Raw genomic sequence first — 69161 nt, 5'->3', positions numbered from 1 at the left:
TATATATATATATATACCACACTGTATGATAATGGGATTTCTAGTAAAAAAAAAGAAGAAAAAGAACATAAATCTGGTAATAAAACCCAAATATACATTATTTATAAACCATTCATTTGATGATTTTTCACTTTATATAGTAAAGGTTCGCTGCAATTTCTGTTTCTCGAAATTATAGCTCTTATTATATGGCATTCAGTAAAAAATACGAAGTTGAAAATTAAGTTTCACCCAATAAATAGTTTTTATGCCATGCCCAAAGGAATCGCGATAAAATTACCTAATTTTCCCGCTTTTTCCAAATTTTATCTCACTTTATAACACTATATATTATGGTTTATTTATTTAAAATCATTACCAAAGCGCTTTGCTTAAAATTGTGGAGCTTTTTTTCTGTTCCCATAGAGTCAGATGCACTGTAAATTTAACCATATTCTAGATTTTTTGTCCATATTTCTTTCTCAATGTAGTATTTCAAAATCAATAATTTTAGTTTTTATTATTCATTAAAATAATCATGCGGGGTCTGTTAAATTTAACAGGTAACCGTTCATACATTTACAGACCATGCGATTTTATTTGGTTGGTAAAAAAAATTGCAACACTCGCGAAAATTTCGACTTTTAAGAATTTTCCTTATGTCCTGTTGTGCTTTGGTGCTCGTAGTTTACACTTTCATCAATAAGCTCTAAATAACTTAGGATAAAACTGAACTTCGGGTTTATATTCGTTAATGCTGTAAACAAAATCTTTCATCCAGGGATGCTGCATTTTTGTCGCAGAACGTTTTTTAACAACCTTATACGTATTTATTCTAAATATATCATGATTCAATTATGGTTTGTAGATTAAAATCACGTAGAACAAGTAGTTAATAAAGCCGCAATAATTAACTTTAATAACTGTGCAACACATCGCACAACATAAAAAAAACACTCACTTTTTGAAAGTCTTCAAAAGTAAGATTGTTTTTAAAATGATTATTGCCACATAATAAATCATGACAGCAATATTAAAAAAAATATAGTACAATTATTTTGAGTAATTTTAAAAATCAGTATATTTGATAACAGATCTGACAGTTAAGGACCAGATATTTTTCTTGTAGGAGATAAATCAACATGTAAAAAGAATTTTGAAAAAAAAGCTCAAATAGATCTTCTATATTTATTGAAAATGAATTTTTTAAATACATAATTATTTTAATGTTATTCAACATATTGAAATTTGACTATATTGTTTTGGTTAGATCATTCTTTAAGATTGCTATTTGTTAATACTTTATATTTAGTAAAGCGTAGGACAAATTTGTGTAATATTATACTTGATAACTCGATATTCTTGTAAAACACAATTATTTAAGCTAACAGGCTATTAGATTTCTGAATTTTATTCAATTCAGCTCACAAATTCGGTGATTTAAGAATATAAAGTGCGATCCTATCAGATAGAAAATGTATTTAAAAACTTTTTTGCCCGATTATTTTTCATTCAAAATTTCACATGTATTCAGATGATAATACTATAAATAATTGATGAACTAAAATGTTTAATTTTATTCCTTTTAATGCAACTAAGTTGACAAAATTTTTTACCAAAAGCAAATTCGTTTATTTATATAAACGTTTAAGGTCTAAAATCTGTTGACCAATTGCCAAACTAATCTTTCAATAAGCATATTTGCTTTGAGACTATAATAATTATTGACTTGATAATAAATTATGTTTTCCTATTTGTGTGCTAAATTATGATAATTACTTTGTCTAATATTGAAACATAAACGAAATATTTGAGTATTGTTCGACATATTACAGATATAAGAATTTGAAACATCATTAATGCTGGGTTTAAAATGTATGTTTACATTCTATAAAATTTTATTTCCCCCCTTTACCCGTATTTTATTTTAAAATTAGAACCTCGAAAAATAAAACAAGTAAATGCTAAGCCTGAGTGTACAAATGCAAAAATAACAAAAACAAGGTTGCGAAAACCAAAAAATAAAATAAAATAAAATAAAAATATTTTTGACTATCATAAAGGGTGAATTTTAACCTCTGATGTATGAAGTCTTTTTCATCTATTTCATTGTTCCATCTAATTACGAGCTTAGCTTTCAATAAAGTTCCAGTTTTATAAATGTTAACAGTGTATATTGAATAAATAGAATTTTCCTCGTTATTCATGAGAAGAGTAGGCATTCAAAATGTTACTTTTGTTTAATTTTGGAGCTAAAAACATCATATTCAGTTTGTCAACCATGAACCAATGTTCTAAGTTTCAAAAGAAAAAAATTTTAAAAAATTTTAATTTCAAAATAAAGAGAATTTTTAATTAAATTTTTTTTGAGAAGTCACCCGTGCTTTAAATCTTCAAAAATTATTTATTTTTAAAGCATTGGTCATAAAAAAAATTTAGAACCAATTTTACTTGAAGTAGTTAGAAACATATATTTTTTACTTTTAAAATATTAATTCTTCACTTGCTTTACAGTTAAGAACAAAATAATTTTATTTTTAAGAAATGAGTTATGAATTTGAATGTTGAATTAGTTTCATGTTACTATATGTTTTTCTTTACCTTATTTGTGATTAAAAAATTTAAAGTTAGAATAATTTTAAAAAAATATTATGAAAGGATATGTAATTAGAAAATTGCATAGTTATCATCATAAAATTGTGACTTTTTTCCGAAACTTTGCATGAAAAGCTGCTTAATTATAAATAGCTCATCAGCAAATAGTTAGGTTTTTATTATTAATACTTATAACAAAATTTCAAAAATAAAAAAGTTGGCTTTCAAATTTTAAAGACCCACCATTCTCTGCAATGGGACATAATACGTAATTGGAAAAATATATTTTGCAAATTGTATCTACGAGCCTTAAAAAGTGACAAGAGATTTACATTACGTATTATAAAGACTAAACAACAAGTTAACTAATTGCTGAATAATTTGGTCACAAACATAAGTGAATAACATACATCCACTTCCTCGTAAAACTGGCATACGTTATTATTGTGCTATTTCATTGAATTTTTCCTTGTCTTTTGTTTCATGAACTTTCTTTCTACTCCAGCGTGTAGGAATTTGACCTTGAAGATTTCCTTCACCATTTTTAAACGATTTTTTTAATAATCATAATTTGTTTACATTTCATATGTGTGAAAAAGTAATTTTCTCTATCCAATTATTAATAAATCAATTATCTATCAATTAAATAGCTATGGAAACCTTTGTAGCAAAGTAGCAATTACAAGATCAAGGTATATTTTTTTTAAGGTTATTATTTATTTGTTTATAAAAATCTAAGATTTCAATTTTATCACATTCTATAAATATGTTTGCGATACACCGAGAGAAAAATTTTGGAAAAACTACCAGAACTTGGTAAAACCTACCGTGTTTGTGCCTATATGGGAAGACTAAAAGGATAAAAAGTTTTATGAAAGTGCTTCGGTAATGGTTTTAGTAATATCAACACTAAAATATGTTCTTATAATATGTGATAAAATTTGTTAAATGTGGTACAGTCTGGTAATTTATTATGATACCTTATGTGTGGTGGAAAAACCCTTTATCCGATTCAATTTACTTATAAGTCTTGTATTGTTTACTAAATGAGTGATAATAAGAACTGGAATTTTGAAAACCAGAATTTCCTTCAAAACGTTATCACACTGTAAAGATTTTCGGATTATAAGTTCCCCGGCACTCAGGGTGCCGAACTTTTTACTGAAAAAAAAATATTTACCATTTTATGAAATAAAATATCTGATGCACTTAACGTGTTATAATATTAATTATAGTAAAATCACGGAATAACTTTAATTAAAGAAATATTACTGTAAAAATCACGGTACAATATTTTACGGTAAAAATGAATTTTACTGTGAAATGGATTTTACAGATGATTCACCCACAGTTCCGATATATTAATCTCTAATTTTATCCGAACTTTTTAACAATGCATCTGAACAGAAAAATTACCTAATAAATGGTTTAAATATCGTATATTTTGTTTGTGGTACTCACAAATATGTTTATTTTATTTATATTTTTCACCAGTAATGTTATTAATATACAGTACGGTAATTTCACTAGAATAATTTTCTCCGTGTAAGATTCCCTTTTAAAATGAAGCGCATTTATTTACGATTTACTAGACATTATTTTTAAATACTCACGAAATTAGTTTTAAAGTTTTAACCATATTTATCATTAATACATTTATATATAGTTTTTTTTTCAATTCTTCTGAGTTATGTTGAAAGGGAATACATTTTTGCAGCTTTAAAGATGTTTAGATGAATAATTGATAACAAAGGCAAAAATATTGATGTATATTATTTTTAATTGTCAATCAGATGATCATAATTATCAACTGGAAAATAATTATCAACTACCAAATGTTTATTCACGGAAAGATTATAATAATTCGTTGTAGTATTTTATTCTACAGAAACGCCATGTTCAAAATAAAATTTTAAAAATCCCGATAATGCTTTGGTAAAAAATTATTAAATTCAAAACGTGTTGGTCAGATTAAGTAAAATGATAGAGTTAAAAGCAAGTAAAAAAATGAATTGTACATAAATGTGTATAGGCTAAAAGCAATATTTTGTTGTGAGACATTTTTTTAATCATTGTTTTCATTTGAAATGTCTTTAGGGAGCAATTTTGAGGAATGAAAGTTTAGTTAATAATAACAGTCTATTGATTTTCATGCTAAATTACAAGTTTAACAATAGAGAGTGTTGTACCATGAGCAATTTGAACGTTTTTACTTTTTCTGTAGAAAAAAGATAATTCAGGTAGCTGAGAAATTTTTTTGTACCAGATACATTTTATATGTCAATAAAATCATTTCTCCAAACGAATTTCAACGTGCACTTCAGAAAACAAAATAAATAAAAAAAGTGGTCGAAGGTGTAACATGGCAATGTACCTTCAACAATTGCATGTTAGATCTTACATAACGCTTAGATACACACCTTAGACCTTAGATACATACTTTAGATAACACTACACGGAGTTTATTTCTTTTAAGTTTTTAGTAGATTGAATTTGGATACTTTTTCAATTAAAGCTTATTTTTCATGTCACATATGTAAACTAAAATAAATTAAGATAATCATATGAACATAATATCGAATTATATATTATTAGAATATTTCAATAAAAGTTATAATTTTCTAAAGCAAATCAATTTTACTTATTGTGAGTGGCATAGTCTGCATTAAATATATATGTGCTAGATAGGAACATGTTGCGCGTCCATTGAACCATTCCAAGAAAGAACACAGACTGGTCCAAATTTTACAACGCAAAAGTTCTTTTGATGTTGATGAACCTAACAAAAGTAATATTTTTTAAAATTGTAATTATTCTTGATTGTTACATTTACCATATTTTACTATTGTTTTAAGGTAATTCATATTCAATGATTTGAACAAATGTAATACAGAAACGTTCATGGACAATTTATACAACGCCGCTTAAATTTTAAACCTAGAACCAATTTGTTTTAAAATTTGATGTGCAGGAAATAATAAATCAATAATTAATATCTTGCAAAATTCACCTCATAGCCACTGTAAAATTATTTTTATACTAACACATTAAAACCTTTCTTTTATTTAATGTAATTAATTTATTAAAAAGCTTATTTCAAAATTGTGAATCCAGAATTTTAAGAATTCTTAGTTTTTTTTAATTTTTTTTTTGGTAGTTGATTTGAAATTTTCTTTATCATATTTATGGCTAAGCAAAAGACAGTTTAGTTTTTAAATTGAGAATGTTTAGTTAAAAAATATAAAAAAATTGCTGAAATATTTCAATAAGAAACGAATCTCCTCGAAAATAGCTTCATATAAATAACTAATTATGGATCACTCCAACAATAGAATAAAACACTCAAGATAAGAATCAATTGTTAAGAGAGATCGCCAATTTTTTTTAACCCGGCGTTAGGTTAAAAGATTTGATTCCATTAATATCTTTAATGCTTTACGAAAGTTTAGTAACTGCAGACAATGTAGCACAAGTACTTGAAAGAGTGAAAGAACGAATAGCGGCTACTTGTAAAGGTGCTTAGCAATGTAATTATCTCGATAGTATCACTAACCATAATGAGCAGTTAATGGACTAAGAAGATTCTGAAAGGTTACTGTAAGTTTTGTCTCCTACTTTCTCTACTTCTGTCTTCTACTTCTTTATTCTTAGCGAGAAAATAGCTTGAAGGAGGAATACCACTTAGATAGTTCGGAATAAAGTACTGAATTTCGAAGTAAATTTTTGGATAGCAAAAAGCAAATGTGTTACTATGTAATAATTTTAACGAAATTTAAAATAGTAAATAAAACAACTAGTTTATCATAGGTCTAAGAGATTTGATTAAAGTGGTTTGAAATATAAACTTTTCTTAAACATCAATGTAAAGTTTAGAGATTTTGCAGCATGAGACTCTCTAATAGAATACATAAAAATTCCGGATCAAAATATGGTAAAAAAATACCATTACTCTGGGTACAAATGCCTTTTACTGCAAAATCCATTTTCACCGGGATATGTTACGGTGCAAAAAATCTGATAAGTCGTAATTTTTACAGTAATAATTACAGTGAAATCACTGAATGAATCTAATTAAATAAATAATACTGTAAACCTACGTTATAGTAATTCACGGTAAAAATTGATTTACGGATAACGTACCCAAAGTGATCGTCCTTTTCATCATAATTTAATCCGGAATTTTTTACAGTGTAGATTTACTGATTCTCAAAAGTAATCTACAATGGTGGTCACAAACTCATTTTATTTTACTTTATTTTATAATCGTCGTTGAGCAGCTGACTCAGTTTTGAGTTTACGACTACTAATATCAAACTCCGTAGTCTAGTAATTTTGTACACAATAAAGAAGACAAGGGAACTACTGGATCAAGTAGTGGAAGAAATTTGCCTTCATGGTAAACTTTTTGAGGGAACAAACCCGCATGAAGAGGAGAAAACCATGGAAACCTTAAATGGTTAGCCCGACTGTAAAGGGGTCTTACCCATGAGTCGTCCAAAACTGAGGATATTTCATGTCAGCACTGTGGTCAGTATTAGTCTGGTGGGGAATTTGTATCCGCTGGGATTCAAACCCGGTTCACATCATTGGAAGGCATACGCTCTATCCTCTAAGCCACCACGGTGCACAACGAACTCATTATAATTTCCACTCTAATTCTATTGTCATCACCAATCATTAAAAGAGCCGAAGAAACCGTGTACAAATTTGTAGAAATGCTGATCAATCCGTGTTGTTTTCAAAGCGAAAAGTGTAGCCTCTTTAATGCATACTTTAAAGATGTTCCCAATTATGCACGCTGTCAAACGATGTATAAATGTTCTTAATTTTCAAATAAAAAATATTTGAAATACTGAATTGCTTATGCAGTTGCAATTGAAAATTACCCCAATCCATTTTCTGTTTGTTTATTCTTAATATTTTAAGTTGTTTTGAGGTGAGCATAAAATATTTGTTACTTTATTTGAATCCAAAAACTAATAAAGAATAGTTTAGAACCATTAAGTTAGATTAAGTGACTTAAGTTGCAACATATTTTATATTATGGTTTGAATTCTTTGATTATACCTTAAATATTGTCTGGATTGAGAATCATTAATGAGGAAAATTATTATAAGTGACTTTCAAAGCATTCAAATTAGGAGATATCTTAAATAAGACATCTGAAAGGAAATAGAAGTTTATGAAAATTGAAGTTTGTGTTTATTACCATGCTGTTGAGCTCGAATCTATATTCGAATTCGAACAAAATAAGTCACATTTTTAATGGAGGATGAAAGCGGATAAATAAAGTACTCATTTTAGGGTACTGTTTAGAACAGAAAATGAATTTTACTTCCTCCATGTTAACCTATAAAAATTTACAAGATCGCAGATTTTTTTATTTATTAAAAAAATTATATATTATAAATAAAACAGAAAATAATTTTGATTTTTTTTTCTACGTCATTAATGGTAATCTGTAATTAGACCTTGTTAATAAAATTCAGGTTTTAGTGTTGTAAGCATGTTCGTAATTTTATTAAACCTGCTATAAATTATTTCACAATATTTTTTGAAAATAAAGTACTATCTAAAAAATCAATTAGACAGTGGGTGTCCAATCACTTTATTTTAGTTTCCAGTTATTTACTTTTTTTACTTAAGAGTCCTTCTTAGGTAACTTGAGTATTCATGGACTATACCTCAAAATTCAAAATGAAAATCCATGACTTGTTTATTTCTCAGTTAAATCACCTAGAATACTTGAGTAGAACTAAAACAAGATATCACAAATATTTAATATTAAAATAAAAATTGCTTTTGTATAAGAACATGTAAATATTTATAATTTTGCTTCTGATATAGTTTTAAACTCTAGACCCATAATTAGTAATGTGGGGTTTCTTAATTGAGGGGGAAACATACACTTGTAAAAATTCGTGATACCATCATCTTGAAGAACTGTTTCCTTTTCTCATGCAGAAAGTTCCATGTATAGTTAATAGCTATAAATGGTAAACAAATTACTTGATATGCTCTTTACAAACTGACAAAAAAAGCCCTAAATGAATAGAAAAGATTTATCTTTATAAATGAAGATTTATTTTTAAGCCGACCGGCCTGTGTAGGGGTTAGGGAACTGGGCTTGCACCGGAAAGATTCTGGGTTTGAATCCCGGGCAAGGCATGGATGTTCTTTCATTCTCTGTACTATCTGTCCTTACTGTGGGAGCAAGGTTGGATCACTTAATATTTTGGCCCTGTAAGAGTAGCCAACAAATCTGCCCTGTAAATGCCCTAATTGAAAAAATGTTAACACAGTTGGAATTAGAAGTAAAAAAAAAAGGATTTATCTTTATGTTATCATTTCATAAGTCTTTTATCCGAGTTTTGACATGAATCTTTGCTTCTAACGAAAAATAATGTTTGTATTAAATACATTGTAAACGCATAACTGTATTTTTAAATTTTAATAAGTGTGAAATAAAAGCAAAGAAACAAGTTATTTATTAATCTTCATACGCTTTTAAAATTTATATAAATGCTATGAGAGCCCTCTCAAATATTCATAATAGTACTTTTAATATGTAGTTTTATAGATGACATTTTTTTCTAGAAATTTTCGTTTACGAGGAATATGCTAAATTAACGTGAACTTGATTTCTATTGTCTCGATTTCTATGTAATGGTGATAATAATCTTTGTTTACTTGTCAGAATTGCTTGTCTAGCACCTTTCCATTTATGTGGTCCTTTCAATCTGTATTGATAAGCTAGAGCTGGACCCCAAACTAATCTCCAATACAATTTTATGTCCGTAAAAAACATTTTCCAAAAATTTGGTCTCGCACCTATCAAATATGCTATTTCATCCATGTATTGTACGTAATCAACTCTGATAGACATCTTGTCATTTGGAGCATATTTCTTTGAATTAGTTTTGTACCTACTTCTCACATCTTTTTCCATCACTTTTTGAGACGGGAGTGTCTTCTTGCCCATCAATACTTGGCTGACCCATCTAGCTTGCATTTCGGAAACCGGGAAACCGGGTCCAAACACTAGAATAAAACCCATAATTGCCAATGTGGGATGTCTTAGTTGAGGGGGAAAGATACACTTGTACAAATTTATGACACCATCTTCTTGTAGAACTATTCCCTCTTCTAAAAGTGGAAATTTCCACGTGTAGCCAGTAGCCATAATCACAGAATCTATTTTTGTAATATGATCATCACCTTTAAATAGTATTCCGTCTTCTGTAAAATGTGCAATATCAGTTTTCTGAATCACAGATCCAGATAAGAGTTTAGACCCAATGTGGTCATTAATAACTGGATCCTTGGAGAACATATGATAGCTAGGTTGTACACTGTACATTTTATGATCGAACTTCGGATTCAAGTATTTCATTTCAATGTATTTACTGCAAGCATCTCTTGGAAGGTAATCCAAAAAGAATGTCATATAACGACGCAGTAGTACATAGTCCATGGGATAGCCTTTCGGTCCCACTCTTGTCATTATGTATGCTCCAGTTTTTGTACTTAAATATACCTGAAAAAGACAGTTTAAACCTTAAAACTGACCAACATAATGCTTTTTAAAATATGTATTTGAATAATTTATTGAAGCAATTTGAATTAACAATTTGTTTCAACAATTTATTAGAATCTAAATAAATTTTCTTTTTTTGACTGATTCTCGAAACATTAAGACTGCGCACTTTGTAAAAAATTTAGTTTCAAATTACCGTAAAAAGTACCGCCACTCAGGATGTTGGTATATTTTAACGTAGAATCAATTTTCACCGGAACATGTTACGGAATAAAAAATTCTGATTCTCCGTAATGTTTAAAATAATAATTACAATAAAATAATTGAATCACTTAAAATAAATACGCAATACTGTAAAAAATAATGTATAATATCTTAAGGTAAAATGGATTTGATGGTGAAATTGGATTCTAAGGTAAAAATGGATTTTTAAGGTAAAAACAAATCCTAAGTTAAAAATTAATGTTACTTAAAAAATTGATTTCACGGTTAAATGTATTTTACGGGTGATGCAGCCAAAGTACCGGTACCGTAAATTTATTCGCAGTTTTAAGCAGAATACTTTGTTTCATTGTAAACTCTTTTCCTCCTGCGATATGATTTAAACTAACGTATTTAGTAGGCAAAATTATGGTGCAGAATTTTGTTTTTACGATGCAAAATTGCGAGTTTTAAAGGGGATACCAAGAGCATAATTTCAGGATACATCTTTCTTTTTTCATGGCTAATCATTAAATTTCTTCAGAATTAAAATCTGCCAAACTAAATTCATTATATTATTTAAATCATGAACCAAACTTCTGTACCCAAAATGTTTGGAAGAGGAATCAATTATCGAAAGAAATGAAATTTTTGTTTAATTTGGAAGGTCAAAGGGTAATTTTATTTATTAAGGTTCCAAACATAAATCTATATTTTTTTATCTTAAAGTTGGCTGTTGAATTATATCTTAAAGTTGCGTCTGGTACAAATAAATAAACTGTACAACAAAAACAATTTACTTTTTTATTTTAATTTCATTATTATACTCTAAGCTTTTTATAAATGGTTTAATAACTTTTCATTGATAAAAACCTCTAATTTACATGCTTTCTAAACAATAGAAGCCTTCAGCAATTTTTGACTGTTTTAAATTTAATGCTAATTTTTTACAATTAATGCTGAATGAGTACTATGTTAAAAATACATTTAAATTATGTAGTTATTATCAATTTAATACTAGTTTAAAAGTGCTCTTTAAACCTGGTTGACATATATTCTTTCTGTAACTGGTAATAAATCAACATAAAACTCAAATCCACTGAATAATGATATTTTCTATGTGCAAGTAAGGACTGCTTTCTCAACATTTTTTAATTAAAATTTGATATTACAGGTTGCGAGACTTTCAAACTACGATGACCTGCTTTCTTGAAAAGATGTTTATCAAAAATTATTAAATTAAAAATTTATAAAGAAGATAATCTGCATTATTTCGGAAAAACATTGCCGAAAAAAAAAAGATTTATAAGAAACTACGTAAAAGATAGCCTTCAAAATAAAATAATTGGATCTCAGACAACGAGGAAAAAAGGTTAACGGTTTTTATTGAAAAAGGAATTAGAGCCTTGAATATAAATTTAAGAATTAAAGAAATTTAAAAGCTAATTAATATGTTTTGCCTGTAATAAGTGATTGAAGTCATGCGAAGGACAGAATAGAGTTAAATACTGTCAGAATAGAGTTAAATATCCATGTATAGTTAAATGGATTTGATTAATTGCTTAGTAGGAACTTAAAGACAGTGTTTTTATGGTTACGCAAGTAATAAATTCGTACGTAATTCATAAAAAGTAAAATTTTAATTTGTTTTTCGATTGCTAAAATAAAATATCTTTATTTTTCCTCCTAATGAACATAAAAACATGTACATATTATAAAATTTATTATTCATTTTAAATTGCTTTTCTGTAATAATAATGTGGGTTAATTAGTGAAAAATTACTTATTAGAGAATTTATTTACTGATCCAGCTTATATATTTTAAAAATAATGTTTTTATATTTGTATGTCTGTATTTTTTAAAGTAGCTTATCTTTGAAAACCGAATCATATAATGTATTTCGAAAGAGTTTTATTGTCTTAAGAATGGGGAATAAGAAATGTTGTGACTGCATTCAGCTGTTTAAATATAACTGAACACTGATTTTAAATGTTTGAAGTTAAGTTTAGAATCATTTAAGTATTTGACAAGCATTAAATAGGTCTCAGTTTCTAAGCATCCAGTAATCTAAACATCGCATGAAATCATAAGTGATTTTATTATTAAAATAAAATTTAAACTTTATAAAGGTAACTTTTCTCTGTAGTTTAATTTGCCATTTTTTGATTCATGTATATTAGTAGATTTTAACATCTATATATATTCGGAATTTCTTTCGCGAATTTCGATATCTAAGTTCAATTTCCGGCCATACCTTTATAGTTGCTCTTCCAATATAGTTACTCTTCATGTTTAAATTAATTACTGAAATTCCGTTGTAAATAGTGAAGAGCTACTAGTGAGTTCACGTAGATGAAGAAGCTAACTAATAATATAAACTTACTTGTTTAGCAACATGGCTGATTTCAACTGCAGCATCTAAAGCGGAACATCCCATTCCAACAACAGCGACAACTTGTCCTTGGTACTCAGCTACACCTTTCAAACTGTGGCTGTGAATTATTTTACCTTTAAACCTTTCTTGTCCAGGGTAGGTGGGCATTTTAGGGCGGTTGATATGCCCAACGCATACCATAACACCATCAAATATATCACTTGTAATTTCACCAGTAAGAGTACTTCTCACTGTTACAACCCACTGCCCACTCATTTCGTAATCCTCAGCACGTACGACACTTATTGTCTCCATGTTTACCTTCACATGGCGCAGACAGTCTTTTGTATTCCAGTACTCCATAAAATACTGATACAGTTCAAAATGTCTCATGTAGTTATTATAGTGCTCTGAGGGGGGAAAATTACTAAACGCCCCCATTTCTTTACTGTGGTTGATGATTGTGGTGGGCATAATAGATGGAACGCCATCTTCTGTCTCTTCTCGGTAGTACCAGGTTCCTCCAGGTTTGCTCGTCTTCTCAAAACACACTGGTTCCAAACCTTCTTCCTTTAGCATGGCTATGGATACCATGCCCGTGTTGCCTGCTCCAATCACGGCTATCTTCTTTTTACTCATATCCCTGAAATTGAACGATGTTATGTAGGTTTCTGAAAGTAAACTCTAGATTAATAGTTTGGTGATAATGATAAGCCCTATAATGTTAATTTTACTTTTTATATATTTTTTCACACACTGTAAGAAAGGGTTTCTCAAAATTGAGAAAAAATGTGCCAATTTAGATCCCAAACAAATATAATCGAATTTGAATCCCCCATGTTCCCATTATGAAGTATAGTGATAAGTTCAAAATTGAAGCAACATATATGTGAAGTATGTTACATTGAAACAGCATATACATTGAAACATCATATTCTTTGAAACATAATATTAGAGACTGTCACTGTACTCAATAAAGTGCATGTGAATTTTTAAATTTGACAATATTTGTTTCGGAGTTATTTTGACATATTTTTTGAATAATCCTTTTTTTTTGTATCTTTGAAATTTTCATAAACTATAAAAAAACTCAGCATAAAATTTTAAAACAATTTAATCTGAAGAAAATCCCATAAAAAACGCCTTTTAACCATTGATTATTCTTCAAAATTGGAACATGTTGAGAATTTGGTGTTTCCTCGAGAGCTTCGCAACAGATCATAATAGCGGAAGTAGCCCTATCCACGTATGATGATATTTCCAGTTGTGAGTTCTAATTCATTGTAAACCCTGATGATGTGCCCAACTCTCCAAGAAGTTTGTTACAGACTTTTATGTTTTTCCTTCTGATATATAAGGGAAGCTTGTATATTTCGATAAGAATGGACTAAAATTGTTTTCTGAAATTTTTGTAGCATTTGGAGCAAAATTCGATAGCCCCACACCTGATTTAGGATAGATCAAGTATTTGCATCTATGTAACAAAAAATTAGTTCCCCAGTATAAGTCATAAAAGCGTGAGATAAAACTATTTTTTTCTAAGAGCAGCATGCTAGCAAATAACTCATATTATAAAATCTTTAATAAAATTTATGAAAAACTAATTTTTTTCAGATGTAGCACGCAAACCACTGGTTGGGAAAGTTTCAAAATAGACAGATTCCTCATGTCTTCGAGCGAATTTACAAGTTTGGTGCAGATAGGTTTAGAACTACGGATTTGTATAAGGTACATACATGCACACATACATGCAATCTTACATATATATAAATACTAGGAGGCTCCGCCCCTGCTCCCTAACGCTCGCCAACCCCCGAGAATTGCTACGCAATCCTATGTGGTTCACGCCGTGAACCATGGCTCGCTGCGCTCGCTCGCCAATGAACACAATGTTCTAGCACAAAGACATAATATATTATCATCAANATAAAAAAACTCAGCATAAAATTTTAAAACAATTTAATCTGAAGAAAATCCCATAAAAAACGCCTTTTAACCATTGATTATTCTTCAAAATTAGAACATGTTAAGAATTTGGTGTTTCCAGTTATGAGTTTCTTATTGAATATTAACCCTGATGATGTGCCCAACTCTCTAAGAAGTTTCTTACAACTTTTATGCTTTTCCATCTGATATATAAAGGTTTTTAAGCTTGTATATTTCGATAAAAATGGACTGAAATTGCTTTTTAAAATTTTTTTAGTTTTTGGAGCGAAATTAATTTCCGATTTGAAATCCCCTAACACCTGAATTAGGCAAGATCAAGTATTTGCATCAATGCAACAAAAATTGGTTCCCCAGTGTAAGTAAAAAAGTGTATAAAACTATTTTTTTATAAGAGCAGCATGCTAGCAAATAACTCATATTATAAAATCTTAAAAAAAAGGTAAAAAAAACTAATTTTTTTAGATCTAGCACGCAAACCGCTAGTTGGGAAAGTTTCAAAATAGACAGATTCCTCATGTCTTCGAACGAATTTACAAGTTTGGTGCAGATAGGTTTAGAACTACGGATTTGTATAAGGTACATACATGCACGCATACATGCATTCTTACATATATATAAATATTCTGCTTTAATTCTATATATTGGAATAATTTAGGTCTACTCTTGAACCATCAACATTACAGCTCAGCACTTGAAAATCCAATCAATGGATCAAAAAATATTCAAGTGTTCTGTTACGCTAACCAATATCATTAGAAATAATGTAACTGATTGTGATAGTAAAGCTTACAGTAATTAGATTAAATAAAGTAATTAAAATGTAATAGATGCAAATTTAATTGGCAAAATTTTGTTAAAAATTCTTTAACTTTCTATTGTATGAAGTACAATGCAAAGTTAAACGAAAAATTTTGGGGCAGGAAATTTTTTAATAATATGAAAATAAAAAATTTCGATTTAATTTATCATTCTTTAGTTTTTTACTTAGTGATTGTTGCTTGGGTGAGTGCATTCGCTACAAAAAACTGCGCTTTCGTCAAAATTCTTTCTTTGACTTTGTGTTATGTATGTAATTTTTGTAATTTAATAAGATAATTAATAAAAAAAACTACCTAATTTATTACTGCAAAATTTATTTTTTCAACATTTTGTCCCGTTAATTCCAACACAATAGTAATTTTGTCAATGTCTTCTGCGCTAAGTTAAATAATTTTGTTTACTGTATACAGGAAAAAATAGATTTTTTTAAAAAAATTTTAAAATATTGCATGACATTGGAAATCTCCAACAAATATAAAAGTCAATTAAAGCAGTTAGTAATTAGTTGTTTCGCACATCGATATTAATTTTTCATGTGTTTTTTTAATAAATCTATTTCATTTAAAATAATTCTAAATGTTTATATCTTTAAATTTTAAAGACTAAGTTTCATGGTGAACAGGTTTTGTACTTTTTATTTTCCTTAAATAATTTATATGAATTGTATAAATAATTTGATATATCTCATTTAAATAAAGACAATTGAAAATTCGTTGAAATAAAACTTAGTAAGTATCAAGATCTTTTTTTATGTTTAGTAACGCTTATTATCTAGGTCAGATAAGCAGAATATCTATCTGAAAATAAGTTTAAACAATTGATATTTAAAAATAAAATTTTTATTTTTTTCATACCTATGAGTTTCAATGGAACCAGCTTTAATATTTTTTAAAGCACAATTAACTTCATATTCATTGTGCCATTTTGACTTCATTTCTTCTGGAGGAATTCATAGATCTCTAAGGAAATAAAAGATGTATTATTTTGGTTTTATTTTAAATCTTTATTTATCTTTTTTATTTGTGGTAAAACAAAATAAGTGACAATTTTAAACAAAATAATTAATAAGATATGCTTCTTCATTGCTTGCAGTTTTATTTTTGCCATTTCTGCAATTTTTTATTCTGTTCTATTAAAAAAAGTAGGACATTAAATTCATATTTCAACACGTAAGTATTTGAGACTAAAAACAAGTGCTTGTGACATAATAAAATAACATTGTATACATGTATAAATTTTATATTTCTAAACCTTTTTTGATTTATACTTAATGCATAAAAGAAGTTTATACGAGGTTGATTACTTATTATTAATACCGAAACAATCAACATATAATTTTTAATTTCAGCTAAGTAATGCCTTATTGTGACGTGGTTCTCAATAAACAACAACCGATTTTCATAAAAATTGATAGTCATGATAAAAATAATTTAGGCTTAATGCACACAAAGTGACAGATTTAAACATTTTATACAATTAAACAAAAAGTTACTATTGCATAAGTAATAACCGAAATTTTTTATAGACAGGTAGCATTTTATCCGAAATTCTGGTTTTCGCAATTATGGTTATAATTACAAAACATTTGCTAAAATGTACGAAACTTAAAAGTAAATTTAACCGATTGAATGGTTTTAATGCCCTGCGTTAAGGTATCATAATAAAATTTCCAAATTTTACAACATTTACCAAATTTTATCACATATTGTAAAAAGGCTTATTTGATTTTAGCAAAATCCTTAACGAACTGCTGATGTAAAAATTACCGAGGTCCTTGTTTCCAATAGAGCTAAAAACACGGTAAGTTTTGCCATATTTTTGTAGTTTTGGCTATTATTTTTTTCTCAGCATAATGCGTTATAATTAATTAAACAAGTTACTAATTTTACAAAGAATGGAATTTCCAGATTTTTTTTCCTAGCTGTACTGACTCTTATCGAACCCTAGACGTCATCATAGAAAGATATAGGTAAACTCTAACTTGTGATAAAGGCCTTCTTGACAGCGGATATATTTTTTAATCTATCAATAATGCCATCATGATTAAATCATTAAAAGAAAATAAATAGTTTGTTTAAAATTTACGAGTTGTTTTACGGTTAAGTTCCTATAATAAAATTGTACAATTTTATTGCAAGTTATTTATTTCACATTCCGACTGCTAATTACTAAAATAAACTATTGAGAGCAATAATGCTTATTTTACACTCTCATAAGTATTATTAACCAAAGTTCATGAGACGAAAAAAAAATCTTTTTCTACTTAAAAAATAGGACTTTATTAAAGGAATTTGATATTTTTTTTATTGAAGAAATAGGAAAGTATGGATCAATATTAGCAAAAGTAACTGAATTTATTTTGCAAGTATATCAATAAAATCTCACTTACCCTTTATAATATCCAGGTATGTTCTGCAATAAAACTCTTTATTCTTCATAAAACAGCGGCTATAGTATTCTAAAAAAAAGAAAGTGTGAGGTTGATATTTTCAAATGGAACAATTGAATTAAGATCAAAATGAGGACAAAACTAATAAAACTATAAGCATTATCTCTTTCAATACATTTAATTTATTATTTAGACTACTTTCGCAAACTTAGATAGTTTTAATTTATGTTCCATTTTTCTTATTACCGTCTGTTACGGTAGAGCGACGGGGCACATTGCGTTCAAAAACCAACTAATTCACCTGTAAATCTTTTTTTTATTGCGTTGTGAAAACGTTTTAAAGCCCATTTAAATACATGCTAGACATTAAATATAATTAAGAAAATTAATTGAATATTATTGAGAAGTTATTTCATTCGTTGATTGCTCATGATCAGCTCAATATGTTTTTAGAGCCTTGATTAGAATTTAAAATGCAAAAAAGGAGAAGTTCATATTCCAAGATGTTTCCTTTTCTCAAATTAAGTAAATTTTTTTTACGTGCTCTTAATTTTAATAAAAATCAATGAAATGTGTGATGCTTTTTATTGTGTATTTCAATATTCCATATATGCGACGCAAAATGGAGTTAAAGCTCATAACGATTTGTAATTTTGTGATAGTTCGTAGAAATAAAATGAGTGTGAAATTTCATAGAAGTTATAAACATCATTAGTTTCAATTTATATTTGAAATCGCATTTTCTCACGTTTGATAAATTTTAAACAATTTTATGTGGGTTTAAAAGTGCTTTTTTGTATATTTCTTTGAACTTTGTGTTGTATTTTGTAATACACTAGATTTTAAGTTCCAGAATAATTTCTTCATTATTAAAAACAGAAAAGTTAAAATTGATTATTTAATTAAAGTAATATTTAGCAATATTTCCTTTAACATAGTACGCAACAGTTTAAGATGTTTTGATGAATTCACTTTTGTGTGTGGAAAAGTGGAATTTTGCAATCAAAATTATTATTTTTTTTTTATCAATTTGCAAAACCGCTTACAGTTTTACTGACGCATGTGAAAATATGTGCCTATATGAAAATATAATTTTCAATCACATTCAATTCGCTTCAAGTAGAATTCATCAAAATATTACTGTCGAGACGAATTTATCAGTAATTTTCGAAAATCTGTTCTTTATTGATATACTTGTTTCAATCCGGAATTGAATCAAGAAGCAAAATTTATAATGTCATTTTATCACCAAATCAAATTTACCGCCATTTGAAATTTTGACCTTTTACAGACATGATCAAAGTGACAAACTCAAAATATTTTTTTAAAAAAATAATAAAAGAGAAAGTTAAAAACCACGATAAAATCGACATTAGAGGAACAAATAATTTTATTTCATCTGATCTTGAAACCAGAAACGTTTCTTAATAAACTCCCCAATCTGTTGGGGGGGGGGAGTGCCAGCCCCACGTATTTTTAGGCTTGTCCAAATTAATATTTTTTTTGGTCTATTTTAAAATCATTATTGTAATTTAAATCTATTAAAATACGTTATTTTCCAGCAGATATCAATTTTCTCAAATTATTTGATTACTGATTTCGAATTTTTTTTATCGATTATTAAACCTTTCCGAACCCAGAATTTTGGATCTTCTACTATTTAAAACCATTTAAACTACGAAACATTTATTTATTATCATCATATTAATCATTTAATTAGACGCATTTTAAAGANGGCTTGTCCAAATTAATATTTTTTTTGGTCAGAATTTGAGAATTTTGAATTTTGAACCCAGAATTTTGGATCTTCTACTATTTAAAACCATTTAAACTACGAAACATTTATTTATTATCATCATATTAATCATTTAATTAGACGCATTTTAAAGAATAAAAAAATATTTCATCATATATAAATCATTCATTTATAAATTATTCATAGAACTATTCAGTGATCTATTTATATTTGATTTCTTTTAGAAAATTAGAAAATGAAATAGTTATGCTACATAAATAATAGTATAATTATTTCATAATTTACGAACAAGTTAATTATAAGTACATAAATACCAGTTTAATTACTAAATTTCTTTGTGTGGTACCTTTGGGAACTTATGTTCAAGGACATTGACTGAAGAATAAAAATATAGTGCTCTGAATTCACGCAAACGATATTATTACGTTATTAATACTTAAATTAAAAGAATAAAGGATGGTTGGTAAATTAAATATTTCTTATATTCTATATTGAAATCTAAACTATTCATAAAAGCAATTATATATTTATATTTAATTATTTTAAGAGACGAAACATATATGTTACATAAATAACAACATAATTATTTCATAAATTTTTGAACAAGTTACTTTTCAGTATAAAAATATAATCTCCATTATTAAATTTAATTTACGGTACCTTTGGGAACTTACCTTAAAGAACATTGACTGGAAAGTGAAACTATAAATCGTTCTGAATTCGAACAAAAATTGTAATGAAAGATTTAAATTAAACGAATAAGGGAATGATCGTCCGTAGCGCGTTAATAGGGCGGCATTAGTAAGGAGGATTTCCGATTTGTAATTCGACCGAAACTTTTGCCAGGAAATAATCAGAAATTAATGCATTTTGTCTCACCTGGATTGATCTTCTTAATTAGACCTCAGTTGCTGGTACTGACTGTAGTACCTTGTTAATGGGAGAAAAGTGTAACTTTATTCTGCGAGAATACTCACGTTCATTAGAACTTGATTTTTTCGACTATTTTTTCTCAAATACACTTCTTTACCATTCAGTATATTATATATTATGCGTATTTTATTCAGTATGTTCGAAAAAATTATATATAATTTTTCTTTTATCTGAATTTAAAAAGAAAGAAACCATTTAGGTTTCAGAGATATTTTATAGTGTCTTACAAACGTGAGGACATTTTGATAATAAATATTTCTTTACCTTTTCAGAAGTTATTAATGCAGATTTTTTACTTTAAAATATTTAATATAACTTCAATTTACTCAAATCAAATCTGATTTTGCATTCTGGTTTTCAAAGTCCGAATTGAATTTCTGTAATAATATTTTTCTGGCAAAAAATTCTTTCTGGCCATTTAAAATTATTTTGACTTTTAAAACTATTTAAATCATTTTGAAAAACCAAATATGAATTGAGTAAATTGAGCCTATATTGAATTTTTTTAAAGTCAAAAAACTGAATTACTAACTTTGGAATTTTTAAAAAAATATTTGTTAATAAAATGCCTTTATGTTTGAAAAAATCTATATTGTATCTCAAAAATCTAAATAGCTTATTTTTTTAAAATTCAGATTAAAGAAAAAAAAATGTATTTTACAGAACATTCTGTATATTATTGTAATACAATTTCTTTTCTTTCTAATTAATTAATCTTTAACACGATACAATAGAACTTGAAATAAAACTATTTAATCGGTGAAATTTACATTTAAGTTTTGCATTTTTTACTACATGCGTGATATTACGAACTATAATTTGGAAAACAAGAATTTCCGATAAATCGTTACGATATGAACATAAAAATTACTAAATGAATGGTTTAAATACCGTGCATTTTTGTTTCCTTAACCAGAATTTAATTTTTTTAACCAGAAATACCATTTCAATATAGTATGGTAATTTTGTCTGAGATTTTACAACATGTATAAATATTATATTTAGAGTACTAGGAAACTATTAGGAAATAATATTATATATTTATAATTAATGTTCACCATATAAGATCTTTAAACGCATATTTTAGTTTTTTAATACCATCAATAAAATTTTAATAGGTAATATGTTTATTAGATAAAAATGTGAATGTCTAATGTATCACATTTGCAAACCAAAAGTATTATTAAAAGTATCCTGTAAATCTTCACCTTTGCAGATTTACAGGAAGATTCCAGCTTAACTAAGTCATTTAATACTGTTTCATATCGTAAACTGATATGGCATAGTTAACATGTAAGAAACATGTAAGAACTTAACATGTAAGAAATAACCATTATGGTTCATTTAATTGATTTGTTTGCCACAGCCATGAGTTAGATAAAACTCAATTTTTTTTCGGATAAACCATATTTCAGAATATTTCATACTTTTTTCACTTAATTGTTATTTAGCCCTGTGTTGTTTATTAGATAGAAATATTTTAGGATTTTATTCCTTTATTTTTTTTTAAACTTGTGAATCATAAAATATTTAAATGTTTTCTACTTCATAGCTTAACTGTATAAGCTAAAGCATTGATTAAGTAACATATCAATTGAGGAAATGTTTCAAAATGACACGTGGATATTGGAAAATTTATTAAAAATAAGCAAAATTGTCGTATTCAGTATAAATCATTCTTGACGAAATTAAATTTATATCCAAGTAGGCAATAAAATGTCAGTAAAGTACCAATACTCATCAAAATTTTTATTTTCTCTTATAACGGTCATTTCGCTTCGGAATATTTATTCTGAGTTTTATTCTCAATTTATGTTGTTTTGATGGCATAAAAAATTCATTTAATGGTTCGTTTCACTTGAGAAAGCAAGATGAATGGAAATAATCATTTGTCGTTATAGACTTTATTAAATTATCATGAAATTAGTCCTGTTATTACAACAGATCAATCAGAGTTGTTGTCAACAGCAGGAAATCTTCTTTCTGGCCAGCAGTAATTAAACGTTTATATCATATATATAAACATATTAGAAAAAAATAACATTTATCAACGTTAGTATTTCACATATCTATAGTATTATATATTTTTATATATTTACAATACTGTATGGACGTTTTCAGTTGAATAATGAACTATAATGAGCAACTCTTTTGATAAATTATTTTAACTTTTATCAAATAATATAATGATTGAAGACCAAGGGGTAAAAGGGGTTAAGTCCATTTTTCATAAAAATGACGATTGTTGCACTTTAAAGATTTATAAGTTTCGACAATCAATAACGTGAAAAATCAAATCTCCGCAAGAATTATTTACAGTAAAAATGGGCTATACTGTAGAAAAATCCTTTCTGAGAACAAAATCGTTTTTTCACCTAATCACCTTTTACGGTCATAAACAGTTCTTCACCAAAGATCCTCAATATTAAATCATGTTTTAATTTTGATTCAGTAAAAATAACCAAATTCATGAATTTTAAAAGAAAGTTTGTGAAAATAAAAATAAAGGAAATTGTAAAGACTTTTCAGAAGCAGCCTGAAAAATTTTAAAAAATTTTCAATCGGAATCATGTATTTTAATTGAGAATAAATTAGAACAAGAAAAGACAATAAATGCCTTGTGCAATAAAAATATGAAGTGTCTTGGTAATATAGAGTTTACTTAAATGCTTTGATGAATGGTTATTATTATAATATAAAACTTTTATTGAATTTTGGTTTGGATTTTTTTTTATATTATAGAAGTTGTGTGGAAAAGAACAAAAATATATATGAAGCAAATGGAAAAAGTTCTCACTGAATTCGAGAAACTTTTACAGAATTCTTTTTCAGAAATTCAAGCTGTAGTAAAGAAGTTCTATTAAATACTGAATTAGCTGACAACAATATTTTAATTAAATTTCACTTATGCAAACACAGTATAAAGTCTCTTGGTATTATAGAGTTTATTAAAATTCTTCAATGAATGCTTATAATTGTGTTGTAAAACGTTTCCAATTTGAGTAATAATTTTTCCCCACAACTTCTTGAATATAAAAAATATCCAAACCAAAGTACAATAAAAGTTCTCCCTGAATTCGAGAGCTTTTTTCAGAATGCTTTCTCATAAATTCAAGCTGCAGAAAAGAAGTTCTATTAAGTACTTAATTAGCTGACAACAATTTAATATTTTAATTAAATTTCAGTTATGCAAACACAGTATAAAGTCTCTTGGTATTATAGAGTTTATTAAAATTCTTCAATGAATGCTTATAATTGTGTTCTAAAAATGTTTCAATTTGAGTAATATTTTTTTCCCCACAACTTCTTCAATATTAAAAATATCCAAACCAAATTACAATAGAAGTTCTTTCTGAATTCGAGAAACTTTTACAGAATGCTTTCGCATAAATTCAAGCTGTAGACAAGAAGTTCTATTAAGTACTTAATTAGCTGACAACAATTTAATATTTTAATTAACTTTCTGTTATGCAAATACAATATAAAGTCTCTTGGTATTAAACAGTTTATTTAAATTCTTCGATGATTGTTCATAATTGTGCTGTAAAATTTTTCCCATTGGATGAATATTTTTTCCCCACAACTTCTTCAATATAAAAAATATCCAAACCAAAGTACAATAAAAGTTCTCGCTGAATTCGAGAAACTTTTACAGAATGCTTTCTCATAAATTCAAGCTGTAGAAGCGGAGTTCCATCAAACAGTGAATGTGCTGACAGCAAACATCCGTATATAAAATATTTTTCAATCGGGCCTTTCTAGTGATGATAAAGGATTACCACTTTGTTATGCATGCAAGAAGGAAAGATAAGAAAATACTGCTTCAAACCTCTGGGTGCATTCTATACATTCTTCTGGCCTTTTCTTTGAAATACTAAGAATAAAACTCTGCATATTCTGCATATTAAATTAGCAAACTGAATAAAATTCCATTCCGCAGAGGTTTCTTGAGTTTTCAAAAACACCTCACCTGAATAAAGGTATCTTGATTATGCTTTGCAAACACAGTTATTTTATTCGATTTCTCTCTTCCATTTCTTCAATAAATCTATTGAAAAGCTTTAAATCTGTCAAAAAATTCCAAAATATTTTATCAATGAAATAAATGTACTGTTCTTATTTATATTATTTTAATCAATTAAGTTTTAAAATTAATGTGCTTGCGCAACTCGTCGATTTAAATATTTAAAAAACTAGTAAATCATTGCAACTATTACGGGAGAAGTGAATGCCCTTTTTTAACTGTTTAGCATGCCAATATTTCGAAAATGAAACATCAAATCTGAGTTCAAATTTATTGAGCAATTAGCTTGTGAATAATATTGTACTTGAGACATTTAAATTTTACAGTATGAAACAATTTTTTGCATTTCGCTTGGTTCCGTTTAAATCATAATTTAATTTTCTTATAAAGTTTAGAAATTTGATAGAATTGGCAAGTTTTCATCCGGTTTGTAAGATAATATATCAAATCTATTTTTATAATACGACTATAATGCTTATAAGCTTTTCAAGGCATATTTCAACCCCCTGATCGGCATCAAACTCAAAATTTAATTCAAAATGCGCAAAAGCAAAATATTAGCCTAAAACCAAGCGTTCCAAGTGATTTTATTCTTAGATTTTGATTTATTGAGTTATGTTGAGGGAATTTCACTCAATTGGTATTTTAACACTTACTCAAGTCAAATAATGATCTTTGAAAGGAAAAATTAGTATTAATTTCTTTGGTTTCAACTNATATTAAATGAATTATCGTGAAAGGTGATTGGATATATTTTTATATATTTTTATATATTTACAATACTGTATGGACGTTTTCAGTTAAATAGTGAACTATAATGAGTACCTCTTTTGATAAATGAATTTAACTTTTATCAAATAATATAACAATTGAAGACCAAGGGGGAAAATCGATTAAGTCCATTTTTCATGAAAATGACGTTTGTTGCACTTTAAAGATTTATAAGTTTCGACAATCAATAACGTGAAAAATCAAATCTTCCCAAGAATTATTAACAGTAAAAATGGACTATACTGTAGAAAAACCCTTTCCGAGAACAAAATCGTTTTTTCACCTAATCACCTTTTATGGTCATAAACCGTTCTTCACCGAAGATCCTCAATTTTAAAATTATGTTTTAACTTTGATTCTGTAAAAATAACCAATTCATGAATTTTAAAAAAAAGTTTGTGAAAATAAAAATAAAGGAAATCATAAAGACTTTTCAGAAGCAACCTGAAAAATTTTAAATAATTTTCAATCGGAATCGTGTATTTTAATTGAGGATAAATTAGAACAAAAAATGACAGTAAATGTTCTTGTTAAATCTGAAAAATTTTTCAAAATGCTTTCTCATAAATTCAGAAAGTAAAAGTGAAATTTTTCAAACACTGAATTCGCTGACAACAATTTGATATTTTAATTAAATTTTACTTGTGCAATTAATATATGGAGCATCTTGGTAATATAGAGTTTACTTAAATGCTTTGATGAATGGTCATCATTATAATATAAAATTTTTATTGAATTTTGGTTTGGATTTTTTTTATATTATAGAAGTTATGTGGAAAATAACAAAAATATATATGAAACAAATGGAAAAAGTTCTCACTGAATTCGAGAAACTTTTACAGAATTCTTTTTCAGAAATTCAAGCTGTAGTAAAGAAGTTATATTAAATACTGAATTAGCTGACAACAATTTAATATTTTAATTAAATTTCACTTATGCAAACACATTATAAAGTCTCTTGGTATTATAGAGTTTATTAAATTTCTTCAATGAATGCTTATAATTGTGTTGTAAAACGTTTCCAATTTGAGTAATAATTTTTACCCCACAACTTCTTCAATATAAAAAATATCCAAACCAAAGTACAATAAAAGTTCTCCCTGAATTCGAGAAACTTTTTTCAGAATGCTTTCTCATAAATTCAAGCTGCAGAAAAGAAGTTCTATTAAATGCTGAATGAGCTGACAACAATTTAATATTTTAATTAAATTTCAGTTATGCAAATACAATATAAAGTCTCTTGGTATTAAAGAGTTTATTTAAATTCTTCAATGAATGCTTATAATTGTGTTCTAAAAATGTTTCAATTTGAGTAATATTTTTTCCCCACAACTTCTTCAATATAAAAAATATCCAAACCAAATTACAATAGAAGTTCTCTCTGAATTCGAGAAACTTTTACAGAATGCTTTCGCATAAATTCAAGCTGTAGAAAAGAAGTTCTATTAAGTACTTAATTAGCTGACAACAATTTAATATTTTAATTAAATTTCTGTTATGCAAATACAATATAAAGTCTCTTGGTATTAAACAGTTTATTTAAATTCTAAATTCTTCATAATTGTGCTGTAAAATTTTTCCCATTGGGTGAATATTTTTTCTCCACAACTTCTTCAATATAAAAAATATCCAAACCAAAGTACAATAAAAGTTCTCGCTGAATTCGAGAAACTTTTACAGAATGCTTTCTCATAAATTCAAGCTGTAGAAGCGGAGTTCCATCAAACAGTGAATGTGCTGACAGCAAACATCCGTATATAAAATATTTTTCAATCGGGCCTTTCTAGTGATGATAAAGGATTACCACTTTGTTATGCATGCAAGAAGGAAAGATAAGAAAATACTGCTTCAAACCTCTGGGTGCAGTATACATTCTTCTGGCCTTTTCTTTGAAATACTAAGAATAAAATTCTGCATATTCCGCATATTAAATTAGCAAACTGAATAAAATTCCATTCCGCAGAGGTTTCTTGAGTTTTCAAAAACACCTCACCTGAATAAAGGTATCTTGATTATGCTTTGCAAACACAGTTATTTTATTCGATTTCTCTCTTCCATTTCTTCAATAAATCTATTGAAAAGCTTTAAATCTGTCAAAAAATTCCAAAATATTTTATCAATGAAATAAATGTACTGTTCTTATTTATATTATTTTAATCAATTAAGTTTTAAAATTAATGTGCTTGCGCAACTCGTCGATTTAAATATTTAAAAAACTAGTAAATCATTGCAACTATTACGGGAGAAGTGAATGCCCTTTTTTAACTGTTTAGCATGCCAATATTTCGAAAATGAAACATCAAATCTGAGTTCAAATTTATTGAGCAATTAGCTTGTGAATAATATTGTACTTGAGACATTTAAATTTTACAGTATGAAACAATTTTTTGCATTTCGCTTGGTTCCGTTTAAATCATAATTTAATTTTCTTATAAAGTTTAGAAATTTGATAGAATTGGCAAGTTTTCATCCGGTTTGTAAGATAATATATCAAATCTATTTTTATAATACGACTATAATGCTTATAAGCTTTTCAAGGCATATTTCAACCCCCTGATCGGCATCAAACTCAAAATTTAATTCAAAATGCGCAAAAGCAAAATATTAGCCTAAAACCAAGCGTTCCAAGTGATTTTATTCTTAGATTTTGATTTATTGAGTTATGTTGAGGGAATTTCACTCAATTGGTATTTTAACACTTACTCAAGTCAAATAATGATCTTTGAAAGGAAAAATTAGTATTAATTTCTTTGGTTTCAACTTTATTTGAAATGAATTTGCAGGTGGCAGATAGTTTATCTGTGGTGGGTGACTACCCTGTTATCAGAGTCCTAGTGACAGAATACATAGAAAAGAATTAAAAATATACACACTTTCATACTCAGATACTTTTTTTTCTTTTGTTGAAATTTTAATTATTGAAAAAAATTATGTCTGGTAAGGTGATGACTTTCAGAGAACTGTTATGCCTTTTCGCGTTATTTGACAATGATATGCTTAAAATTTAACATCAAGTAATGTTTTTTAATGAGTTCACAACCATGTTATTGAAAAGTTTATTGCAAATTACTGTTTTTCTTTTCTGATTCGTTTGATTAATTTTACTTCCAATGCAAAACTTAAAAAAAAGATATGTATAAAGTATGTTCAGTGCTTTTCTCTTTTGGTGAAACTCTAACTAATGATAAACAATTATGCCTGATAAGATTGTGGTTTTCAGGGGCTATTTAACTTTTTTGAGTTATTTGACACTGATATAATTGAAATTTACCACAAATAAGGTCTTTCAATACATTCACAACAGTGATATTGAAAAGATTCTTGTTGTTGATAGTTCGTCCTTTCTGATTCTTATGATTTATTTGATTTTTTAAAAGTATGTCTCTTTATCTTTTTGCCTCATATACAAGTTTTGCTTGCTCTTTACGCCATGTCTAAGCTGAATATAACGATATAACAAACAATGGCCGCGTTAAAAATATTTCTTGATTCGGATTTGAAAGATCTATACATTTGTCAGCTGCAGCCTCTGAACCCCGGCGTTTTAATTGATACAGAAAATATATGAATATAATTTAGAGCATGTTATTCCATTCCATGTGTGAATTTTTTTTAATGCAAAATTGGAAAAAAGGATGTAAAAAATCAAGTCTTGTGTCAAGTGCAAATAAAAGCGAAAAAAGGGGAAACCCCAATTATAAAATTGAATAAAAGAGTGAAATTTATTGAGTAAACTGAATTGAAATAGTCCGAAAAAATTTTGTAACAATGTCATAAGAGCAGGAATTGTGCTGCTGTTGGCCAATTTTAAAAACTAATCTTGGAAAATATTTAGAATATCTTGTCAATACATAATAATTTCATGTGTAAACTGTTAATATATTTCCCAAAATCATATTTAACATTAACACGTACTTCTTCTAAGTGGATACCATTTTTATCCTACCGAAGGTATGTACTGAAACGTAGCTAAAACACCATGACAACTATCAGTAAAAAATTATCCTGGTTTACACCAATGCTCCAAATTAGGAACATTGTTTAAAACGCATTTAATTTTTTTCCCACTCATTTTTTTCATTGTCTTTAGATGCTCTTTATTTGCAAATTTATCAATATTTACACTCCTTGGTTTGAACTTTCTTAATTCGGCATTTAAACGGTAAAGAACTAACAAAATTTAATTTTTAGGATATATTCGAATTTAATATGTAATATAAAAATTGGCAGTAAATTAATATTTTACCAAACACTTTTTACTAGCTAAGAATGAGTACGTTATTTCTTCATATTATTCACGTCAACGGTATATAAAAATATACGTAAGTTGTAACGTTGAATTATAGAAAAACGTGATTATCCAAAAAACTGAAAATTTGCTTAAATAAATTCGAACCGAAATTTACTGAAATTTAAATGATAAATTTGCTTTTTCAGTAATACATAAAATACATTTTTACGAAGTCAAAAGAGTAAATATTCTTTCGCTAATCTTTAGTAAAAATATACGAAAGCAATCAAACCGAAGGGTAGCTGGAAAATTCCATTTCGCTAATATTACGTGAAATATATCAAAGCTATTTTACCAAATATCTCAATGGTAACATCATTCCGCTAGTATTACATAAGATTTAAGTAAAAAGACTATTGGCTTTATTATTTTCCCAAAATTTGAGTTTAATTTACGTATCAAGTTACATGGGTATGAACTACGTCCACTACTGGTCTCAGAAGAGATTCTAAACATTTTACCATTCCGGTTTCAAGTAACCTATAGTATCTAAATAACCCTAATTTACGCTGATCAAGCTGGAGTTAAATACATTTCATTTACAAAATCTACCACTTAAAATAATAAGTAAAAATAAAGAAAGTAAAGTTTTCTTTACTCCCCTGCGATGTTATTTCTTAATTGCTAATTATTCTGCAGATTAAAGTTTTTTCGTCAACCATTAGCTTTATTTTTTTATTTTTTAAAAATTAAGTATAGCAATATTTTTGATTTATTTATTCTAAAATTTTATAAGAGCTTCCTACATGTAATTAGACTACATGTAATTAGACATGTTCTTGGTATAATTAGACACGTAATTTGTTTTGGAATTAATACCTATTTATCGTAAAATACTCTGTTCATTAACAGGATATTTAAATGAATTGAGAAATAAATGTTTTTTTACGTATGGAACTAAGATTTAAATTTTATATCTGAAGGTACCTAGAAAAATGGAAAGTAAGTTTTCAGAGAACCAATATTTGCAAAAAAGAAAGCATCCTGTATCGAAAAAACATCAGTTTAGAAAAAAAATCTTTTCTGGTGCGTTTGATGTGAAAGGATGCAATACCGTAACAGGAAGTGAAAAAGAAATCTTTTGAATGAAAATCTTACCTCAGAATTTCCATTTCTTAGATTCAACGATTTTAAAGTAGAAAAATCTTGTAGTTGACTTCGGTTACTTTAGCATGCGATACACTTTCCCCCCTCTATATGTGTTCTTCAATGCATTTCGAATATAGTGAACAAGGCATTCTTTTTCCTTTTTCGATATGAATCCTGAAATGGAAAAGTAGATAAGAAGATGGGAAAAGATATCTGTTGCTGAAATAATATACTAAATATCATAATACACTCGAATGCATGGTTCAGGTGAATTGGAAGCATAGTCACAGCTCAATGAATGTTATTTAAAAATATTTTTTTTTAAATGCATTATTAATAAAAGCAGTAAATTTTGATGATTTTGCTACAGTTATTATTTTTAAAATATATGTAACTAATGGACAGAAGATTGCTCCATCATGAGACTTAGTTGTTAGAAAGTCCGTTTCAGTCTGCTCCGTCTACTCAAATTTTTGCACTATATGTGAAAAATAAAGTTGTGTTTTTAAAAAAAAAGTCGTGTGTTTAAAATTCTTTCCAATTTCATATTTTGCAGTGTAAAATCACAATAATTAAAATTATGCAAAAAATGGTATCCCTAACATCTTAAAATTGTCCAACTGTTATTAAATAAAATAATAAATATTTGCTGAACGTTATTTTTTGAGGGAAATATCTTTGTACAAATGAATTTTTTTAACTGTGTGCACAAAATGTTTCAAATCGCTTAAAAAGTTCTAGAGATATGGTGAAATGTACGAAAATAAATTTATCATTAAGAAGTCCGAACTTTGTGGGTCGCTTTTTTGACCCAACAGTGGGGGCCATGTTTTGCAGATTGCGGCTACTCTATGTTTTAGGGGTAAGAAATTCGAATCCATCGAGAAAAAAAAGGCACACTTATTCAAAGAAAGGGCTAAACATTTTCTTTTCCATTTTCTTAATTTTTTTTTCTTCACATTTTAGAAAAATAAATGCTGGTATGTTTCCATTTCGAGAAGGTGTAAAAATCACCTAACTATCATTGATGCCAGTAATGCTCAATTACTTTTTGTATTAGTTAGGTGATAATGGTGTTGTAATAAGTACCCATTATAGTAATATCACGTGAGAAATCAAAGTGTGTTCGGATATTAAAAGAACTGAGGAAGCAGTTTTTGAGTTGACCAGCACAGCGACTATATTATATGAAAATGTTTAATTAAATTATTAAATTTTTTTCGTATCTTTGAGTTTCTTAAATGTTTCTAGCTAACAAATGTTCATAAGAGTTCTATCAAACAACCATTTTTTTTCGATTAAAAAGTATGACAAAAGTCAAAATTAATAAAGACAATTAATCCTATGGTGAATGCACAAAACTTAAAGGAAAATATTTTAGTTCAGATCACAACCACAAATATTTTAAATTTTTTTTCCTAAAATTCTTCCAATTTTCAAGAAAATTTTTAGTTAAACATTGCAACTAATTACATTTTCTATCTTAAGCCAAAACCATTTCTGACAATTTAATCTTCATTTGATTTCTGGCATACCTTAATACTTTTCAACGTTAATTAAAAAATCTTCCCGGAAAGCTAAGTTAATATTTCACTATGTCTTAGTTCTTTAACTTATTTTATTTTAATTCTACAGAGTTATATTTATCTGAATTATTGCTCTTAGATAGCTGCACTCGTAAGATCGAAATTCTCTTAAGGGGATAGATAAATATTCTGCTTTTGTGCTGTAAACATATAATTAAGTTAATATGCTTCGATAATTATAATTACTCAAGATCTCAAATGAATTCTGCTTTTGAAGAGAATAGAAAATTTCGTAAGATTATAACAAATGTTTGCAAATTTGATTAACTCGGACAAAAGAGTTAACACTTAACATTGTTCTTTGTAATGAAAAGTTCCTATTACTGTTTAGCAATTTATCCTTTATATTTCATTGACTAATACCAGAATGAATTTTTCTTCAGAATAGTTTGGTACATTATTTTATATTTACATCAACGATATATGCAATGAATTCATTGAGTCTATTTAATTTAACACAACAAAATACAGCATACTTATGGAATTAAAATTAAATAAACCCAAACAAATAGCTTCACGCTTAATGAGAAATTTCTTGACATATTTTATCGCAATTCCCGATTATCGAACGCAAAACTGATAATTGTGATTTATAAGCTGCACATGGTGTAAGCATGTATATTTCAGTTAAATTAATGCAGTGTATAGTGATGACACTTTTCGTAAAAAAAAACAGCATAATTTCGATTAACAAAAACAAAATATACGGTTTTTATATTACTCCTTGGTAATTTTTCTATTTATATGGTAGCTGTATATGTTTTGAATTCCAAAATTATAGTTCGGTTTACGACAAATTTTCATTAAAAAATATATACTTGAGAAGTAAATTTAGCTGATTTAATTTATCCATGCTTAATTATATTATAATTGCTCTACAATTCATGCCATGCTCTAAGGTATCATGAAAAAGTTAATAAATTATTTTCGAACATATAGCAAATTGCACATTTGCTGATGAATTCACCAAATTTTTTCGAAAGACCTTCGGTAAAATTTTCCGAGCTCTTTGATGTAGCCATAAAGCCAGAAACATGGTAAATTTTACCATATTCAAGTAGTTTTGACCACACTATTTTTCTCAGAGAGCGAATCGTTAAAAAGCATGCAAATTAAGAAGGGTCTTCTTCAAAACATAGAGCTTTAAAAATTTTAGAGATTGCTGAATCGCAATTTCTTAATACCATGCTAAAGCTTCAAAACGTTATTTTGCCATTTAAATATTCCTTAACTGGATTATTCGATACCATCATTGAGCTCAAAATAAAACATGGTTAAGATTAACAGCATTTTCGAGTATAATTCTCTGAACAAAGAAATATTCAAAGCCTATGGACTGTGATGTCATAAAAACACTTTTCGAAGAAGTTTCTTAGACCAACAGTTCGTAGTGCTTTCTATCAGTGCTAAAAGACGAAGGTTAATTGTTTAAATGTTACTGTAGATTTCAACAGGCAGCTGAGAAACTGCATTGAATTATTACAGTATATTGCTACGAAATAATAGTACATCTCTTGTTTAAGTTTACTTTTGTTTCATTTCAATAAACATTATTGAATCCAATATAGATTACGTGAATTTCCTTGAGTGTTTTTTTTAATAGTACACATTTCTACCGAAATATAAAATTCTAAACAATTCGAAATCCTAAATATATATTTCAGTTTCATTATCCGTATTATAGTTTTCGTATATAGTGTTCGTATGTAGGGTAATATTTTATAAATACAATAAAAGGGGGGAAATTATGACGTCAAAGAATTGTGCATCTAAAAGGTAATTTTAAATCATGTAGAAAAAAAAATAAAATAATCGAAATTATCTCATTTCTATTTTTTTTAAAAAATAAGGTTCTCTACTTACATGTTTATGTAAATTTTTTTAATGTGAAAAAAATATTTTCCTCATTTTTCCTTAAAAACTATTTATTTATACGGAATTTATATTAATATGCTAATTGAGAAAGCACATTTGAATATATTTTGTGAACTTAAGTGCATCAGCAATATTTTATCCTTTTAAAATGCAATATTTCCATAAAATTTTGACAAGCTACCATTTTTGCTTGAGGATAAACTAATCCGACAAATTTTAAGCTTTAATACAAGATTGAAAAACTTTTCTTCGCTTTCTAGAATTTTTCTTAGAATTTTTTTTCTCTTTTTTTTAAAATATATATATATATATATATATATATCGTACACTCATTTATAGGTTTAAAAAAACATTTACATTAAAANGAGATCATTATCTAGGATATATATTCTTATCTGAGGAAAATTTCCAAAACTAAATATGCTGTCAGGCGGAGAAGACATTTAAAAAACATTTTTGCTTCAATTCTGATTTTTCTCCAAATGATAAGGGATTACTACTTTATTATGCATACAAGAAGAAGAAATAAGAGAATATTTTAAGCTTTTGAAAGGAATTCATTTTTTTTTTATAAACTCTTCAAAAGAAATCCGAGATGCGACATGGCATACTTAGATTACCTGTTAAGAAGCACAATGCATATCACTCCGTATGCTTCATATATGAGTTTTAAGTTTTTCAAAATTATGTTTGTTAAATGAAAAAAATAAATTTATTCTATAAGCTGAGTTGGAATCTAAATTTCACGAAGTGATACTGTAGTTTTCATGTTTCACAGTAGTATTTTGAGACGAAATATAAATGCTAAAAAATATTATTAAAAAAATGTTCCACTGTAAAAAGTTTTTTGAGTACCTTAACACTAAAGATGATGGTAACTACATGACACGACAGCAGTCCTGCAAAACTAAGGAAAGTTCCTGGCGTAATAAAACACAAAGAATGTTTTTTTTTTGTTTTTTGGTGGTTACAACTTTTGGTGTAAAGTAGCTGCCACCATATTCTGGTTTCCAGTAACTCGAAAATTTATAATTACAGTAAGATAAGAGTCATAAGATGTAAGATAAGAGTCATAAGATGCAAGATAAGAGTCATAAGATGTAGGATAAGAGTCATTAAAGTTATTTTACGACGCAATTTAAAGTAATAAATATTAACTTAACAACTTATTCCAAAAAAAATTTTTTTTGTAAATAAAACATACCCGTAGGACAAAATATACATTACAAATGCATTACAAGTCGCACGAGAATTCCAAATATACATTAAGAAATTATTTACAACAGCTTTCAGTGGCTTAAAATTTCATTTTATGACCGTCGTTGAACAGCTGAATTTGAGTTAACAACTACCGTTCAACTTCGTTCTGATGTTTAAATCTTTGACCTCGCAATTTTGAACCGAATCCAGAAAACAGAGGAACTCCTGGATAAAATATTTGGAGTATTTTGACTCCGTGGAGGACTTTTTGATGGGCCTAGTTATATGGAGAGGAATATAACTAAGAGGAAGCCACGAAAACCTCTCACCTGACGGCAAGGGGACTTTAACCCATGATTCGTCCACCGCTCGGGATATTTTTCGTCAGCACTGTAGCCGGCGAGAACCGTTAGTGCGGAATTCGTATCAACCAGCCATCGTTGCGATTTGAACCCGGGTCTCCTCATTGGGAGGTGAGCGCTCTATCCCCCAAACCACCACGGCTTTACAACTTAAAATCAAAAATATAAATATCCTTATTAAACATCTACAAACATTTCATAAGGGTGAACTTTTGATTCATTTGGTGTATAGCCGAATGAAAAATATCACCAATTACAAGCCAACTCGTGATCGATTGTAAACTTTCTAGATACATAAAAAAAGTGCGCCATGTGTGGTGTTTTCCAAAGCGAAAATATTCAGCGTATGGTGTGATTGTGCGTGGTTTGATGTAAATCATTTCGATCATAAGTGTTTTAGATTCACCTACACTCTTTAAGTTGTATATGAAAGCTCGATTTTGTATTAACTTGAATAAAAGTGTTACTTTACACAATTTCTTTTGGGTTTTTCAATGTCAAATTGGGAGAAATAGTACACTACAGTTTTTAAAGTGTACTTATGTGACTAACAGTTATCTGATCAATGACAACTTCGCAATTAACATTAAATATCTAAGGAATGTAATTTTTTTCTGCAATTTCTTAATTTCGTACGATTCACACTATGCTTTCCTCTTCGTATACTTTATATATGAATTTTGTATTTATAAATAAAATTAATTAAATTTACTCCGTAAGCTAAATATGAACATAACATTTAAAATTAAAAGAACCGTTAAAAGAAAGAGTTTTTATCGTTAAATATTGATAAAAAATCTGATATATCGTAATTTTACCCGGAAATTATTACAGTATTTCTTGTATTATTTTACAGTATTACAGTATACATGCTAATCAACATTTTATAAGTCAACTCCGTATTTTCATAAACAATTAATTCCTGCATAGTACTTAGTTAATTTAAATTAATATTTCATCGAGAAAATTTTGACGTGATTTCTGACGCAGCATAGCAAGCTATGATAGCTTTCTTTTCAAGGACTATGATGTCATAACCTCCATGCTCGCGTGCTGCCGGCTCCTGTGTTTACTAGAATAATTCACTTTCAATATCTAAATTTAAGGCGTACGTTTTTTCTCCTTTGTATAGATAGATAGATAGAAAGATCCATGAAAATCTTCAGTTCTCCCCTATTAGGAGTAATTTTAGTTTAGTTTCTATAGCATCAGGAAACTTCAGACTTTAAGGTAGAAAGAGTACTCATGGAAGCTGGATTATACGTGTTCTATTTTACTCACTTCTCAAGCTAGTTTCTATAAGACTGAGTGTTCTCGTTCACTCATTGTTCCTTTATTTCATGTTATAACTACATCAAGTCTTGTACATTTGAAGATCGATGATTAACAACATTAAATCTAATACATTTGACGATCGATGGTTACATTACGACATTAAGTCTAATATATTTGATGATAGAGGATTAACTACATTAAGTCTTGTACATTTGAAGATCGATGATTAGCAACATTAAATCTAATACATTCACGATCGATGGTTACATTACGACATTAAGTCTAATATATTTGATGATCGAGGATTAACTACATTAAGTCTAATACATAATTTTATTATGTTAATTGCAGATTATTTACATTAAGTCTAATACATTTGAAAAATTTATGTATAAAAATGTAATGAATTCTTAAATTTGACGAAATATCTATTCAAAGCAATTCTAAATAAACGGTATTATTAACAACAACGAGGAAAATGCCTGTCAACAACGAGGAAATGTATTTATTATTGCACTGCAAGACTCAATTAAACCTTAATATAAATTTACTTTTATCAGTTTAAACATCAACAGGTAAATATATAAAATTTAATATTTATGTTTCACATGAGAGATCATTATCTAGGACTATTATCATTAAACTTTTCGCAGAGTGGAAGGGGGTTCTCAAGTTATGAATAGAACTATTTTATGCTCACTGACCTATTGCTGGGAGTATAAGGTGCACCACTTTAGAAATTCAATGAAGTCAACTGCCTGCAGTAATTGCCACCGTTGATGGAATGGTGACGCCGCAATCAATCTTTGATGAAATGAATTGCGACGCATAATGATTTCTACATCAATCCATCAACCTGAGCGATCTGCATTATTATATTCTCATCAGTCAGAAGCCCTGAAGTTTGGGATATTGCTTTTCTGAGGGCGGATATTAGTTTATCATGTTTATAATAGATTGCTTTTAATAACAACGCGTGAAGATATTGGATTTGTGATGCCCACACTTGGGCTAAATTGAGTTTTAATATATTTTATGCTTAAAACACTTTAAAGTTATAACTTTTCCCTTTTAATTGGTCAAGAAAAAATATATAATACTTTCAGCAAAACTTTTTATCTGATGTAACATAAAATACATATTTAATCAGCTGAAAAAAAATTTTGGATTTTAAATTCATTATTGTAAGTATTTTAATTCTTGATGGGTGTTTTTTTTTCGAAAACGTGCAAAAAACAAATAAAATATTTTCAAACGTAATATCGGGAAAATAACCTCTCATTTTTTTCTCTTTCCTTTTTTTTCTTTGTACTTAACTTTTTTCCCATTTTATTATATTTTCTTTTATTTTTAAAACAACAAAAAATTCTGGATAAGATTAGGGCAAAAGTATTTTACCTTAAAATCCATTTTTAATTTTTACCGGAACTTGTTACAGCACAAAAAATCTGATATACCGTAATTTTACAGTAATAATTGCCGTATAATTACTGAATCACTCAAATTAAATAAATTTTACTGTAAAATCTACGTTGTAATATTTTAAAGCTAAAATGGATTTTGCGGATGATGCAATCAAAAAATGCCTAAAATTTTTTTATTTGATCTGAAATATTTTACAGTGTAGATAAATTGATCAGTGAAACATAAGTACTTTATTAACATTCCATGTATTCTAAATTATACGTATTCATTAGTGATGGTTTAAAGTACATCAAATATTAAAATAACAAATAAAACGCTATTTGACTATTTCTTTAACAAATCATGAAACAAAAAAATAAACGTAAAAGATTTAACGTAGAATAAAAGAAGATATGTGCGTAGATATTATATTTATAATTTTTAATATTTATGACGCATATTTTAGATGTAAAACTATATTTATATTTGTTTGAAGAGATTTGTAAGTTAGGTAAATTAATGTGTAAACATTTATGATATACACCTATACTCAGCACTGCAAAAAATTCCGAATAAATTTGCAGTATAAATTACTGGCACTTTTGGCACATCATCCTTAAAATCCATTTTACCGTAAAACTCTTTTCATCGTATAATATTGTACCGTAATTTTTACAATGATATTTATTAAATTAGAGTGATTCAGTGATTTAATTGTTATTACTGTAAAAATTACGATACATCCGATTTTTTTGTTCCGTACCATGTGCCGAAAAAGTACAGGCATACTGAGCACGCTGGTACTTTTTAACATAATTTGATCCTGATTTTTTTACAGTGTAATACATGAACAGCCTCTACACTTCAGTAAATGGTACACTGATGAATATTCATATTTTCAAATCACTCCTAGCATATCCATATCCATACAAATCTTATGCACATAACTTTTATTTATTGACTCAAAAACACTACTTTTTTTATTTATATTGTGTGTATGAAATGAATATTACAATAAACACTACTTTTGTAGGTTTTTTTTCTGAATAAGCCTACACATTTAATGGAAAATATTTAATCCGATAAAATTCATGTTATTTAAAAACAAAACATGCATACATTTTTTGCACAATTTTTATAAATCAGAAGATTTCATGCAATTTCTGCAAATAGCATTTGTTTAAATTCATATTTAAACGTAGCAAAACTTTCATAAAAGTTACTCTCAACATGCGTGGAAATAGTATTCACGACTGATTAAAATTTTAAATCCATCGCAAAGTAAAATACATTTTACTTTAAAGCTTAACTCTCTATTTAATCTAAACTCTTTAGAACATTGAAGTGACACTGATCTGAATTCTTAAATACATTTTAAAAGCGACTTATTCTCCAGTGAGAATATTTAAATATCCCCTCTGCTTATGGGAGAAAGCTAATTAAGTTAATATGCTCCGGTAATTACCATTCCGCGGACTAAAATATGAATTCCAACTAACTAGGGAGTAAGATTGTATCTTTATTTACGATAAGCTTTTATCTAAAGCTGTGGAGGGGGCATAATTTAAGATGAAATGAGCATTCAAATGGAAAATCAAACACGCCCCTCTTATATCTCTGCCTTTAAAACTTTAAGCTCTTTAGTGATTAAATTAGGTAATAATTTTTCAAAGTTTTCAACTGTAAGAAATAGCAGTATATCTCTTAACTTATTACTTAGACAATGCACTTAAATATTAGAAAATTTACTTTAAATCCTTCTTAAATTATCATAGTATCTTTAAAAATTTATTAGTAATTAGATTACTGAATATATAATTTACAAATTTTACAATACAGATTAAATTATTAATATGGGTGTAAAATTCAAAACTAATAATCTAAGTTAATAATGAAATAATGTCCATTTCATAGTCTGTTATGATAATATGCCTTTTTTTAATCAGAAGAACATTAATGTCCATTTTTAATAAAATTAATATTACAGTTACATTTATGTGTCCAAATTTGAGACTCGGCGAAAAGAATTCTGGAAAATTTACAATACTGTATTGTAAAGACATTTCTGATTAAAAAATAAAATTCTGAGAATAAAAACCAAAATGTACGACATTTAAATAATCTATTTGGCAATTTTTCGTTCATATTGTAAAGGGTAATTGGAAATTCTTGTTACCGGTTTTTCTCATTATCACACAATTTATAAAAAATGCAAAGTTGAAAAGTAAATTTAACCAAATAAATAGTTTTTATATCATTCTCTAAGGTATCATGATAAAATTACCAAATTTTAACACACTTACCAAATTTTATCACACCTTATAAAACCATATTTTATTGTTAATTTTACCTAAATTATTACCAAAGTGCTTCGGTGAAAATTATCGTATTGTGAAAATTATAATTTTGTTGCTCGCGTAGAACCAGAAGCAGAGCAATTTTTATCAATTCTGGTAGTTCTTGTCATATTTCTGACCTCAGTAGAGAATGATTGATAATATTGATAGTTTAGTTTTTTTTGATAGTTTAGTTTTTGAATTTTGTACTAAATTTCATCAATTTGGTTCACATTTTAACATTTTTAGTTATAAGAGCTAGAAGAGAAGAGTTCTTAATGTATCACTAAAACAATAAATTGTGCTATGAGTATTATAAGACTCATTTCATAAGTAAAAATATTTAATAAATATTGTAAGATTGTTCCGATTTTCGCTGTAATATGTGAAAAATATATTAGTGCTGTAATTAAAATTGCTGTTACTCGAAATTTTGCTTTTAACTTTGTTTAGAAAAATTTTTTTTGCAATAAATAATAAAGTTTTTAATTGGGTGCAAAATACAAAAATATGTTTACCAATGCAAGTTTTTACATTAAATTACACTCTGAGTTAAAAATTCAAAAATTATTTTAAAGGACAGATTTAGGACTGTAGAACTTATGTTTATTTCATAAAGCTCTTTTTAAAGACAGTTTAAATAAAATTAAATAAACATGCACTTTAATCCACCTTCATTAGAGCAGGTTTCATAAAAATATAGCAGTCGAATGTCGAATATTTGCTATTTAGATATTTGTGCAAAAACGAAAGATTTTTTTGCAATTGAACAATATTTTAATGATCCTGGCCTCGTTTTAAATTTTAAAAAATATGGTTGCTACAGGAAATTTCTCATAAGAGCAATGTCTCATTGCTTGCCTTTGATTTTTGTTAAAAAAATAGCTTTATTCATAACAACAATTTTAACTCTGATTTGTAAATGAAAGGAACAATTTACTAACCAACTGAAACTAACTCAATACAACATTTGGAGTATTAAATGAGTTTAAATGTGAGATATTTTTTATCCATCTTTAAAACTATTTTATCCTCTTGACAGAATAAATTGAAAATTCTTATCAGCATTTAACCAGTTTATTTTTAACATTGAAGAACTTTTTTATTTAGAATTTTTTTTTACCTAAATTAGATTTTTTTCTTCAATTTGATATTTTTTTTTTGCTAAACAAAAAAAAAACGCGATAATTAAACTGAAAAATATTTTATAAACTGTTATTAACTATAATATTTAAATAAAGAAATGCTCTTAAACAAACTTAATTCCTTAATCTCTTGTTTACACCATAATCTTTTAATATCATTAGGCTGATACAAAGTAACATAAATTTTTTTTTCTCGCATAATCACACACCATCAAGTTTCGTTAATTATAAATTAATCGCATCATAGTCAAAGATTCACAGGGAGTGAAAGCTAGCGGGAAATAAACGTATCAAGCCATTTACACACGAATGAATTGGGAAAATATCCTTATTTCCTTCTTCCTTAGTGTCACGTTTCTCTCTTGCAGTAATCTTGGCGCGCTTTGTGGTTGACTGCTCATGTCACTAAATTACTTTCCACGCTTTGTTCGGTAAATACACGTGGCAGAGATTTCTTGTTTGTTTCATTGACGGTATATTAGATGGACACAAAACGTAGGTCAAGATCAAAATAGAAAAGATATGATAGATAGGAATATTGAGGTTATAGCTTTCTTTTTGAGGAAACATGTTTTTGTTTATTATTATTTTTTTTTTAATATTTTCGCACCTTTTACTATAGAAACATATCTTGACTTATTCATTATCTTGGTTATGGATGATTTAAAATATGTTACTTTAAACTGAAGTTTCGTAACATTTTACTAAAATCTCAGGAAGGAAGTACGCTTTTCAAATGTTGATCTGGCCTATTTTTACTTCTTTTTATCAGTGTAGTTGTGTATGTATAGCATATTTGAGATTTTTAACAATGTAAGTAGCCATTTAATATGGAAAAATGTTGATCTGACCTGTAGAATACAAACACCTAAAAATTGATTTTTACTTCTTTTTATCAGTGTAGTTGTGTACGTATAGCATATTTGAGATTTTTAACAATATAAGTAAGCATTTAGTATGAAAAAATGTTGATCTGAACTGTAGAATACAAACAACTAAGAATTGATTTTTACTTCTTTTTATCAGTGTAGTTGTGTACGTATAGCATATTTGAGATTTTTAGCAATGTAAGTAGCCATTTAATATGGAAAAATGTTGATCTGACCTGTAGAATAAAAACAACTAAGAATTGATTTTTACTACTCTTTATCATTGTAGTTGTGCACGTATAGCATATTTGAGATTTTTAACAATGTAAGTGACCATTTAATATGGAGAAAAAAAAGTTAGAAAACTCATCACTAAATTAAACTTAAAAATAATAGACATCATTCATATGATGTTCTGAATTATAGAATATAGAAGACTAGAGATGTTTTTTTATCTTATTTCCTCGTATTTGAGGTGATTAACTGTTATATATGTATCAATTAAATTTTTAAAAAAATATAAAACTTTTGACTGAATAAATTGGGAATAATGAACATTATTAATATGATCGGAATTATAAAATACTCCTCGTATTTGAGGTGATTAACTGTTATATATGTATCAATTCAATTTGAAAAGAAATTTTAAAACTTATTACTAAATAAATTGTAAATAATGGACACTATTAATATGATCGGGATTATAAAATATCAACAAACACGGACTTTTCTTATCTTACTTCTTAGGATTTGAGGTAATTAACTGTTATATATGTATTAATTCGATTGTGGAAATAAATATTTTTAAAAAATTCATCACTAAATTAAACATGGGTAAAATGGACATCATTCATGTGTTGATCTGAATTACAGAAAACAAACAACTAAGGATTTTTCCTATCTTATTTTCTTAGATTTGAGGTGATTAACGCTTATATATGATACGTATCCATTCGATTTTGAAAAAAAAATTATAAAACCTTAAGTCTGTAAAATAAAAATCTGAAATATATAGTTCTATTAACTTTACTAAAGAAGCAAGAAATCGGTCTTTTTTGCCAAGACCTCAAAGAAAATAGGCTTTTGAAAACTTGTGTGTGCAATTTATCGCTTTGGTAATCTTGTATTGGATTGTATCTACCGTATTTCTTTGTCTGTCTAACTTAATCTTCTTTATAGTTCAGTTACATCAAGAATAAAAAAGTTCCACCAGTTCTAAGAAAAATATCAAAATGTCATTTTCGATTGTAAGTCAAATATGTATTGAGTTAAAGTCATTTTTTTTTATCTTAGCTAGTAGATAAAAATGATATACGCTGGAACAATAAAAATAAAATTCACAGGAAAATGTTCGAAAATTTATATTTTTCTTTAATTGTTTGAGCTCACTTGTATGTTCGAACATATGAATAATAAAATCAGGAAAATTTTTAATGTTTAAATGCATTTATTACTTCGCTATCTTTTTTATTAATAATTATAAGTTCAAAATCAAATTTTACTTACTTGAGTAACTATTTGTTATTAACATTATTCTTTTAGGAAGTTTTTCAAGCATTTGAATTAGGTCAAATATCAATCCTTCATTTATTGATAAATGAAAACAATTTTATCAATATTATGGGGTTCCTTTCGTATTCGTTTTGTCAAAGTTAAAGCTAATATGCAGGGCGTCTTTAACTACCACTATCACCATCAGTAAAAAGACCATCCAAGCTAATATGCAGGGCATCTTTTACTATCTCCGTCACCAGTGAAAATGCCATTAAGGTACATTTTATACAGTATAATTTCTCATTTCTATAATACTAAAATGTTTATGTTAACTTATTGTGATTTCTTTCATTAAAATCAAGAGTGAAGAAATACTTAACTTCGAGGAAGACATTTTACAGATCATTTGTAACATGTAATTGAAACCTACGACTTCATGAGACTGTCGGGAACAAATGCAACAGCTATCAGTAGTTTTCTGGGCTTTTAAGTTGCGTCGTTTAAGCTATCTGATGAGGCCTCTCGGCATTACCAGTCTATCTTTCTGAACATCGCGTTCCAAACTATGGAATTGGTTTAGTTGGTTTTTGAAAGAAATTGATAGTTTAAAAAAATCAAAGCGGTGAGTAAATGGTGTTTGTGACAAAATGGTGAGAGTTTTAAAAAAATGTGTTAAGTGCTGTAAAAATACTAGATTACATGCAGGATAAAATCTGCCAACTTTATTCTGTAGTTTAACTTTGTGAATTGGGTCTTTTGCTTCGTCTAGAGTAGGCATTGTATTTGCCAGTCGGAAGTCATTGGTTTCCCAAATATTTCATGTCAAGTTTTAAGCATTATTACTAATAACCTACTGCACAATTTATTATTTATCATAATGATCACAATTGGCGAAATATAAGGCAAATATTGGAATAAAAATTGTGATAAAGAATTGCATAAAAAAATTCTTTAATGGGAATTTTATTAAAGTTAAGTGCCTAAATAATTACTTAATTATTTCTAAATGTTTACAGGCAGAAAACCAAATTTTGATAAAAAATAATTCAAGAAAAAAAATTTAAAAACTGCATGGATGTGCATGTATTTTTTAAAAAGCTAACTATTTTAACGAAAAATATTGTATATTTGTAAAATTAAATCAGTATAGATTTCAGGGTTGTTAAAACGTTAAGTTTCTGGTAATGGAATAGTAACCATCTGGATTTTCCTTTATATTAAATTTATATTATATCGTTTTGATATTCCTTCGCATAAATAATTAAAAAAATTGTATGTTTCAAAAGTTGTCAAATTATAAAGCAGTTTTTTAATACTTTTTAATCAATGACTTAATTAATTATTTACTACTTACTTAATAATTGACATTAACAAAATAATTTTAAATTCAACTCAATTCCTTACAAGAAATAGATTTATATATAAAAAGTTAAAATGTCGTAAATTTAAGCAGAAGCAATTTTTGTTGCTTATTTGAACTTCACGCCATGTTCAGTAGAAACTATTTCTCAAAAAAATAAGAGAAAAATAACATTTGAAAGGAGCTTAAATAACACCAAAGATAAGCAAGAACTTCAAAAAGTTGATAACTTCAAGAAACACCATTCCCGCAATCCTTCTGGAGCCTTTTAGCCCGAAGGCATATCTTCTTTCAGAAAATGAAGATTTTGTGGGAGTGAAGATCTAAAAAGAAAATTTTCATTTGAGAGTGTTTACTCTGTTCCTGAGCCCTTCATCTTTTCGAATGTGTATTCTCTTTGTGTTTACACTGGTAGTTGTGGGACATCTTAAATAAGTAAAGTATATTGGTTACATGTTTTTTTTTTAGTTTCTCTTTTTGGCCTAGAAGCTTATGGAAACTGTTTTGTTTGATTTGAAGAACTTTGATAGACACATCCAAAAGACTGAAGTATTATTTTTGTTTCCAAATTGCTTTTGTGGACGACCATCATTTGATAGGCTTTTGGAATTACTCTTTGATGTTTTGTTTGTATCAAAGATATCACCTGGAGCAGGTAAGTTTTATGAGTTTTCTTTGATCAATTTCACAGTTTTATCTTCTTCGCATGTCGCATTTAAAAGGCTTATGTACTGAATTATAACGTTAAGAAGATTACAAAACACTTTTCTCTTTCTTTATTTCTTATTGGACTTAGTTTAAGATTTTATTTCCTATTTTCTTTTCAATTCTTAAAGTCAAACGTAAAATTGAGATGTTTATGCAAGAAACAGGTAAGTCCATGTTAGATTATTAGAATCATTATTTCCTAACTTTCTATTTACATTCTTAAACTTTTTTTTATTTGTTTTTAGTTTGTAATTGTAAAATATAATGTATCATCTTTTTGAATGTTTGTAATATATCTTTGGATTCAATTCAACATGCAGAGACAACTAGATACAAAATACAATTTTTAGATGCATTGTCTTTAATTGCTTTCATTTTAGCATAATCTTTTACAAGTTACTATGATATTCTGCTAGGAAACAAAAATTTTGTTCAAATTACCGTACCAGATGGTAATGATATACTGGAAAAATAAAGCCATAATTCAGGTAATAAACACCGAAATTACGGTATTTCAACCATTAGTTTAGTAATTTTCCTTTGCATATGGTAACGGTTAACCAGAAGTTCTGATTTCCAAAATTATAGTTCTTATTACAACACATTTAATAAAAAAATACGTAACTAAATGATTTTTACGCCATTCTCCAAAGTTTAATGGTAAAATTATCAAATTTTACTATGTTTGCCAAGTTTGACCACATATTATAAAACCATTTTTCATTGTTAATTTTACCAAAATCCTTCTCACTAGATTACAGAGATTTTTGGCGTTAACCTAGAACCAGAAACACGGTAAATTGTGCCATATTCTGGTAATTTAGACGATACTTTTATTCTCAGTGTCTCACGTCTTTTGGGTTTTTCTTTTGCCATATTATTTTAAAATGAATTATAGGTTTAGTTGGGTTGGCTCAATTAGCTTGACTTTTGGCAAAGCTCTTTTTAGATATGTCACTGATAACGGATCTCTTCTTGTATACCGTATCTTTACTTTATTTTACACTGTTACCTGTTGATATACCAAAATTTTGAAATACATAATTTTGTATACATACAAAATTTATTGTAAAGTATCACAATTATTCATGTGTAAGATACAACTAAAATGATGTAGTAAAATGGTCCTGATGGATGATCTCACACTGAGAAAAAAATTCTGGTCAAAACTATCAAAATATGGTAGAATCTATCATGTTTTCTGGTAGTAATACTTTTTGTAAGATTAACAATAAAATGTTGTTTTATGATCTTTGCTAAAATTTTGTAAAAGTAATAAAATTGGTAATTTTATCACAATGCTTTAGAGCATGACTTCAGTTTTTTATCAATTTCAATTTTTTGTTTTGTGTTTTTTTACTATTTGTGACGTTGTGTCGTAACAAGAACCATAAATTTGAAAATTATAATTTCCGGTACGTTACCATATGAACGAAAACCGTTACCATATGAATGGTTTAAACACCATCTATGAGTGATTTAACATCATCTATGAATATTTAAACACCGTGTATATTAGTTTTTTCTTTTACTAAAACAGTGGGTCTTTTTGTCAGAATCGTCTTTACGATACAATACGGTAATTTCTGTGCTCATTTGCGAACACTACAATGAGCTGTGCATTCATTACTTGCTTTGTCTAATACAAGAGCATTCGAAAACACATCGGTCCTCTCTGGAATCCTCTCTCGAGAATTGAAAATAACAATGTGAAAGCTAAGAAAAAAAATCGTTTTATTGATATTTCACATAGGATTGTAAGCTATAACACTTATTTCTTCAAGAATAAAATATAGCCTTCTTCTATGGAACAAAAGCGCAGTATATCAAAATCGTCCACCAAAAGAAAAGACAATGTTCGAAAGTGTGTTTTTTTACATAAAAAATGTTTTTTTTCTCTTTTCTTTTGCCGGTTTTTTTCAAAAAATCTGTGCGTTAAGGGGTTAAACCTTCATTTATTTTTTTACTTTTGCTTGATTTTTACTTAACTTTAGAGTGACGTTAGCAACCAAATCAAATAAAATATATTTTTTTAAATCTAGATTGACTTTTTAAAATTAATTGCATTAAAAAATAAGAGAGCTTTTTAAACACTTGTTTTGTCATTTGTCTATTCGTCCACGCCATTCTTTTCACCGCCATTTCTTTTTCGAAAGGAAAATTTTACACGCTACATTAATTGGCATTAGCAAACATAATCTTTTCGCACGTAATCCGACTTAATTGCAAAACTTAATTTACAGTGTAACGAGTAATTCAGAGTAAAATAATAAGGAAATGAGAAAGAAAACAGTTGAAACTTTTTATTTATTCCTTTATTTTAGTAAGGTTTTTTTAACCTTTGGAATGACCTTTTAATAATTAACTACTGTATGATTATATACTAAAGGGCTGTGGTAGCTCAGTAGTTGGAGAATCGAATTCCGGTCTGGAGGAGCTGGGGTTCAATCCTCGATTCCACTGAGACCCACTGGTCACTTATTGCAATATACTTGCTTGCAAAATCTGTGGAATCGTCTATGGAAGTCCTGTGATCGGTTGCTGAGAAGTAGCATTAGAACCAGGTTCTGGAAGAAATTTCCTTCCCCTTTAGATCAACGTTTAAATTGAGAAAGCGACCTCCGGAAAGGGTGGTGTTATCATCTATCAGTGGGGTGTATGAGATAAGACATACTTTCACTCTTGTAGTTCTCTCTTGGAAAACGGATGGCTCACCTTTCTGACTTAATTTGCAAATGACCAATTGCTGGTGAGTTTTTGGCTGGTCCAAGTGTCATTAGGAACAACATGATGTACTTGGGTGGTTTTTATTAGCATTGGAAAAAAAATGCATGAAATATGTTGCTGTTGCCCCTAAAAAGATGCCATTTAGTATAAAACTAATATTCTGAAATTTTTAGCCCAATAAAATGAAAAATGAATTCCACTCAAGAGAGACAATGCTTGAAAAAAAAACATGATTTTTCTTGGAAAATAGCAAATTTTTTTTCGATGAAGTCCAAACGAATGATTGCAGAAACACAAATCTGAACTCATTTCATCAATAATGTTTTTATCTTTCCCTCTCACTACTGAAGCCAGTGCATAAAAAAAATAGACAAAAGGATACGAAAACGTGTAACATCCAGTGTCTTTTTTTATTTATTTTTTAAGAGTATAATAAAACTGTACACATTTTTACAGCTGTAAAATGGATCAGGTAATATAGACAATGATGACTTTTTTGATAGATGGATTGAAAAGCTTAGAGATTGACAAAAAGAAGAGGATAAAATTGAGTTTTAATATGTCTTATCTCTTTAGTAAATGAACACTTTTAGAAACCAAAGCATACGGATCTAGTTAGATGAAAATCGTGAAGGTCGTGATCGATAATGACATAAATTGTTGTGACTGGTAAATTATCACATTTTTATTTCCAAAAATAAACTTAGCTAGTTGTTTTCACATAACAAACATAATGATAGATTCAGTAGAGATCACTTTCGACAGAGGGTTAAATTAATGTTGGAATCTTAGCCTTTCCTTGTCTGGTGGTGTTGCAGATTTTGTGGGGAAAGGTGGGGAAAGACGAGTCGCGGAGTGCGACTGGTTACCTCGGTGGTGTCGAAATTTATTCTGTTTTTCAGCAGGCCTGAATTACATTTTGTTAGTTAAAAAGAAGGACAAACCATACTGTCGAGTCATTGAGGATAAATTCATGATATCTGTATAGATAAGTTTGTTTTAATAAGTCAACCCTCTAATATTCTTTTTTTAAACTAGCTTTATTTGGTTATCGTTAGAGTTACGAAAAATAGTTTTAGCCTAGTTTATTATACTTTTATTAAAGATTTATACCTTAAGAAACAATTAGGCTTTGATCAAATGATAAAACTGATCTGTTACGTTTCGATAACATGTCGCATGATCTCGATAATGCTCTCGGGTTCAGACCGGGTACTACTCGATTTCGCCCCCACCCACCTTCCTGTGAGTTTATGCTAGGCCAACGAAAGCTGAGGAAAGGGAGAGAAATAACTGCATTAAAGGCTGAATAAAATCTTATGGGCTCAAAAATAAAATTCATCGCGGATTGCTTTCTAAAAGCGCAAAAATTATATTAATTAAAAATTATATTAAATAAAAAATTTAATTTTTTTTTTAAATTTTTTGAATTGCCTTTATTAAAAATTTTAGTCTTATATAGATATAAAGAACTAATCAATAAGCAATACATTTTTTTTGGGGGGGGGGAGCAGTCCTGGATACTGGGACAATTTTCAATTTTCAATTTTGTTTAAAACTTGAAAACACTTACAATATGGTAAGTGCGCTTATATTATTACAGTATTAATTCAAGTGTATTGGAACTAACTTATGCCTGGAATGAACTGGAACCCTCGGTCAAATAATAAGGAAATTCAATGCCGGCATATATTACACTATTTTGGAAGAGTGTCTGCATCCTACATTGTGAGAATTTTATTGATTGGGCCCATGCTATTATCTAGGTGACAGTGATAGATATTATGTCGAAAGGGATGTTGGCGATGAAAGTAACCGAATGAACACCTCTGCCCATTGCCTAGACCTCAACCTTATCTTGAACTTCAGGAACGAGGTAGATCACAAATTAAAAAGAGGGGGACAACCGTACAAAAGTCATCAAAGGATCTTACACGCCTATTTTTTGCATAAATTTTTTTTCTTCATGTTTCAGCATGCTGAATAAAAGAAAATGCCACAGTCGTCATATAAACTTGCGGAAAGTATTCCTTGAATGTTTGAAGATGTAATTGCCTTTTGCAGAAGATTTACCAACTATGAAATATAAGCTTTTTTTAAATTTATTTANTTTTTTTTTTTTTTTTTTTTTTTTTTTTTTTTTTTTTGTCGAAGACATGTGAGCTTCTTCAGCACGTTGCGGATCGGATAGCCAATGCCCTCTCTTACTTAAGTGATCCAACTTTTCCCAGAGGTGGTTTGAACATTGCCACCAGACAAAGCCATCTCGCAAAATTAAATATAACATTGTTGTCCTGGAAATAGCATGGACGCAATTCGCAAAATAAAAAAAGTAGAAAAACGATGCCATCCACATTAGTGTAGTTAGTGTCAGCATTGAGCTAACCTTGAAGTTGCACTAAGATCCTACATCATACCAGGAAACAATGCTCCAGATCCATATTTCACCGCAGCAGATATGTGTTGGTCTCTAAATACTTATAAGCAGATAGCAAATCGTTTCTGGGCAGAATGAATAAAGGTATTTTTGATTAAACGATAATAAGTTTTAGACCTGAAATTTCTGAATGAATATTTTTGTCTGGAATGAATATTTTTGTCTTTTTTCCAACATCAGTGCTTCGAATTTTTACTTTTTTTTATTTCCTTTGTCTTAAATTCAAAATTGACGTACGATCTTTTTAAAATAATTGAACATTTTACTAATAGCAGGACATAATAACACTGCATCATTAAACTAATTTTTGTATTTATTCAATGATAAAATTATTCTTGATTCTGATTTTCTTATAAATAATGATTATCTTTTTCTCTTTTCATTATTAAATTTTATTTGATTACTTAGTGAACTTTTCATTAGTAATTCATTTTTTTTGTAAATGAAAAATTGACAAGAAAATATATATTTTCAATAAGTAGAATTAAGTTATTATTTTCACCTTCTAAAATAAATAAAAAATTGTGTTTAATTATCTTAAATGGGTTAAGTACATATTTTAACATCAAGAGAAAAACGATAATAATATTCTAATCTAATATTTTGGAGAATCGAAAAAAAATTGCTGCATCTGTAATTTAAAAATTAGTTTCAATTTTGCGTCGTACAGCAATAGAAAGCCAACTGAAACTGAAGCACTTTCTAAATTAATTTGTAGAAAAAAAAAGTTCTTTAAAAAATTTCTTATGCGGCATCGAAACATATTTTTTGTGTGATTATTTTTTCTTTCATTTTTTTTTTATTTATTTATTTATTTTTTTCCTGCCTCGAGCGTTTATTTGATGGGAAATATTAAAACACAAGGAATAGTTAATGTAAATTATGAAAAAAAATTATTTTCTTGAAAGCAATTACAAAGTTTTAATACCTTTTCTTGTCTAGTAAAAAACGAAATTTTTTGGAAGGAAATTCTTTTGTTTGTTTTCTTTCATTACATTTTTTTAACCTGTATGCTAAATATGCATGTTGTTTAATTAATTGCAAGAAATCTATTTACATAAGGTTTCCCTGTTATTTCCCTCAATGCTATATAATGCAATATTTTTCAGTGCTATAAAATATAATTCAACTATTAGATATTTAATTGTATTTTTAACATAATGTATTATACATTTATTTCTAAATGTATTTTTATCATAAACAACACGCGTATTTTCTCTAAAATATGATTGTTGTGGGATCTTTTATATCCAAATAGCATCGATGACTTCAAGTAGAGAATTATTTGATGACTTCACGTATGCAAATTCAGGTAGCTTATTGAAAATTATAGTTCTGCTTCATATGAAGAATACAATTTATTTCCTTTTCATATTATTATTGAAAATAGTTTTTAAATGATACTTGGTTCTAGCCTTGAGAGGAATTTTTAAATAATAATTTTAATTACCATTATTTTAATTACAGATTATGTTAGAAAATGTAAACTAATAGCTTTGTGATTAGGATCTTAAATGTGACTGAGTGTTTTTTATTACTATACGCAAATAGCTTACCGACATATATTTAACGGGGAAAAGAAAGAAGCTAATTATAATAATAATTACAATTTTTTTGTTTTGTTTTCGGAAATGTAGCTTCATTTAAGTATTGTAAAAAACTTCCGTATCTTTTGTCACTGTATGAACAATAATACACGTTATATACCATAATAAGCGTTAATATATTATAAACTTAATGAGGTGATTATTTGTTTGATATGTTAATTCAATGCATTACGTTTCGGATATTATGTTTATATACTAATATATTACGTTTTCGAATGTTTGTTACTTCCTTTACATACAGATATGGACAAAAATACTCGTGCACCGAGTTTGTTTTTGAAGTAAACTAACCTATAAGCAAATAAAGTAAACTATAGTTATAAACTAACTTCTTGTACCGAGAAGATGAGTCATGCACGTCGCAGTGCGTTTGTCATAAAAATGTTAAAAGCGTGCTGTACAAGACGGCTGACAATCATAAGTGAAATAGAATAAATAAACAACAATAATAATGAAACGTTCGTAGTTTCTTCTGTCATAGAAATTGATGTCTTGTTCCGATTTCTACAAGAATTGAACCCTCAAAGCGTTGTAGTGAGTTAGAGATTGTTTTGGTTAATAAGCGGCGTTACTACCTCTGTAAATATTGAATACCAATTCACTAGTATATAAGACATGTTTAACTTGATTCCTTCATGAGGTACCTTTTGATAGATGCAGGTTGACATTGTCGATTTATAATTCCCCTCAATGGTAACCTACAGACGTGATATGAACTTGCCAATATTGATGGATGATCCACATCAAACATTTGATTTACTTAAAAATATACTGCTCAAAGAAAGAAAAAAAAATCCTGTGAAGTAAATAAAGTCACTCGGTCAATAAACAAAAATGAAGGAAAAAAAATAATGAACGAAATACTTTTAAAAAATGAAGAAAAAATATAATGAGCAAAATTGATATAAATAAATAAACAGCATGAATCAACTAGTGTTATCCGTTCATTGAATTTTATCACAGATAAAATTCTGGAAGGGGAGTAATGTGGTGTAACTACCACTACAAATATTAAATACCAATTCACTGGTATATAAGACATGTTAACTTGATTCTATCTTGAGGTACTGTTTGATAGATGAAGGTTGGCATAGTCTAAGATTAAATCCCCTGAAGCACATCTGGAAATTTTTTCCCCAGCCTATGTTACTTACAGTCATAAATATTTTAAGAGTTCCCTAAAATCGAGAAAAAAAAATCTTTTTGTTTTTATTATTCAAAGGAAATATTGCACAGGCATATTGAAAGCTAATTCATTCTGAAGATTTTCGGTGATAAAGCTGTAAACAAATTAATTGTACTTAAAATTGGAATAATAAAAATAAATAAATAAAGAGCTAATACTTATGTGTTGACCTTGTTTGTCAATGACCTCCTGAATTTAATTTGACGCGAATCAAAGTTGTTTGGTATTTCAAGGCTAATATTTTCCCATTTTTGTGATAGTAATTCTTTTAAATGAGTTTTTGTTGTTAATTTATGCGGTGGATTTCTGATTTTTTTCCCTTTTTCGTTCCATATTCGCTCAATAGGTTTAGTTTGTTGTAACTAGTGTTTTTAAATAATGTATTTTACTAATAAGGTGCATTGAAAAAATTCAAAGACGTACTTTTCCCAATGTATGTTGATCATTGTATTGTTGAAAATAATAATTCCTAGAGGGTCTTAATATTTGTACAATTTTCGCAAATTTTCTCAGCTGCTATTCAAATATAATTAAATATATTCATTACTCCGTCAAAAAACGTTTATTTTCCTAGGTGTTAACTCTCATAAATTCTTGTACTAACACCAATCACCCCTTTTTACAATCATTTGAATTTTTCTTCCTTCTTTCAATTTGGTATTCTGTTGTCTACAAATTATATAAATCATCTATCATTGAGAATAATCTCATCTCAGAAAATATTTTTATTCCAGAAACCATGATCACTTGTCTATAAATGCCTTTGCTAATTACAGCTTTTTGATTCTGATATTCTATAATATGATGTAGTCAGTATCATTTGCCAATATAATTTGTTCGATGAAGAACGCTATCTTATACGTTTTTTATGATTCTTTGTTTGCACATTTTTATTAAAATATATTTTTGAATGATAGCCCACAATTTCTGAAGAAATAAGTTTAGATTTTTTATTAACTGGATTTATCATATTTTATATGTTAATCTATGTTTTTTTATTTTTTTTTATCGACAGTCTTCCTGGGCTCCGTTCTCTTTTTATTTATAATTGAAGAGTGGTTTTGATAATGTACTAAACTCTGAATAGCAGATATAACTCTATCTAATATTATTAGAGCCGAGACAGATATTTTTTTGTTTTTGTTTCCGACAAATTCTAACAAAATTCACTCTTTCATTAAATTTTCTATTCACTAAATGATTTTATCAATAAAAAATGATTATTTACTTTTTGCTTTTCTAATTGAGTTGATTTATAACATCAAACAATTTTTTGTGATTAATTATATTTGTCGATTTTTATTCATTAATTATTAATATTCTTATTTTGTTCTTGAGTTGCCAGTTTTTGATAAAATTGTTATGTGTACGAATAGATAGCAGAAATTATTGTTTATCAAGAACATTATTTGTTTTACTATTTTTCAATGCCCAACGTGCATATAAAAGTAAAGACATAAGTATAAAAAGAGCTAAAAAATTCGATTAAAAAACAGTAAAAAAAATCGAATAAGAATTAGTTGAAAATTTGCAATAACGCAACTGCATGAATGATTTTTTTCTCATCTCCGTATATCAAAAATAAACTTATGCTTTAAAAATAAGTGAAATGAAAAGGTTAAACTTTTTTTTTCATTAAAAGCAATTAAAGAAGATTAAAAAAAAGGTAGAAAAAAAAAGTTTTTCGTATTGTTTGATTCTGATAGCCTGAAGATAGTTCTTTTCCTTTCTTTATTTTCCTTTCTTTCCAAAAGAAAACGTTTCGAATTGATTGCAGTCTAATCTAGCGATCCTCATTTTTCCACAATTTCTTCTGCGGAAGACTTTTATTTTTACAAAACCATGATATACTCTCGTTATTTTCTATTAAAACTCACTGACAACGAGCTAGCAATTTTGAACACTTGATTATCTCAGAGGTGAAAAAAATAAAATAATTTGCACTTGTGCTGCCATCTATTATATAAATTAAGAAAATTATGTGGATTAAGTAAAGAAAACTGAAGGGAAGGAATGCGTATAAAATAAATAAATTCGATGAAGTTGTAAAATAATTTATTGAAGACAAGATAGATAATTATTCAATGTTTCTAACGCAGAAAATAATTCTCCAATTGATTTGATTTGAAGATTTTTTAAGGATGAAAAATAGTAATTTAAACAATTTTAGTTTTTTGAAAAAAGAAAAATTAAATATATGCATTTTTATAAAAAACATCAGATTTATATAAAATGATTGAAAGTTTATGGGAAGGAAGATCGAGTATTTTTCTCGATAAAATATTCAGAAATGCGGCAACTTAAAAGCAATATATTATTTTCAATTCTTCTCTTGTAATTATATTATACTTATTACTAATGGTATAAATCAATTTTAACTCTCACGCAACAAAAATTTGACATGAATAATCAACTAAATTAAATGCCTGTCCATTTCCTTTGCCCCCCCCCCTAAAAAGAAGCTCTTGTGCATAAAATTACCTAATGTATTTATTCTAAAAATATCATTACATAAATGTAGTATTATTTTCCCTCAACTCTGAAACGTACACTCATAACTTAAAGTATTTAGAGCTTTAAAACTTAGAAACCGAGATGTGGGTTTATTGCAAGCGTAAATAACATGGAATAGTTTCAAAAATTTTTTTAGAAATATTGTCTGTTAGATGCTATTTTGAATTCATATGCTCTTCACATGATAAACATGCTATTTTGAATTAAAATATAATCAAAAATAAAGATTTCTTGCAACTTTAATTAATTTTTCGGAAAAAAAACTTAACATAAGCTTTGTGAATTACTAACAATAATTTCTATGACAAGAATAAAACATGTAGTTTCCATAGATTTTATTTAACGAAGATAAGACAAATTATGCCCCCCGAAAAAAAAAAGATAAGACAAATTTTGTGAAGAGAATCTAAATAAATTGTGAAATGAAAAATTATGAAATTATTTAAAAAAATTCGATGCATTCTTTTTCATAATAAATTTAACAATGGTATAATTTCGCTATTTACCATTTTTTTTTATAGACGTCAAATTAAGGTTTTTATACTAAAACTAAATTAAAATGATCGCTTACAGTAAAAAATAACTTTTATTTGTCAGATATTGGCTAAAAATACTTTAAATGAAAGCCATTAAATTTTCCCGGAAATAACAACCGGTACTCATTTCCATTAACGCTAATTTTGAAAAGTATAATTTATAGAGAAAATTAGGACAAGATATGTTCAAATATTGACGATTCTAATTTTTTTACAATAGATTATATTCAACATCGGAATAAAAAAATTATATTTTAGCTTATTTATGTATTTAAAATTAATAAGAAGCTTCATTCAAGCTTTTTTTCTCTTTTGAATAAAAAAAAATTATACACATTCTTCACAAGTTTTTAACTAATAAAGAAACATATAAAGTAAAGAGAAAAACAATGTATCATATACCTCTTATTCTTTTAGAATATATCTTCATGAAAAAGTTTTGTTCTGAAGTGCAGCATATAATTAAAATATCTCATGGAATGTCTAAGGAACATTCAAAATAAATAAATTTTTATGAGAGGAAAGCCATGAAGCTTGCATTTTTTGAAATAAAGATTTATAAAAATACCAAAATTAATGATGATATTCAATTAAGATATATCAGTATGAAAAGAGAATGAACAAAATATAATACTCCGAGTATATATATTTTTTAAGTAAGTAATCAGAAGCCAACCTAATAATTCTTTGTTTCGCAAGAAACAACGATTATAGTGCGGATTCCTTTATTGTGTAGTGATTCTATCTCAATTTTCATTTTTTTTTCATAACTTTGTTTTTATTTTTATATCAACTATCGATTTTAAGTTATTTAGTTTATAAAAGCATGCTTCAAAAGCATAACTATTAACAAATTGAATATGTTGGTTCAGATAACTTAGGAATACTAATTTGGTAATGTAGTCAACAAAAGCTACCACGTTCACGTGGACAGTTAAGCTTATTTAACATAACGAAGAAAAATATATATAATTTTTAAAGAACGTGCAATAAACATTTTCTTTTATCAGGCTAACAAGCAACAGTGAGGCCTTCTTAAAAATATTACATGGAAAAAATTCTGATAAGATCACTTTTTCCTCTTATCAACTGAGGTATAAAGGAATATAGTACAAAAAAGTTTTACAATTCCGAATTTGTATTTTACTGCTTAAGTCATAATAAGATGAACAGAATACGAATTACACTGCCAGAGAAGGTAATCATTTTAGATGCACATACCTGGACCTCAGGTTTTAACAAAGAAACATATTATAAATATTACAAATGTTAAATTACACCTAAAGTATAAACGAACACGCATAATGTTATATTATGGTTTATTTAAATACAATGATGAATAGATTTAATAATAATTCAGATTTTTTTTTTTAAAAAATACGAAGTTTTTTTGCAATGTAATACAATACTAAATGCAATACCGATGCTTATCGATGCGTAAATGCATGACATTTTAGTTTCAAAACTATTTTAATTATGCAAACGACGCAAAATAAATAATTATTAAAAAGAATTTATTATTAACTATAAAAAAAATTAATTTTTTGGGGAAAAATTTCAAACTTACGGGAAAAAGACACAGAAAGTTGAAGTTATTGAATATATGTATTTACCTCAATATAAAGTAATTCATTAAAATACACATAAAATGTTATTAATTAGATATTAAATTAAATGCTTATAATACTGTGAGATTTCACTTGACTACTACGTTGTCATTAGTTTCGCCTTACGTACCAAGGTGAACCTGCAAATTATATACGTGAACCTGCATATTCTTGACTATATTACTTTTAAATATAAAGTAAATACAAATTTAAGAGCTTCATACAGATTACAGAACTATTAAGTAAAAAGAGAAAAATTATTTTCAGAATAACTTAATTATATAATATTTAAAATTAATTACATTGTCGAGGATGTGGATCTAGCGACATTTTTCAAAAATTGCTTCCGTTTACATGGATTTCTACACAAATAACTTACATGCTCAGCATCTATTGCGGAATCCTCAGAAAGTTCAAGTATCCAAAAATGATTCAGTGAAGCTTTTAGAAGTTAAGAAGTGAAGATCCACATATGTTGTTGTTTATCCTCATCTGGCCTGACGAAATCAGACCAGCTATATGAACCCGTTGACCTAAATGAAATCGAAGACCAAAAGAGGAGTGGTATAGATGTCTTGAAGATCCCCATGTGTGCACAGAGGTAATGAAGAAGATATTGATATTTCTGGTTAAAAAAGAATCGGTTAATAAAACCAAAATATATGATATTTAAACCTGTAATTTGGTAATTTTTACATTCATATTGTATCAGTTTGACAAGAATTCTGGTTTTCAAAATTCACAGTACGTACCACGCATTTAGTAAAAAAATAATAAAAAATAAATTTATAAAACCATATTTTATCGTTAAATATATCAGAATCTTTAACAAAGCAGCTCGGTAAACTCGCTGTTGTTCCCATAGAGCCAAAAACGCAGCAAATTTAATAATATTCTGATTACTTAGACCATATTTTTTTTCTACGTGAAAAAAAAAGATAATTGCGTAAAGTTTAATTTGCAATGCTGCCTATTGCTAAACAATCCGACATTTATCTTGAGCGATTTAATCAGAATTTTTGAATGATACTTGGATTGGAGGGCTTAAATCTCCGTTTTCAATTGCTGTCAAAATTCTAGGACCCTAGAGGAAACAGTTCAGGATTTATAAAAGGGCTTGTTAAAATTCATAGTTTTATTATAGATTATGATTTTATAATAGCTTTATCTAGTACAAAACTATGAAATAAATAAAAAAAAAATTAATCAGAATTGCTTAAAAAAACAGTTTTCGTAAAGAAAAAGAATATATATTTATTTTGAAAAACTGCAATGTAGTTAAAAAAATATCAATTACTCATTACCCTTTTCCATAATTCTTTTTTTTCAAAAATAAAGAATGAAAAGACTTTTTTATCTTTGAAAAAAAATGTTCTAAGCCTGCTTTTTTTCTATGAGAAAAATATATTACCTATTGCATCAAAACAAAAGAAATGAATGGCACATTTTTTTTACTTTTCAATTTAAAGTATCAAACAACTGGGATTTTTCATTGTCACATTAATCAAGACAGCCCATAAATATCACTAACCATTATTTTAATGGAATTCTTATTCTGCATTTAAAAGGGGAATCTTAAAAACTTTTATTTCCACATCATAGGTTTCTAGTTACAGACAACGTAATCGAATTATTCTATTCCTTAACTGAGACACATCAATTTCAACCCGCATTCACCCTATATTAGGGTTCGTTCCATTAACCAGAGACAGCACACGATACAATGCCATTAGTTATCCATTAAGTGACTTCAAATTAGGTGCAATAAATCCTTCAATTTGCAAAGCACTTAGATATATTTCATAATAGTTTAATGGAAAATTTAGGTATATGCTGGACTGACATTTAAAGGTATTTGAGTAATTTATTTTAGATAAATGATTGGTAATTTATCTAAAACAATATTTTCATTTAAGATAAAAATGAGCTCATTAGCCGATAAATAGATTTTTTTTTTGCATATTTATGTAATATCATTCACATGGAGTCTCTATTCTGTGTAAAATTTTTATTATTATTACTTTCATTTATAACGTTCCAAAGAAAAAAAATATCAGTCGGTAACGATGTATCTCGCTACACTTTCAGCAGATTTTGTAATCTTTCTTTAAAGTACGAATTATTTTGTTTGTTGTGTATCGTTGATGTGTTTTTGTATTCGATTGGTAGTTCGAAAATTATAACATGTTAAATTTGATATAAAAATGAACTATGTTGCTACTGTCCACTGAAAGGCTACTGCAGAATTAAAATTTGATGTGCTGATTGGACCATTTTGTAGTATAAGTTTAACAATAGTTTTTTCGAATTTCGCATTCGTACGAAAGTTATTGCCAATTTAAGTGCTCTTTCGTGATTTTTTTAAGCATTTTTACTTTAAATATTGACTATTTATTAATTGTTCTGGGAAATTTTTTGGATGTCAATCAAAAGTAGAAAACAAAGAGAGAGAGATTGCATGTTTCCAGATATAAATCTTAAAATTAAAAGAGAAATTTTAAAAATAATTTTAAAAAAACTTGATAAATAGCAATAAAAACCGTTTCTTATTTTAATTGTTACAAATTCCTTCAATGAGTGAAATTACATTATTTCTTATTATTATGTTTATTTATTTTATTTATTTTTACTACACTTGTTTTTTTTTTTCCAATAAATCTCACAAACTGTATTCCTTAGATTGTTCTTTTTTTCAAGTCTGGGTAATCATATTACGTTACAATTAACGAAATGTTTTTGTATAAAGCCAAAAAATAGTTGCATGTTTTTAAACCGAATTCTTCTGTTTTTTATGAAATGTTGACGTTTAAGAAGAAATAAACAATGATGAATGAAAATCAATTACGAGGGTTGGTGAGCGGAGCTAGCATGGGGGTGAAGCTTCCTAGTAATTAAAAGTTGTGTTTGGACAAAATAACTGGACAAAATAATGGACGTAAAATAAGAATTCAAATCTTATCAGGCTATTAACGTAATACAATTTACATCAGTCAATTTTAATATCATCGTAATCAAAGGCAAAGAACAACAAAGTTAATAAAGTCGTTACAAATGTTATTGCTAGACTAGTGCAATTAATATTATGATTGTTATTGGCAAGACTGCTATCAGTTATCTTTCTCTTAACAGTAGTTGCTCTCTTGTCCAGAACATATGGTTTATGCATCATATGATCATAAAGGCTGTCAGATTCACCAAGAGCGAATTGAGCATTGATTACAGAGTGTTCTTTGTCACTAAAGTCGCTTAGAGAGGAATCCATGCTTCGAGTAATTATTTTATTAGGGTTGTCTTGAAGGGTAACATTTTTTATTTTAAGGTTATTGGAAAATGAGTCAGCTTCGTCTTCTGATTCTAGCAATAGCTTGTGAACATTAATATCTCTCCTGGTGACCTTTTTCTTACGAAATTTGTTTCTGTTAGCTGTTTTCTTCATACTAGATATATACCTATCAATACCAAAAGTAAATGTTAAAATTTTGAAATACAATACAAAGAATAAACTGATTTATTTTCTTAAAAAAATGATTGAATAAAAAGACTTCACGATGTAGACGCGCGAAGCATTATTTTTCATTTTTTATGCCGAATTCTAAGACAAAATCATATTTATGAGTTATGACTTCATACTTTTGACTTATCTACAGGACTAATATAGATCAATCATATTTGTAAGTTATGCATGAAGTATTAAAATGTATAATCTTTAATTATAATTAATTTCTTGTCTGAAACCACTAACTAAACAATTATCAGTACATATGCAGTTTCTTATACTAAATCAAATGAGATTAAAATAAAGTTTATAAAGCTGATAGTTCTGAAATTAAAAATTAAAAAAAAGAAGTTTTTATGCATAAAATCAATTCCATGTTTATACTTTGCTCTATACTCTAAAATTGCTAACTATATAAAAAATATTCGATGCTATGAATAATTTAAAGCTGAATCGAATAAATAAAACCAATTCAGTTGGATTGATAGCTTAGAAGTTATGCGATTTTCTAGTATACAGAATTTAAGTTTTCACTTACTACTTTTTTACCCTTAAAACCCAAATAGCATTGAAACTATTCAAATTATATGTTTAAATTTGCTTTTATTGAATTTAACGCAAATAAATGTATAATAGGAAATGCCTAACCAGTCATATAGCAGTGTTAGTCATATAAATGTGCATAAATAGTCAGTCGTATAAATGTGCATAGGTACAAATATTGTATTTTTTATGCATTAAAGCTTTCAAAACTGATAACACCTAAACTATTACACCTATTCACTTTATTTTGGTCTCAGATAATATAGCACTAAAAAAATATATGTATGGTCCAATATTGCTATAACAGATGTGTAGATTGGTAAGTGCAAAATTGCACTTTTTATACATAAAAACTTAAAAACCTTTTGAACAATTAGTCCTACCGACATTAATTTGTTTTTATTACATTTAGCATGAAAAATACTTAAAAAATAATATGTTACTTGTCCAAATAAAAATTTCTGACTGAATGGCTGTCATCTAAAATTGTACAGTTTTATACTTTATATTAACTAAATCTGTTAAAATTACTGAACTATTAATTCTATTGACTTGATTTTGAATCTATTTGCCTCATAATGAAAAAAAAGGTTAAGATGGTGAGGATTAAGTTTCCCCTTTTTTGACTCATTCTTTTCTCAGTAAATATAATATAATGGCTAAAACAATTAATCACAGTCACAACTTATAAATCAATTTCCAGCCATCCTCAAATCATAACCAAATTTCCTTTTGTGACAAGGAAACTGGCCTCTGAGATTAATTTAAATATTTGAAGAATTAAGATTCTTATTTTATGTTTTATTTTAAGTACCTAAGTAGGTACAATTAAATTACATTAACTGAGTCACATTTACGTATATATTTAGTGATTTTAGGCGCACCTAGTAAAATTTATATTTTAAAATATTCAGTAAATTTTCAAACTTAGCAGATCGAATATGTGTTAAATTGGTTACAAAAATATCAACAGCTGCATGAGATAATGACTTAAATGACTTATATAAGATCAAGGACATTACTAAAATCATTATATTGGATTATATTGCACAGATTTGATACGAAAAGTTTGCCAAGTTTTATAAGACAAATGAAGTAAGCACTAAAATACAAATTTTACGAATGAAACCAACTCCATGAGACGGATTGTGGATTTTAACTCAAACAAGAAACTAAGAAAATTTGTGGAATATTCTTGAGTCTCACAATTTTATAAAAATTTTCGTTACAAATTGGAAGTCAAAAATTATATCTCTAGAAGTACATATTTTCTAATACGAATTGATAAAAGTGTATGAAGCTTAATAGCCATTCTATAGTTAATTGCTCTAAAAGCAGATGTTTATTTTATATCATTTTATGTATTTTAATCTTCGAATAAAATATGATTGCTTTCAGGTAGCTCAGGAAAATAAATTATAGTTCTTGCAGATTATCCCATCAACCATTTTCGCTAAATCTGAAAATAAATTTGGATGTGATTCAAATTTAATTATTCTGTGATTTTTAGCATGCAATAGGTTATATTTGTAGTTTGACTATTTCCTTATTATCAATTAATATATAAAAATAAATTTAGAAAATACCAAAATGACTAACGCGTGTTGTTGGCGAATATAGCAGCGGGATAACACATAAGTGCAAAATTTACATTTGGCTGCTCTCTTATTCTGGGCAATTTTTTTAACGGCATGATAAGCTCCAAAAAGTAATAGTTTTTTTACAAATCTTTTTAAACCAGTTAAATGCTATTAACACTTTTGATAATTATATTATTTATCAAGCAAAATTGTTTTTTTTTTCATGCATCATAAGCAGAACGAGATTCAAAACAATGATGAAAATAGCGTTTTCCTTCGATCGCCATTACGCGTCAAAAAGAATATTAATGGCAACCACAGAAACGAAGAGAAATTGAATGAAATTTCGTCGTTTTTCTATTGCAATGCAATATACAATAATGAAAACAAATCTGCACAACTTTTACATTCTATCAATTCTTGCACTTTTTTCAGAAATCAAATAAAATTTTATTTGATAATATTCCAGAATTTGATTACATTAATACAAACTTATATAACTTTTTTTAGCAGCAAAAAATTGTTCTTGTGATTCACTTTATTAAATATATCAAGAATATAATCATTGATCTTGTAAATTTAACTGACGTCACAAAGTAAGATCAGAAAAAAATGGAAACAGGAGATAAGAGGTTATGTCCTTTTTATTGGTTTCCAAACCAATATTATACTAGGACAAGGGGTAAATTGTTTGCAATTGTTGCTAAGTTAATGATCTAGTTTAGTTTTAGTCTAAGAAAAAGGCAACTTGGTTTTTTTTTTAATTTTTTTAATTTTTTAGACATAATATGGCGACTGTATGAAATGAAGTTTAAAAAATGTCTATTAATAAATTAGTCTGGTGCTTGATGACAACTATTTTTTAACATGTTTTGAAAGTCTGGAAAAGATAGGACAGGGATTTTAATGAAAATAGGATTCCATCTATTACTATTTACACAGGTACCATAATCATTTAGGAATATATTTCAGTTTCAATAAAATTACTGCATGAAGAGAGAGGCGTTTTATCAACAGAGATCTGTCAGGTATAGTTGATCAGTAATTCAACCTAATTTTCATTTTAGCTCTGATATACTATCTTCATTTTTATCTATTATACTGTTTTTTAAATTTATTACTTTTTTTGTTTTTCACTTATACATTTGCTTTTTTTTGCCAGAATAAAGGAATTGAAGTTATTTCTTCTCCAAACAGATATATTGATGATTATACTCAAAGAGAATTTCTATGAGCTATTTGTTCCGAATTTAATTTTCATGTGAATTGCATGTAAATCTAATCAAAATACGAATAAATTTAAATGTTTACGTATCATGGGTTTCACAAAGGCGACCAGCCTGTGTAGGGGTCAGGGAACTGACCTTGCATCAGAAAGGTTCAGGGCTCGAATTCCGCGCAAGGCATTAACGTTCTTTCATTCTCCGTGCTATCTGTCCTTACTGTGGGAGCAACGTTGGACCACCAAATATGGTGCCACCGGAAAGAGTGACTAACAAATCTGCCCTTCAGATGCCTGTATGAAGAAAGGTCATTCTCCAGGTGGGCAATAGAAAAAAAAGGTTTCACGGGAGTTATATTTTTTTTACCGAGGGAAGGAGTATAACAAGCGAGGAAGATGCTCAAGCATCTAGTGATACGGAGTAAAAAGCGAGCTCGAATCGCATTGTGAAAGAAACTCGAAAGCAGTTCAGAAGTTGAAGAGCGCAGTGTGCTGAGATGTATGACCCCCTAGTTTTTAACTCTCACTGAATTTGCTTCTGTCTTTCTTATTGCTTTACTTTTTTAATTTTAAATCAAGCTTGTTTTCAGAACTATAAAAAAACATTATGCGGAATTTATAACCATTTCGCAAAATTTATTATAATTCTGAGCTAGGATCTAAGGCCCTTCATCACTGTTGATGACCAACCCCGATAATTGCTTCGAAATAATTGTTGTCTCTTGGCATGTAATACTTTTTTTTAAATAAAGTTGTAATTAGTCACTTAAAGTACAGTCCTTATAAAGCCCATCAACCACCGATCCCCAACCATCACCCCTAGTTTTCCAAAAATTTAAGTAGACACTGTATCAGATTTATTGGTCTGGTTTTCAAAATAACATTCTTAATGCAAGAAAACAGAAAAACACACTTTACTTTTATTTATATTGAGTTATTGAACACATTTATCAAGTAGCCCACCCTTGGCGTTGACTACAGCCCTGTTTGAATCATCCGTTTGATTAATAGAACCAAAATTTGACAACGTATCTAACTCTAACAACTTTTAAGAGCCTTCTATAGATCTTTCGTGTTTACCGGCATCTACTTGCAGACCTTCTTGTCCCATTCATCCCACAAGAGTTAGACCAGATCAAGAGACTGTGGTTGCTACTCCGATTGGAATCAAATAATTGAAATTTAGATTCGTCAGTCGAGACGACCCTCCTCTGACATTGTGCTTTGGCCATTTTTTTTATGCTTTTTTGCCCAGATGCACAATTTAATTATTTGCAGCTCATAGAAGTGGGTTCTTTATCTCAATCCTAACATCAAATCTGCAATATTATACGATCTTCTTGAAAATCATTGGTGTGTTCAGATGCATTTATGCTTTAAAAATGTGTGTGCTTACACTCTTGCCGATATATTAAATACAATTTGTTTTGTGCATGCATCTCATTTCGCAGGAAGCTGATCGAATTTCCTGATAATGTAACGAATCTCTTTAACTGTTTTTTAAAATAATATATTAAACTCCGACAAAAAATATTAGTTATAAAGCGGTCAATAAATTTTGACACTGATGAAAATAAGTTTATCTTAAAATGTAGCGTATTATAGTAATTTCATAGATATTATAACAACAAAAAATTCTTTTAGTCTTAAACTCAATATTGAACAAAACAATCAAAATCCAAAACGAAATAATAGCAAAAACAGGAGGAATAAATAATACCGATAAATACGTTTTAATTCAGGGTAATTTAAGATATTTTATACACCATCTATATAAAAAACAACCTCTGCATAAAGTCTTGTTGTTTTCTGATGACTTAGAAGAACGTGACTATTTCTTTTTATTCAAATCTTTACTCTATAATGCCTTACTCTTTAATGTGTATTTATGGAATTTAAACATCTTAATTTCAGATACCAAATTGCTTCGATGCATAGTGCACCCAAAAGCGGGACAACTGTCACTACATGCAAACGATTTTTTTTTTCCATCAAGAACAAACAATATTGAAAAGTAAATCTAAAGATGATGCAAACAACAAAAAATTAAATAAAAAATGGAAATAAATGCAATAGAATCATCGACGGAAATTAAAGCAATCCTTGCAAATACTGCCCCTTACCGTTTGGAATAAATTCAATTGGAAAACGATGTATTTATGACTTCTATTAATTTCTTCATGATGTCAACTAAGCGTATATAGAATTTAAAGATATAAAACTGGATCATACCATGTGATTTTCTGGCTAATAAAAATGCACCGACAACAATGAAAAATTATGTTATACAATTTTGTTTTTATGTTATATAGAGATTTAAAGCTCGTATTTGAAAAATATTAATCAAAGCAACAATAATTTTTGATATATGTACGTTCCCATTTCTGATTGGTAGGTTGATACATTAAAGGCGCAAACTTTTCTTATTGTGAACTACTTCATTGGATCTTGCGTCACCTTCATTCAATTTTTTATATAGTTAGAAACATGTATTTTATTGAAATCTTTTTTTCCATCTTTTTTCTTCAATTTAAAATAAGTGTGTTTTCAGTATTGAACAAATAATTAATAATGAAAAAGTATACTCTAGAAATTTAAAATATTTTTATTGCCTGCTAACGTGATGCCATTCAGTCAATTTTAATAAAACCGTAATAATTTGCTATAAATGTAGCTGTTAAAAAAGTTGTTACAAACGTTATTATCAGATTGGTCCAACTAATATTATTGTTGATAACAAGAGTGTTATTAGTCATCTTATTTTCAGCAGTGTTAGCTGTCTTCTCCATATCGAGTTCTTTGCGTATCGTGATATTGTTTGGATAGCATGATTCGTTAGACGTTAATTCTGTATTAGTGGTAGATAGCTCTTTATCGTTGAAATCACGTTGAGGTGGAATGATGCTCTGAATTGTTATTCTTTTAGGAATGTCTTTTCGAACAGAATTCTTGATTTTATGATTATTCTGGAGGAAACCAGAGTCGTCTCCAGATTCTTTCCATAGTTTGTGGGTTTTAATTTCTCCCCATGTGACTCTTTTCTTACAAATATTTTTTGTAGTTTTATTCTTCATATTGTCTTATTACTCTATGATAATAAAAAAAATAGATCAATTTTAAATTGATTTGCATCGAAGCTGTATCGATAGACAACGAGGCACATTGGTTTAATTAGAAACGCTAAATATATAATTCACGCGGCATCTACATGGTTACCATTTCTTTCCTGTGCGGCACATTAAAAAAAACGAATATTATTTAAGCACTAAAGTGAGTCAATAAAGTTTTCACCCTCAATGGCTATCGGATTTTTGCGTACTGAGATACATACTTACGGTTTGTAGGGTGGACTTCGAAAATGTCAAAAGATTGATACTACATATAGA

General features: G+C 27.8%; 1 protein-coding gene across 1 annotated transcript; it reads right to left on the bottom strand.

Moving 5' to 3' along the window:
* Positions 1-9045: 9045 nt before the first annotated feature.
* LOC107450535 (flavin-containing monooxygenase 5-like) lies at positions 9046-30875 on the bottom strand. Its single transcript, XM_043039116.1, has 5 exons — positions 30716-30875; positions 17843-17911; positions 16308-16412; positions 12697-13330; positions 9046-10111 (listed from the first exon to the last, which is right to left on the bottom strand). Exons 3-5 carry the CDS (start codon positions 16385-16387, stop codon positions 9182-9184), a joined length of 1644 nt encoding a protein of 547 aa, XP_042895050.1. The 5' UTR covers positions 16388-16412; positions 17843-17911; positions 30716-30875; the 3' UTR covers positions 9046-9181.
* Positions 30876-69161: the final 38286 nt, after the last annotated feature.

This window comes from Parasteatoda tepidariorum, chromosome 4 (assembly GCF_043381705.1).
Source record: "Parasteatoda tepidariorum isolate YZ-2023 chromosome 4, CAS_Ptep_4.0, whole genome shotgun sequence".
Classification (NCBI taxonomy): domain Eukaryota; kingdom Metazoa; phylum Arthropoda; class Arachnida; order Araneae; family Theridiidae; genus Parasteatoda; species Parasteatoda tepidariorum.
Note: the sequence above shows the minus strand (reverse complement) of the source record. Positions and strands in the feature narration are given on the sequence as shown.

Coding starts and splice junctions, on each gene's coding strand:
- LOC107450535 (XM_043039116.1), bottom strand. CDS start 16,387: ATGAAGTCAAAATGGCACAATGAATATGAAGTTAATTGTGCTTTAAAA. Junction 13,331..16,307: donor GGTTCCATTGAAACTCATAG/GTATGAAAAAAA, acceptor GTTCAATTTCAG/GGATATGAGTAAAAAGAAGA. Junction 10,112..12,696: donor TCAGCCATGTTGCTAAACAA/GTAAGTTTATAT, acceptor TGTCTTTTTCAG/GTATATTTAAGTACAAAAAC.